This window comes from Perca fluviatilis, chromosome 23 (genome assembly GCF_010015445.1).
Source record: "Perca fluviatilis chromosome 23, GENO_Pfluv_1.0, whole genome shotgun sequence".
Classification (NCBI taxonomy): domain Eukaryota; kingdom Metazoa; phylum Chordata; class Actinopteri; order Perciformes; family Percidae; genus Perca; species Perca fluviatilis.
Window position 1 is genome coordinate 26,369,186 of NC_053134.1, and position 72,089 is coordinate 26,441,274.

Below are 72,089 nucleotides of genomic sequence, written 5' to 3' on the forward strand. Positions count from 1 at the left end.
TTCTACTATCATCATACTTCTTACACACAAAAAGCACATGTTCTACATCTTCTTTGTCTTGGCATTCTATGCATAAGCCATTGCTAGAACCTATTATTTGTGAGGTAGCATTCAATCCTGTGTGACCTAATCTAAGTCTAGTATAGACCACTTCTTCCCGTCTGTATAAACTCTCTAGGAGCAGTGATTCGCCAAACCTCCCTTATTGCAGTCGCACACATTTCTTCTAATTAAATTTTTTAGTAACGAGTAACGAAGATGCTTAGTGGAAATATAACGGAGTAAAAGTATACATTTTATCTAGGAAATGTAGTGGAGTAAAAGTGAAAGTTGACATAAATTTAAATAGCGAAGTAAAGTACAGATACGTGAAATTTCTACTTAAGTACAGTAACGAAGTATTTGTACTCCGTTACATTACAACACTGTTAGGCAGTAACACTAGATGCACACGTGAAGCTTTGAAAATGTGCAGAAGAATCTGTGGCTGCAGTTTTCTGTTTCTTCATATCTGGCGCTCTCTCCTGTTAATACATTGTAAAGACACTGCAGACATAGGCTGACTACTGCTGCCATGCAGACTAAACACAAACATGCAACTTACACATGGAAGTTGCAAAGTAACAAACATGAAATTCATGAAAATGTATTAAAATCGGGACAGAAGCTAAACAAATAAAACACCTATCCTACAGGATACACCAGGGGGAATGTTGAAAAGAAAGTAGGAAATCGGCTACATAAAACAATATAATGGAAACACAGAATAGGCCTATTTGCAGGATAAAGTAAGACTTTCCAAGACATAAGTGCAAACTGTTTTAAAACACTTCAAGAGGAGAATCAGGTGGATGTAAAAAAAAAATTGAATGATGATATAGTTAAGGTAATAATTCAATCAGCTAAAGGAAATAGTCCAGAAAGTGCAGGAGCTAGACGTACCAAGAATGTACCCTGGTGGAATAGTGAATGTAGTAAAGCCATTAAAAGAAAAAATTAAAGCTAGCAACAATTAAAAGTCAAAAACGCACATTTTGGAGGCACTATTGCCAATGGTATTGGAAGAGAAGGGTTAGGGTTATCAGATGTCTGGGGAGTGATTAGGAGAATGGGGGGGATCCGAGGGAATTATGACATTCCAATGTTGAACAGTGAACAAACAACAATTTAGAGAAGGCTGAGCTTCGAGCTCAAACATTTACAAAAGTTCATAGTTCAGAAAATCTTTCAGAGGGGGCCAGGCAGTGCAGAAACAGAACCATAAAGAAGAACCCCAGAATAGTGGAGAAAGCAGAAGCATCAGGAGATCCATTAGACTTGCCGTTTAGTATGTTTGAACAGAGAAGAGCAATTGTTGGTGCTCGTCAAACCACTCCTGGGAAAGATGGTGTATGCTATAAAATGTTGGAACACATGACAGAGAACTGCCATAGTGTTAAAACTTTTTAACGGGGGTTGGGATACTGGTCAACTTCCATCAGTGTGGAAACAAGCAATAATAGTGCCTGTTTTAAAACCAGGGAAAGACCCCTCTGGTCCATCTGGCTATAGACCTATTGCCTTGACGTCACATTTATGTAAAATCATGGAAAGATATGGTCTGGAAAGAACGATATGGTCTGGAAAGAAGGACTACTAATTAAGTTAAAATCATTGGTGGTAGAGCATATAATTGGGTTTTGGATTTTTAACTTGAGAGGAAAATATAAGTAAGAATAGGTGCAGAATACTCACGTGTTTATGCGGTGGAGAATGGTACTCCGCAAGGAAGCATTTGTAGCCCATTGTTTTTCAACATAATTATATATGACATATTCTATCTAGTTGTTCGAGGTGTTGGAAGGTCTTTGTAGCCGGATGACGGGGTTTTGTAGATTAGCATTGGTAAATACAAAAGTTCAAGCTGCAGTGGCTTAAGTGGAGGGATGGACAAGAAGATGGGGATTTAAACTGTCTGTGGCAAAAACTCAGGTGATCTGTTTTTCAAGACTGCTTAAAATTGCAACCATTTTGTTAGAAACTGTATGATCAACCTCTTGAATGAGTAAAAGCAATTAGATTTGTTGGTGTATGGTTTGATGCAAAGCTCACATGGAATACTGATATAGGAAATATTCATAATACATGTAAAAAGGTTATTAATGTACTCAGTTGTTTGGCCCGACAGGAGTGGGGAGCTTTGTATAGCTTTCATGTCAGCATCTCATCAGAATCTCATCTCAAGAATCTCATCTCAAGAAGCTGGGTGTCTTACAAGCTTGGGCCCTGAGGATCTGTAGTGGATCTTTTAAAACATCTCAAGTTTCAGCGAAGCAGGTGGAAATGGAAGGGATGCCTTAGAGAAGTCAAGTTAATGCTGGCATCCTGGGTTAATCCCCAGGGGCATTGGGATTCACATCCTGCAAAGAGCATTTTAACAGACTGCTGGGAACATGAGTCACATTTCAGTTTTGGATGGATTGGTGATGCTAAAGAAGCAAGCATTGGATTAGGTCAACTACAGTATAGGTCTACTGTTTCAATCTCCTCCCTTCCTCCATGGGTATTCCCCTTGCCAAGTGTAGTCCTAAATACACATCAGGAATTGAAGAATAAGTCAGAACATCTTCCAGTATGGCGCATAGGCCAGAATTATGTTAAAAATAATTTCTCATGCTCAGTTTTCATTTTTACAGATGGCTCCAAAGATCCAGACAAAGGGTATGCAGGTGTGTACACCCCGGGGAGTGATACATAAAGAAAAGGGTATTGGACGATTTATCAGTATACATCACAGAGCTGATGGCAGTGTTATTGGCATTACAGTGGATAGAGGAGAAGGAAATACCCATACTGTTATGCATCTGACAGTTTTTCAGCACTATCCAGCATAAGATCAGGCAGCTCATCATTTAGAACAGATATTATCAATGAAATTAAATATTTCTTATATTGTACAGAATGCAAATTAAGGGCATATTCACAAGTTTCATTTGGGATCCTGCCCATGTTGGCGTGGAGGGAATTGAGCAGGTGGATATTCTGGCCAAACAAGCACCTAAGATTACATACTATGTAGACCTACAGGTTCCACTAAGGTTCCACACATGCACAAAACGACATGGCAGGAGTATTGGGACATTAGTGAAACAGAAAGCATCTTTACAATATACAAAGACGTGTTGGTGATGGGAGGAAGGTGGTCTTTAAACGTAGGGTTATTCTTTACATAAAATAGGCAAACATTCAACTGGAAAATGCACGTACTGTAACCAGCCAGAAACTGTTGAACACATACTAATTCATTGCAAGGAATACAATACCCAGAGAGACCTTTATCAGACACTTTGTAGGCCTAATGCAGACCTCCACACCTTTTCACTGTTTAAAAAAAATACTTTTTTTTTTTTTTTTTTGGGGAAAAAGAGGGGAATTAAGAAAAAAAAAAAAGATTTTTTTTTGGGGGGTTATGCAATCTTTCAGCATTGGTTTGCCAACCTCCCACCAACCAAAAAAATAAAGAAGAAGAAGGAGAACAGGAAGTGAAAGTAACTAACCAATCAGCTCCACGGAAAAAGTGTCATGCGCGATACCGCTTGTGATGGTAGTATGGCGTGTGTGAAGGTTAACGTTAGTTAAAACGTTAGTACACTTAACTATACTTGTAATTTAACTCGGTTTTCAGTGTGTTTTGCTCACGTGTATAGGGTGTCCCGCTGAACGACGGTGTGTACTTCCTCACAGGCTAACTGTCGCAGGTAAGACGCCATGTTGTTACTGTTCAGAAGGCTAACTGGACACATGAGGGGCTGTTCTTCATCCTGTTGATGTATGAGGGCTTTTCGTCAAGGTTTTAGAGAAGTCGAAACCTTACTGGCTTCACCTGAGGAAGGCCCGTGTGACCGAAACGTTGTGAAATAAAGTATTTGCAAGCGTAATGGACAGCGTGCGGGACTTGTTCAACAAGTGTTGGTGGTAACCTTTGCCTTTTTCCGACGCACCTGCCCCAGAAAAGAGGTGTGCAAAAGCGCTTTTGAATCGGGCGGTATACAGTAACAGAAAATCAGTTTTATGATAATATAGCGGCGTAGTTTACTTCATAGTAGGGCTGGGCAATATATCGATATTATATCGTGATATGAGACTAGATATCTCTTAGATTTTGGATATCGTAATATCGTGATATGACATTAGTGTTGTCTTTTCCTGGTTTTGAAGGCTGCATTACAGTAAAGTGATGTTATTTTCTGAATTTACCAGACTGTTGTAACTGTTCTATTATTTGCCTTTACCCACTTAGTCATTATATCCACATTACTGATGATTATTTATCTAAAATCTCATTGTGTCAATATTTTGTAAAAGCACCAATAGTCAACACTACAATATCGTTGCGGTATTGAGATATTTGGTAAGAAATATCGTGATATTTGATTTTCTCCATATCGCCCAGCAGGGGCGGATCTACCGGGGTGGCATAGGGTGGCAACTGCCACCCTAAAAGAAAGCCTTGCCACCCCAGTTGGCAGCAACGAATTACGGTAAAAGTTATGGCCAATTTGACAATTTACGAGCGTGCGTCTCCAATGTCCGACTACAGTGAATGCAGCATAAGATGACGCCGGAGCGGAGAGAGCCTGTTTTGTTTGGAAAACTGGGTCGGGGCTTGAGGGAGCCAGGAGTAGCGATGAATGGAGACACAGGAGGAAAGAGGTCAAAATGGATTAACTATCTATCAAGAAATGAAATTATAACGAAAGCACAGTGCTAGCATAGTTGCGATGCTGATTTTGAGATGATAAAAATCAGGTTGAAGAACGTTATTTTGCCAACTATACAATGTTACTTAGCGTCTGACGTTTGTTCTGTGTAAAGTAGGATACAAAAGCTAATATTGATTCAACGTCTGTCAAGGAAAAGATGCTACTTTGAATCGTACAGAAATGAAGAGGAAAGGTAGCATATTCAGTTTTTGTCTCCAAAGAGAAAGGCGAGAGAAATAAAAAATGAACAAGTGAGCAAGGTAGATGGAGAAGATGTGGTGGAAGGAGAGAGAAAAGAAGTGGAAAGATAGAGAAAAGGGCAACAGAAACGTGACAGAGACAGAATACAAGGCCAAGGCGACCAGGGACAGGAGGAGGTGGGAGAAGACCACAGCGGTGAAGATATGGAGGGAGAGCATCACCAAGATGAGGAAGGAGAAAGCGAGAGACAAGAGAAGGTGCAGGGCTCAGACAGTGAAAGGGAAAGCAGAGTGCCTGGGCCATCACCAACCATCTCCAGTCAAGCTGGTCCACACGGTATGGAAATTGTTGATGCATAGTATATACTAAGTATATACATACTAAGTTAGATATGAATAAGAACAACAAATGACAAAGCTTACATATGAATAATTAGGGAAAGTTGTCAGTGTGAAAGTTTGATGAGATGGGGAGATGAGTTTTTATATTTTTTGTAGAATGTATTTTAGATCTATTGCTCAGATTAAATATAAAAAATATATATAAATAAAATAAAAAATAAACAAATGAACCTAAAAATACTCTCCCAGGCTAAAATGTTAGTGTGTTAACACAGTCTGATGGTTAGAACTAATCAATGACAGTTCCTAATCTTGTACAAATGCTGCCTGCAACGCTGCCTCTCTGACACAGTCAAAAACTGTTTGCTTCCCCTCTCACACATTTGACAGCCAGCAGGCTATGAATTACCTGGGAGAACATACGTGTCACAAACGGCAAACAACAGCGTGAAAGACGACATACTAAAGAGATCAAAGACATATTGTGGATATTTAAAATGTCTTCCAGTTCCAGTGTTAAATATTCTTTAGAAATAAAAGTTTATTGATCTTTGAAAAGGTGTACCTGCATTATTATGCCATTATCATTATATTAGATGAAAATGGTCTCTCAACGACAATATTATCGTTTATCGCAATAATTTCTGTGACAATTTATCGTCGAGCAAAATTTGTTATCGTGACAGGCCTATCTGTTGTGAAACATTTTGAGGGAATATCGTTTGAAGAATTGAAGATTAGTTTTTACATCACACTAATTTTAGTGTATGTAGTGAGCATATAGCTCGAAAAAACATTAAATAAAAAAAAATGTAACTACATGTCGCTCGGCCGTGGCTTGGTAGCGTTGCATACACATAACTCTGTCATGAACGTGTCATAAAAACATTATAAACAAGTCATAAACGTTCATGACACTGTCATGTCACTCTTAAGTAGATACCATCAAGTAAAGTGTTACCGAATATTTTGTGAACGCACCAATTGTCAACCCTACAATATTGTCGATATATCGATGCATTTGGTCAAGAATATGGTGATATCTGATTTTCTCCATATCGCCCAGCCCTAGTTAATCGCAATCATTTCTTGGACAGTTAATTGCACAGCAACATTTTGAATTGCTCCAGCTCTACTCCAGATTGTCCCAGTTGAGACTATTTGTCACCCATGTTGTACCTGTCTGAAGTTGGACGTCTTGTCTTTGCTGTTTTGAGGAAGGCATGGCGGGTCTGTCCAGCTACGCCGTGCGCATGGCCAGACTGAGCGCGCAGATCTTCGGGGGGGTCGTGCGTCCGACAGACTCCAGGTCCATGAAGGTGGTCCAGCTGTTCCAGGAGCCCCCCATGGCCCAGAGGAAGGAGGTGTACGACTGGTACCCACAGCACAAGATTTACTACTCCATGACCCAGAAGCTCCGCTTCATGGGACTGTTCAGGTACTGGAACTGCTCACAGGTTGGCCCTTTTGACAAAACTATATGCTTGTTCTTAAATTAGAGGGGGGGATCGAAAAATCGTATGTATGGGGATTTTTGGTCTTCTTCTACAAATGAAATAAATGTCACACACAGTCATGATGTATTGTCTCTAGAAGTGTATTTTTAAACTTTTGTTTTTCTTGAAAGAAAGAGAAAAATCCCAATACTCAATACTATCGAATTGCAATACTTCTAGAATCACAATAAATGAAAACCGCAATACAAATCCAATCAGCACCCATGTAATAGCATATTGTCCCAGACCTATGTGTGTGTATATACTGCTACTGCCAAGAGTTTCCTACTAAAGGGATTGAAACCTCTATTTCTATTAGCTTTACTGACTATATATATATATATATATATATATATATATATATATATATTATATATATATATATATTTATTTTTTGTCAGTAGATAGATATTTTTGCAGATTTTGACGATAACAATAATTAGGTGATATCCTTTTAAAATTGTGTTTTTAAAAGTCTGTTACTTAATCACTGATTATAATAATAGGCACAATGTTGAATGAAAACAATTATTTATTTTCTTTAAAATGTAAGTATTCAAGTAAAAACAATTTAAAGACAAAATACGAATACTATACTAATACTAATTGAACTAGTGTAGGAACATTGAACTCTGAGTAAACATTCAGTTCTACACATCTGTTGTAATGTAAATTGTGCAGCATACAAGCAAGATTAAATCATAATAATAAAGGGCTCTGTTCTGTAACATATTGCACACAACCATGTCCTTATTGGAAGCAGTCCTGGAGATGAGATAGGGTAGTGTCAGGCCACGTTTTGATAGTCCTTCTACTTGGCTGTATAGTCCTTCTGACCGGGATTTATGCTGAGATCAGAAATAGTTGGATGTGACCTGACTGGCCCAGGTGAGGTAGAGGTGCAGTTCTGTATGCTATGTTAGAGTATACATGGTCTAGTCTAGTGTGTTCTTCCCTCTAGTAGCACAAGCTGCATGCTGGAAAATGCTGGGGAGTACAGACTATAAGGACGCCTTGTAAAAGTCCCTTGCTATAATATGTATCCCCTCCAGATGATCGCGCTGGAGTTAGTTCACTATGATAAGCAGTGAGCCAAACTTGTGCTAACGTTAGCATCGGGGGCTATGTAGACGGCAGTGTGCTGATTTCGTGGTAAATAAAATGGCCTGTATATTACCGACAGGGCTCCAGGTCAGGTGAGCCGTGCTGGACAACGATCCTGCGGTTGGTACTCCATTCATTCTGCACAAAAATGCAGTCCTCTTCCTCTGGTCTTGCCGGAGTTATGTTCTCATCTTGCCGGTAGCTAGCTCGGCATGCTAGATGCGGACAACAACACACGCAGCGCCTGGTCTGGCTATGTCCTCCGGGATGTTATGAGCCGCCTGGAAGGCTCTTGTAACGTTTGTGTTGTATCGTAGTCCTATACTGATTAGTTCAGTGTGGCTGTACTTGTATAAATATACACCGTCAGGAGAGCTAGTAGCCGCTGAGCAATAGCGTGCCGCCATCTTTGTTGACATGAGTGAATGTGTGAACACACACAGTAGGGAGAACAAGTATTTGATACACTGCCGATTTTGCAGGTTTTCCCACTTACAAAGCATGTAGAAGTCTCTAATTTTTAAAGTAGGTACTCTTCAACTGTGAGTGACGGAATCTAAAACAAAAATCCAGAAAATCACATTGTATGATTATTAAGTAATTAATTTGCATTTTATTGCATGACATTTGATACATCAGAAAAGCAGAATTTAATATTTGGTACTGCAGCAGGGATTTTGGCCCAGTCCTCCATACAGATCCTTCAGGTTTCGGGGCTGTCGCTGGTCAGTACGGACTTTCCGCTCCCTCCAAAGATTTTCTATTGGGTTCAGGTCTGGAGACTGGCTAGGCCACTCCAGGACCCTGAGATGCTTCTTACGGAGCCACTCCTTAGTTGCCCTGGCTGTGTGTTTCGGGTCGTTGTCATGCTGGAAGACCCAGCCACGACCCATCTTCAATGCTCTTACTGAGGGAAGGAGGTTGTTGGCCAAGATCTCGCGATACATGGCCCCATCCATCCTCCCCTCAATACGGAGCAGTCGTCCTGTCCCCTTTGCAGAAAAGCATCGCCAAAGAATGATGTTTCCACCTCCCATGCTCCACGGTTGGGATGGTGTTCTTGGGGTTGTACTCATCCTTCTTCTTCCTCCAAACACAGCGAGTGGAGTTTAGACCAAAAAGCTCTATATTTGTCTCATCAGACCACATGACCTTCTCCCATTCCTCCTCTGGATCATCCAGATGGTCATTGGCAAACTTCAGACGGGCCTGGATGTGCGCTGGCTTGAGCAGGGGGACCTTGCGTGCGCTGCAAGATTTTAATCCATGACGGCGTAGTGTGTTACTAATGGTTTTCTTTGAGACTGTGGTCCCAGCTCTCTTCAGGTCATTGACCAGGTCCTGCAGTGTAGTTCTGGGCCAATCCCTCACCTTCCTCATGATAGTTGATGCCCCACGAGGTGAGATCTTACATGGTGCCCTAGACCAAGGGAGATTGACCGTCATCTTGAACTTCTTCCATTTTCTAATAATTGCGCCAACAGTTGTTGCCTTCTCACCAAGCTGCTTGCCTATTGTCCTGTAGCCCATCCCAGCCTTGTGCAGGTCTACAATTTTATCCCTGATGTCCTTACACAGCTCTCTAGTCTTGGCCATTGTGGAGAGGTTGGAGTCTCTTTGAGACAGGTGTCTTTTATACAGGTAATGAGTTCAAACAGGTGCAGTTAATACAGGTAATGAGTGGAGAACAGGAGGGCTTCTTAAAGAAAAACTAACAGGTCTGTGAGAGCTGGAATTTTTACTGGTTGGTAGGTGATCAAATACTTATGTCATGCATTAAAATGCTAATTAATTATTTAAAAATCATACAATGTGATTTTCTGGATTTTTGTTTTATTCCGTTTCTCACAGTTGAAGTGTACCTATGATAAAAATTACAGACCTCTACATGCTTGTAAAGTAGGAAAACCTGCAAAATCGGCACTGTATCAAATACTTGTTATCCCCACTGTAGGTAGGTAGGTAGGTAGGTAGGTAGGTAGGTAGGTAGGTAGATGGATGGATAGATAGATAGATATAGGTAGCGTAAGGCTGCTGGAATGATTTTAATGTGAAAAATGTATCCAATTCAAAGTCCTCCTGTCCTCCGCTCCCTCAGATCCTCTTCCTCCATACACCTGTCTGTCCCCTCCACCCGTCTCACCACCATGGGGAGCAGAGCATTCAGCCGCTCTCATTACCACCCCAAAACTGCCTATTTCACTTGATGTCAATTGCTCTGCCTCTTTCTGTTGTTTTATTGCTGTTGTATTCTTTTTTTTTTTTCTTGCTGCTTTAATGTCTTTTGTAACCCTGTATGGTGTCCTTGAGTGCCGAGAAAGGCGCCTTTTAAATAAAATTTATTATTATTATCTATGCAGGAAGTGAAAAAGACCCATTTCAAGCACTAGTGTGGACCTAACCCTCAGTAAGCATGGTAACAGTTCAAATCAAATGTTGGTTCTTCCTTTTCAGAGACGAGCATGAAGACTTCAAGGAGGAGATGCGTCGCCTGAGGAAACTGCGAGGAAAAGGGAAACCAAAGAAAGGAGAAGGGAAGAGAGCGGGGAAGAAGAAATGAGCTGTTTTTCTCCCCCTTCTTTTTCTGGAAGCAGACAGCATTGGACTGTGAACATGCTGTCTGTGGACATGGCTGATCATCCCGAAAGAATTCCATTGGTTTGGTCAGGACTGTACAGTTCAGTGTTGTTCCTTTGTTGGAAGCGTTTTTGTGTTGGCAAGAGTAATAGCTTAGGTCAGCGTTTCACATGAGACATTCTCTGTCAGTTGTATTGAAGTCAATTCCATCCTTTTTATTGATGATTATTGTTCCATCTCTTGCATTCAAAGGGTAACTACCGTTCTTTTCAACCTGGACCCTATTCTCCTATGTTTTTGTGTCTAAGTGACTGATAGGAACAACAATCTTTGACATCGGTCCAGTATTAAGAGAGATCGCTGCAGTCGGCAGTGGAGAAACAAGCTACAATCTAAGTTAATAGGACAATTGTCCAGCTTGTTTTTACCATCAGAAATGGGCTTGTTTTGCCGCTGACAGACTTAGATTATTATTCTAAGTGTCTGACAACATTATAGAAAGGATCCCTACAGAGAGAGACCTTTAAACCTCTTTGAGACCTTTCTGTTTAACCAGAAACAGCTCTGAGGTCGCTAGCGCTAAACCCTCCAGACTGCATGTAAAAAAAAAAAAACCCGTACTTTTAGCGTGTATAGAGCCAACATATTTTCACATGTAAATCTGTAAACTATGTGTTTATTTCAACCAAAACTAGAGTTGTGATGGTTGGAAAAGTGGAAAGACGACCCAAAACAGATTTTAATAGTTTTATTCTGTTGACTTTGAATGAAGTGTATTTTACGATGCTAAAATGACTGTTTATTTACATGGAGTCTGGTGGGTTTAGCGAACGCAATTTCGCGGATGTTTTCGTGTTTAAAAAAAGGATCTTAATCTTTAACAGAAAGGTCGACCTCCTTAGAAATCCTTTCCATAATGTTGTCAGACACTTAGAATATTAATCTGAGTCTGTCAACAAGCTGCACAACTGCCCTATTAACTTACATTGTAGTTTGTTTCACTGCTACCGATTGCAGCGATCTCTCTTAATACTGGACCGATGTCAAAGATTAGACACAGAAACATAGGAAAATAGGGTCCAAGTTGGAAAATACGGAAGTTACCCTCTAAGCTACTAAAAAAAGCTGATAAATATGATCGTCAAGAGCACATGCAACAGTAAGAAGCGTATGGCCATGTCCTTTCAAGATTCATGGATTAATAACAAATGTTGGAGTGAGTGTTAGCTTACCGTAACTCTTAATGGAATGGCTGATAAATGATGTGAAGAAACAGACATCTTGCATATTTTCACAATGAAGTCGATGTGAGGAATGTGTACAGTGTTAAAAGCTCTTTCTGCCTGCTGTCCAAAAACACTGCAGTAAAACCACAACACAGTACTCCGATTTTGGTAATAACTTATAAATATTTCATATGGTATCACCTTTGCCAATAAATATGTGCGTGTATCTAATGCTCGGCCAGATATCAGGGGTTTTGTTTTAGCCATAAAAGGATGACTGGTAAAGCATGTTGGCAACAGTTTATCTACAGTGTCTTTCATATCAGCTGTGGAACTCTGTAGCTCTCAAGCTCAAGGTTTTAGGACTATTCTGACCTGCACCGGGTCACTGCTGACAGTTACACAGGGTCTAAAAAAGATTTCAAAATCACAATATTAGGCCTTTAAAAGTCTGAAATCTGTGAAGTATTGTTCTAGGTCTTAAAGGTCCCATGGCATGAAAATTTCACTTTATGAGTTTTTTTAACATTAATATAATAAATATAGAAGAGACTTCAGATACAGTATTGGGGGACCACTAAGGTCTATATAAAAGAGACTTCAGATGCAGTATTAGGGGACCGCTAAGGTCTATATAAAAGAGACTTCAGATACAGTATTAGGGGACCACTAAGGTCTATATAAAAGAGACTTCAGATACAGTTTTAGGGACCACTAAGGTCTATATAAAAGCATCCAAAGAGCACCATGTCATGGGACCTTTAACCCTTGTGTCGTCTTCCCTTTTGTTGCTTTTCCACCGACGTTTTTTTTACTTTTTTCAACGTTTTTGAACTTTTTTTTTTCTGCACTTTTTGACGTTTTGGTGTTTTTTGTTTTTGTTTTCACATTTTCCCACGTTTTTGTCACTTTTTTCAACATTCTTTAAAAAAAAATAAAATCAAATGCTATTTAATTGAATACAACTTGTGAAGAGCGTTGTAGGGAGCATCCACGTTATTTCTTTTGAAAATTTGGTTGAAAGAAATCCACATTTCTGATAAAGGAACTTATTGAAAATGGGTCACATTTGACCCGAGGACAACAGGAGGGTTAAATTATTTTAAACACGTCTTAATTTTCCTACATCCATGTAACCCTACCTCTAATGCTCAGAATGTTTTTGTTTGTTTTAAATCCGTGGCTAGTCCAAATATAATTTACTGTATTACGACTACAAATGAGACCAACTAGTACTAATACTGCAGCCATCAGCTTCGTATTATTACGTGTTACGTATCATTATGGTCTTTAAAAGTCTTAAATTTGACAGGACAGAAAAAGCTGTTTTATGGTCCAATTTCACAGTTGTGACTTCAAGCCTGGATCACCAACTGCCCCTATAATCCAGAGGCCCCAAAATTCCCACTGTCAAAAAGATCTGGAAATTAGTTTGTCAGATAATCACTTAAGTACAATATTTACTTAGATGGGTTATTACTAGGTGCCTAGGCCCTGTCCCATGTCTAGGTGGTCAAAGTCATTCTGTAATATCTGTTAGAAGCGGCAGGATGAAATGATAGTAAATGATGAAACAGGGTTGTTCCTGCCTTTAAGAGGTTTAAGTGCAAGACAAATGAATGAAACTAAAAGACTTTTCTCAGATCTAATCATTGTAGTCGCACTTCTTAAGCTTTAAGTTTTTAGACAGATATAGAGATAATGGTCCAAAATGATGTACCCAAAAAAAAACTAACAAAAAATGACCACAGAGACCTAAACAAACCCAAAGAAAAACAAAAACCACCACAGAGACCAAAAAAACAACACCCAGAGACCAAACACAAATGACCACAGAGACCCCAAACAACCCCAAAAAAACACAAATGACCACAGAGACCCAAAACAACCCCAAAGAAAACACAAATGATCACAGAGACCCAAAACAACCTCAAAGAAAACACAAATGACCACAGAGACCCAAAACAACCTCAAAGAAAACAAATGACCACAGAGACCCCAAACAACCCCAAAAAAACACAAATGACCACAGAGACCCAAAACAACCCCAAAGAAAACACAAATGACCAGAGACCCAAAACAACCCCAAAGAAAACACAAATGATCACAGAGACCCAAAACAACCCCAAAGAAAACACAAATGATCACAGAGACCCAAAACAACCCCAAAGAAAACACAAATGATCACAGAGACCCAAAACAACCTCAAAGAAAACACAAATGACCACAGAGACCCAAAACAACCTCAAAGAAAACAAATGACCACAGAGACCCCAAACAACCCCAAAAAAACACAAATGACCACAGAGACCCAAAACAACCCCAAAGAAAACACAAATGACCAGAGACCCAAAACAACCCCAAAGAAAACACAAATGACCACAGAGATCCAAAACAACCCCAAAGAAAACACAAATGATCACAGAGACCCAAAACAACCTCAAAGAAAACACAAATGACAACAGAGACCCAAAACAACCTCAAAGAAAACACAAATGACCACAAAAACCCAAAACAACCTCAAAGAAAACAAATGACCACAGAGACCCCAAACAACCCCAAAAAAACACAAATGACCACAGAGACCCAAAACAACCCCAAAGAAAACACAAATGACCACAGAGACCCAAAACAACCCCAAAGAAAACACAAATGACCACAAAGAGATAGAACCCGACTACAAAGAGACAAATGGCGTTTTTCCATTACATGGTACCTGCTCTACTCTACTTGGCTCGACTCGACCGCGGTGCCCTGTCCTCCATTTCCATTGCAGATTTAGTACCTCCTCATGCGTGAGGCGAGCGTGGCTGGTTGTCATAGCGACGCCGCAGGAAACTGCAGTGACCTAACGCGACACACACACACACAGAACGTGAAAGGTGTGTTGTTTTTGATTCTCGGCATGTGGCTGTTGCCACAGCCAGAAGACAAATTTAGTTTCAAAAGAAGCTGGAGGTAGCAAAAAAATAAACACAGCTGGCTAAACTATTTTAAAATGGCGGGTTTGTTCAGGACATCACTATCGTCTATCACAAGCAATGATGACGCAGTGATTCTCTCCGACCAATCAGTGGTCTGCAGGTTTTCACGTCACCTTTTGGTATCGCCTCAGCTCGCTTTGAACCTCGACTGAGGTGGTACTAAAAAAAGTACCTGTTGGCAGGTACCAGGGACTTTTTTTCGTAATGGAAAACCAAAAAAGGCGAGTCGAGGCGAGTTGAGCAGGTACCATGTAATGGAAACGCCAAAAGAGACACAAAATGTATGGGAAAATGACTTCTTTTTTTTTCGTTGGGAGATGATATTGAGGCCCCGACTATAGATGCATTTTCATTTCCAGATACTAGCCTATACCTATCTGCGCGGTATCGTTTTTCTTCCCAGTCTATCAGTCATGTAGCCTACATAACCTTATCCATCCTCATATCGCTAACGTCACCCATCGTGGACATGCTCTTACATCCCAGCACATTCTTTGTGTCACATTACTTTTTTTTTTTGCAAACAGCAGTTTTCTTTACAACATTGGTGATGCGTAGCATATTAGTAAAGCCATTATAGCAAAGCGCCATCAGAAGAGTGTGACTCGCTCTGAAACGTTTTTGAAACGTTTTTGTAGTGTTCCCTGGACACAAACCAGTAAGAGCCATTAAAAAGGAGTTCCACAGGTTTGCAGGTGAATGATGTAAACCCTTTAAAATAAAAGATTATGAATTATGATTCTGTTAATGATGGTGCTGCAGCCTCAGAATGGGATTAGTAGGCCTAGGACTTTTATAGATTGTAGGTTCAATACCATTTCACCAGTAATATTATACTTATGATTAAATATGATATTAATACACTAGCCTATATTTGCAGCAATTTTCTCCCACACAAATTCTCTCTCTTTTGCAGCAGGCGCCGTGTTGCTTTTTTTAACAAAATGTATGTTCAAACTCGCTGTATGTGCACATGAGTATTTCCGCCGACCAGTTTGTTTGTGGTTGTTGCCATGGTGAATCCTAGTATCATGGCTCCATTCATGCTGCCTTTTTATAGTGGTGGTGCACGCGCTTAACTCTGCGTGAACCTACTCCGAGTTGATTGAACCAACTCAAATCAGCTGTTCTGGAACCAAAAACTCAGAGTTTCCCATCTCAGGGTAAATCTACTCAGAGTTCAGGGTTAGACTCAGAGTTTGTCAAACCTCCTTCCTGGAACGTCTCCTTCGCTTCCTCCTCCGTCCTGTCAGCCGCTCCGGATCCCCCTCCCTTGCAGCCAGCAGGGAGGGGGATCCGGCTTGCAGGTCTTATCAGTTCCCCCGGGACACTAGCCAGCAGCCCGGGTGTAGTTCGTTCTTCAAGTCCCACTTTGATGAGTTTTAGGAGTGCGATACGAACGCACGTGAGCGCCAGTCGGGTGTCGCTGTGTTGTTCCTCCATTCTGACAGTTGGCATGTGAATGCACAAGCAGATCAGATTCAATAAAAAGTCCAATAAAACAAGGGATATCCACCACTCATAGCCCGGACATTAACACCCACATATTAAGAAGGTAGTGTTACCCAGTTTGGTGACAGACGAGCACAAACAATAACCGCAACCAATTGTTTGGAGCGAGCTGCGAGTCGCCAGCTGCGCAGCGACCTGCAGCACTATAAAAAAGGTTTGTATAAAGGCTTTAAGCCGTCCTATATGTTATTGTAGGTCCAGTTCAATATCCAACTAAGTTTTATACAATACATGTAAGGGGTCTCTTTTTCAGCTAAGGGGTCCTTGGCCTAAAAAACATTAAAGACTTCTACTTAAAGCATATACAGCGCCAAGAAGTAGTGCGTGAACTCCTTGGATTTCCCTGCATGTTTGCATAATATACACACAAAATGTGGTCTTATATTCTTCAAAGTCACAATAATGGACAAGCTACATCTGTCTGAAATAACAACACAAAGACAATTCATTCAGGAGAGACTTGTTTGCAGATATGCAAAAGGTTTAATGTACAACAGCATGTAGTGTACAATGTTTTGGAGATTGAACTCCATCGTTATTAATACATTTAATATATTAATAAATTAATGTAGGGGTAGTGAACCAAGATGTAACCCCCAAAACACTACCCCTACATTAATTTATTAATATATTAAATGTATTAATAACGATGGAGTTCAATCTCCAAAACATTGTACACTACATGCTGTTGTACATTAAACCTTTTGCATATCTGCAAACAAGCAGCATTTAAAACAGTGATGTAACGCTGCGATTGGCCTATGGGATCCTTGCCCGATCCTGATTGGATTATCAGAAGGTGAACGCCTCCAGCGCTGATTCGCTTTAGGAGGGACTGATTACTTGTTAGGTCTTCCTGAAAGAATTTGCGCTGAGCTACATTTGCATGCTTTGGTGTAGCCTATTCATTGAAATATTTGCTTAAACATTCAAAAGGGAACTTTGGAAAAAGAAAGTTTCCTGCACGTTTAATCATAGAGAATGATATTGCACTCGCGAAATGGCGGAACATGCAAATTGCCTGCCTCACCACAGCAACACTGTTCCACGAAAAACACAAAAGCTTTGCAATGTGGCATTGTGAAAGTCTTGCCATGCTGCTGACCCAGTCTGAGAAGGATCTGTTGAGTCCTCTAGGAGTTTCATCAAGTTCACAAGTTTTGATTTGTGCGCCCGATTTGCACTTTAATGAGTTTTCGAATAGCCGAGACGCCCAAGTTAATCATGTTAAAAATCCATCCAAGTATAAATAAAACGAACTATAATTTGTGAGTTTCCGTGCATTCTAAAGTCCTTAAAGTGTTTGTGAAAAGAAAATTAACACAAAATCCAAGATGGCTGACTTCCTGTCAATTTTTTTTTTAAACCTCTTTATTTTTGTTCCAAATAAAAATACAGTGACAAACTCAATGTTTGACAATTCAAGTAGAAATCTTTCACAAATACAGTCACACCTCCTAAACAGAATATTTTCATTTTAACAATATTGATAAGTATCCACTATATGAAATAACACGTCAGTGAATGATGACCATATTAGCCTAAATAAATATGGTTAAAGTTAAATACTACTAAAGATGAGAGCATGCTCCTGGTGCTTCCTGGCCCTAATCATTGTGTACCAAGTTAACTGGTTGTGTGCCAGCCATCCAGTCCAGAGGCGAGGGAGCCCCGTCCTGCGTCTCTGTCTCCCCCTCCTGTCCTCAGCACCAGCCTGCGTTTCCCTCTATTATTTTCCACTCAGTTTCTCGCAGTTTAAAATGGCGGCGTTGAGCAGCGCCGAGTCCCCACCGCCCGTCTTTAACGGAGACACCGCGGAGTCGGAGCCGGGCAGGGAGCGGGGCCTCGAGGAGCTGGGTGCCGGGCTGGACTCCTCGTGCACGTCGGGGATCCCCGGAGGTCCGCAGGATGAGGAGGTAGGCGCTACGGCGGCGGGCTAGCGGCTCGAAACTGGGCAGGAGACACGGGCTCCGAGCGGAGGGGAAGGCTAACGTTAATTGGATGTAAATGTTCAGGAAACACCGGCTGTAACATGGGTCGTGGGGATGCAGTGGGGGGGGCAAGACGATGTACGAAAATGTAGACTATTCATTTAAAACGCTGGGCTTCCACAGTCCGCGGCTTCCACTGAGCACAAAATGCGACAGATGAACGTGAGCAGAGGGGAAGGTTTGATTCGGCGGAGCCTGTGTTTATTTCGGGCCTGCTTTATTCCACTCGCTCCTGGCTTCGTCTTCCAGGCTCACTGCAGCTGCAGCCTGGTGCGCCAACAGAACACACACACACACACACACACACACACACACACACACACACACACACACACACAGACACACACACACACCGCTGTTGACGCAATAAAGAAACGCAATTACCCAGCTTTCTAATGCATTCTTGTGGATTCGAGTGCGCCCAAAGTTAAATTTTCACCAATCCACGGAGGTCCTTTGCCTCAAAGGGGTGATGATAGTGATGGAGGTGGAGGCTAACTCAAGTCGTGCTTGTGTTTTTTGAGGTGTCCTTTAACTACACACTCTACTTTTATTTATATTGCAGGCTTTACAATCACCGAGAGACACACACACACACACACACACACAACACACATATATACACATACATACACACACACATACACACAGGCTGTGACCATCCTTTAATACAGAGTGACCATGAAACCTAGCCTGGAAATGTGTCTTCAGTGTGCAGGTCAGAGGCCTCACTGTTGGACCGTGACAGCAGGCTACATCACTTTTAGCAGCGTACTTCCAGTCACAGTTAGCATCAGTGTTAAAAGTTTAATAGGTAGGCTAATATTACTACGAATATCAGATGCTGTACCCCTGCTTTAAAACAGAGGTGAAAGTGTTATCTATTCCAAAGATAAAATGACAAATGTCTCATTCTGCGACCTGTCCCTTATGTTACGTGGCCCCTGGCCCTATTTCAAGGTCCAAAATCCTCATCTCAGCAGTCAAGAGTTTTGTTTTTAACCTGTCCGTTTGACAGTGGCAAAGTTGCAGGCTGTAGTCCCAGGATGATATAGAAAGGCTTGAAACGCATTTAATAGGCACCTTTGTAAAAAAAAAAAAAAAAAAAAAAAAAAAAAAAAAAAAAAAATTGTAGTGGTAGTTCCATAAAGTTGCACAGATAAAAGAAACTGTGCAAATCTCCTGCAGAGGTTCTCATATCCTGACTTTTAGTCCAAAGTGTGGGCCAAGGCAACCAATTCACTTTTTCTCTAGACCACATGATTCAAACTCAAATCCTGCGGGCCAAATCCGGCCCCTCACAAACTTTGATCCGGCCCGTTTTATCAATTCAGGTTCACAATGAATTTCAATTCAATTTCAAAATGTAATCTTTGTTTTGCTTGATTTGCTAAATGGTATAATGACTAAGGAATAGTGCTGGGCGGTATACCGGTTCACACCAAATACCGGTGTATATTTTCGTTATATGAATTTTTAATATACCGCCATACCTGTGTATTTATATTACACAACGTTCGGCAATGTTTCAGACGGGACCCTTTTAAATGTAACACGCATGGTGCGACTGCGAGGCGTGGTGAGGGTAAACAGTAGTGCTCTGGTGTACATTACGGTGAAGATGGATAGGATTGACATTGAAAGTTCCGAAATCGAAGCTGCAGAACTAGTAGAACATGATGACACAGAATAACTTGTGCCAAAAAGAGGAGCCGTGTCTGCTGTTTGGAGGTTTTTTTGGTTTAAAAAAAAAAAAAATCGTTCTAACTGTACTTGGCCGTGCTAACGTTACTCGGCCGTGCTAACGTTACTCGGCCGTGCTAACGTTAAGACCGGTCACTTCAAACATGCAGCGGAGCAACATAATGACCGCGGTAACAATCCACCTACGGTCCCACTACAGACCGTCGAGAAAGACGGGTTTAGAGCAATGATTAAATCACTGGATTTAAGTAGGGCTGAAACGATTCCTCGAACAATTTGATTACTAAAAATCCTCCTGTAAGATAGAAGACCATATGAGACACGCAATTATACAGTCAAAAAGATTTGACTTTACATGTCTGGCCCTTGATGTGATTCTTATTTTCCTTAGTGAAACTGAGTTTGACCCCCCCTGCTCTAGACCCTACCTGCTTGGTTAAAGCCCACATTTCCCTTAACTCCACTCCGAAAACGCTTCAACCAAAGGGTTTCCGTGAAGAGTCTTTAAACCAGTCTTCCAGAACTGTTTGGAGTGCTCTCGTACCCACGCCACAGGCCGCCTCCGTTGTCGTCGGGCATTTACGTGCATCTGCATCATCATAGCAATGTGTTGATACCGTCATTGTTTTCTTATTATAGCTTGATATGTCGCTATCAGCTGGCACATAAGCACTATTACAACTTCTGCAATTATTACTCCTATGTAGTGGAGTTGCGATTATGCACGATTATGGCCAAAATGATAATCACGATTATTTTTGATCAATATATTGATCACGATTAATTATCACGATTATTTGTTAAATTTTAACCAAAACAAATTGTATTGTCACATAGGCTAATTATAACTGCTTTCACATCCATATTGTGCTACATTCCTGCCAATACATCCATATTGTGCTCCATTCCTACTTTGTTGAAGGATACTATGAAGGAGTACGCCATTTCATCTGTTGTGCGACCGCTTTCCAAGCATGCATGTTTGCTGTGAAAATTTTTCTGTTCACGTTAACGGCGCATGTTAAAATCCGGTGCCAATATGGCACTGGTGCCCGGTATCTACCGGACGAAATAGCAACGCGGATTACGGTGCAACTTAAATATCTGCGTTGCGCTCTGATGCTCCAAAAGAGGTTGTGGTTAGCGGTTAGAGAGCTAGTAAACACTAATAACACTTTACACAGCAGGTAACGTTAGCCTACCATTAGCTACAGTAGTAACTGGATTAAACACGGCTAAAATGCTGACAGCTAAACGGTGTAGTGTGACAGGATTCCACTGGAGAGGATTCCAACAGCAGGACGTATAACAGTCTGACGCTAAAGCTATGAGCTAAAAGACTCAAACTAGCACTGGTCACTGCTGTTGTCTGAAAAACAACACAGATGGGATAAAATGTTGCGTTTACTGGTAAACTGGTAAACCTTGTGACGACTTATGACCGACTATCTGTTGTGGAATTTTCCTCACGTTACTCTGTCCTCTGTGACTGTCTACGTCTAAACTAAAATGCGCGGTGCAGGGAACAACTCTGATTGGCTCATGGAGGCACGTGATCAGACAGTGGTTTACGGAGCTATGGGGAAAAAAAAACTTTGATACAGAGCGTTCTATGAACGGAATAAAGCATTTTAAGTATCGCTCGATCACGTGAAATTGATCGCGGGAAGCCCAAATCGTGATCGTGATTAAAATTTGATTAATTGTGCAGCCCTGATATGTAGGTAGGCGGCGCAATCTATTTTGTCTAGCAAAACTTTGTTCGCAGATGGTAGCCTGAATGTTGTGCGAATCAGTGCGAAAATGAATGGAAACACCATAAAATGTCTCAAATCAATTCGATATACCAATTTGACCGCAAAACAGCATGTGACGTCATTACGCACAGGTTTTTATTGGCTTTACAGCCGTTGGATGGAAACCCACATTCACCGGCTTTATTCGCATGAGTTTTTTTTTTTTTTTACCGAACCTCCGATAATTCGATTGACAAGTGGATGGAAACTTAGCTACTGACGCTGATGAGATTTACTCCTTCGGTATTGAAATTGGGTATTGAATGAGGAGGCATTTTTCGATTGATCGGTGCCAAACAAAGATTGAATTCGTTACCCAGCCCTACTTGACCCCCCACTTTCTATGGGACATGGGATTGGTCATCTGCTCCAGCCAGGCAGGAACTGCTGGAGTGTTTTTTTTTTTTTTTTTTTTTAAGCTACTGCTGTGTAAACATTGTTGCATGTAGCTACATGCTAACGGCAGTAAAATATGTAATTTTGGTTGCCAACGTTGTTAAATTCTTCCCAATGCCAGGTCACATTACTGCTGCAACATGTCAGATTGGGTAGAGTTTGGTTCAGAAGCCTTTATCTGTGATTTTTGACTATAAAAGTGCTGCTGTACTCTTATTAGTGTCCACTGCTAACTATAGTAGCTACATGCTAACAGTAGTAAAAGATGTCATCTTGGCTGCAAATGTTGAATTCTCCCCAATTCCGGGTCGCATTACTGCTGGAACATGTCAGATTGGGTAGTGTTTGGTTCAGAATCACAGGTGTATTCAAACCCATTAATGATGGCTGCATTCCACTTAGGAGAGGTCCTGGTATTAAACCATTACTGATGGCTGCATTCCACTTAGGAGAGGTCCTGGTATTAAACCATTACTGATGGCTGCATTCCACTTAGGAAAGGTCCTGGTATTAAACCATTACTGATGGCTGCATTCCACTTAGGAGAGGCCCTGGTATTAAACCATTACTGATGGCTGCATTCCACTTAGGAGAGGCCCTGGTATTAAACCATTACTGATGGCTGCATTCCACTTAGGAGAGGTCCTGGTATTAAACCATTACTGATGGCTGCATTCCACTTAGGAGAGACCCTGGTATTAAACCATTACTGATGGCTGCATTCCACTTAGGAGAGGCCCTGGTATTAAACCATTACTGATGGCTGCATTCCACTTAGGAGAGGTCCTGGTATTAAACCATTACTGATGGCTGCATTCCACTTAGGAGAGGTCCTGGTATTAAACCATTACTGATGGCTGCATTCCACTTAGGAGAGGTCCTGGTATTGTGCATGCTGACTCACTGAAATAGCTTACTGGGACACTTGATGGAATGGAGCCATCGTTAAGGTTATCAGTTTCACCTGTGCTTTTCCTACTATGACAAGTCAACATGTCTGCTGTGGAAAAAGTCCATAATAGCACGACTCAATGCTTCAACATCTCAACAGAAAACATGGAGTCTAACTTAATCATCCATTCCATGAAGCAGACCCGATAAAAGTAAATCAGTCGTATGGACGATGAAACTACACCAAACACAACAACTGCCAAAGACAAGAAAATACGTAGTGGTGAACACAATCTGATCTAAAGAGCCGACTTCGGAAAAACAGCTGATTGTTGCGCACCATTTTCTCTCTCTCGCTCTCTTCACGGAGAAACAGCCAATCAACAATCTACTAGCATAAGTGTAACAGAGCTGTCCGAAAATCCGATTACTCGATTAAATGATGGAATAATCGGTAGAATACTCGATTACTAAAATAATCCACTATAATAACTACTAAATTATATAACTATAATTTGGTCCACTGAAAGTGCTCTTTAAGACCATTTCTGTTTAACCAGAAACAGCTCTGAAGTCACTAGCGCTAAACCAACCAGACTCCATTTAAAATAAAAACCATACTCTTAGCGTGTATAGAGCCAACATATTTCCACATGTAAATCTGTAAACTATGTGATTATTTCAACCAAAACTAGAGTTGTGATGGTTGGAAAAGTGGAAAGACGACCCAAAACGGCTTTTCATAGTTTTAGTTTGTTACTGTCGGCTTTGAATGAAGTGTGTCTTACGATGCTAAAATTACTGTTTATTTAACATGGAGTCTGGTATGCGGATGTTTTTATGTTTAAAAAAAAAAAGGATCGTCCTCTTTAACAGAAAGGTTGACCTCCTTTAGAAATCCTTTCAATAATGTTGTCAGACTCTTAGAATATTAATCTGAGTCTGTCAACAAGCTGCACAACTGTCCTATTAACTTACATTGTAGTTTGTTTCACTGCTACCGACTGCAGCGATCTCTCTTAATACTGGACCAATGTCAAAGATTGTTGTTCCTATCAGTCACTTAGACACAAACACAAAAAAAAAAAAAAAATAGTTTGCAGATACTTGGTCTAGCGGATGAGCATCTGCTAACTTGTTGCTCTCTCTACCAATAACAGCTGCTTTGTTTTAGCCTACAAAACGTGCATGCAGGCTGAAATGTTATTGTGTGGCTTTGTTGGAATTAAGCTATAAGCAGAAGGAAACGCCGCTAGTTGCCAGGCTAAAGTGCAACGGTAAACACTGCAGCGGTAACGTTAATGTGCCGTGTATTATATTAAACGTTACCTGTGGATATCACAAGCTCTCACTCCCAGAAATAATTCATAATAATCGGGACACTCAAAAGAAATCCCCCATATACAGTATTTAATGGACTGTCCATCTTCTTGTGCAAAGCTTTTTCTCCATAATTTCTTGAATATATGATAGAAGACGGGGGATGAGGATAACTGAACATGGATTATTGCTTTCATTATATTTCATATCGCACAACATCTGTTCTCCTGTAACTTTCACCAGCAAAAAGTTGATGATCTCACACAGACATTTTTTTTTATCCATTCTAAATGTACTTTAAAAGGGATATTATTCCAGTTTTTAATGGTCAAGTGGTGTTTGAGACAGGAATTACTGAGGCGGTAACTCAGTTCACATCCACAGTACACGCAGACAACTTTAGTCTTGAGGAGAGACTAAAGTTATTTGAGATAAGCTTATTTATCTGAGCTTATTCCACCGTATACACCAGCACGCTCTCCCCGCTCCCATGATGCTGGTCTCCTGGTCATTCCCCTATTAAACAAAAAAGCAGTTGGTTATAGAGCATTCTCCCTCCTCTCTGGAACGGCCTCCCACTACATGTTAAAGACGCTCACTCGGTTGACATTTTTCAATCTAGATTGAAAACCCACCTCTACTCCTTATACTACAGCCAACCATAACACACCCTCCTTTCTGCGTCCTGCACAAACAGACCTTTTTACTCTTATGTTGCTGGTTTTGTATTGTTTATAACTACTGCTTTAATGCTGTTCAGTTTGTTGCTGTCTGTTATTTCTGTGTTCCTTTAATTGTAACCATGTCTTAGACCCTGTCTAATTATTATTTTTTTTATATATATATATATATATATATATATAGGATCAGATAATAGAATAATCGGTTACACTTTGTTTGTAAGAGTGACATGACGTGTCATAAACATTATAAACAAGTCGTCATCAAATGTTTATGACATAACGCTTCTATTAGTAAGTGTCATTCGGACAAGTTATGGTTCATGTGTCATCATGACTGTGTCATGACAATGTCATGGCACTCTTATGTAGATACCGAATAATCACAGATATTTTCCTCAGCCCTAGCGTTAAAAGGAATTTGCGTCAACTCGTTATTAACGCAATATGAAAGACGGCAAGCTCTGATTGGTCCGGCTCCAACATGTAGTCGGCCATGTCCCTTGGCCAAGTCATGGCAGGAATATATGACCGTCTAATGTGACACAGTGACCATTTTCTATCATGTAGTCTGACCCTGGTAGCCTAGATATCTAGACCCACCCTAGCGGCAGCAAATGTAATTTGCAGCCAAGGTTGTCTAATAACTCTCTGTTGGCTTGTGAGCTGGAAAAACCAAACTCTAGTCAGGCCAATCAAATCGTGTATAGAGTCGGTGGGCAGGCTTAACATAATGACGGCAGAGTTGCGACGGTTCCGCGTGAATTCCCTGCTACTTGAAAACAAAGATGGCCGCTGCTGAACAGCGGTCTTTGGAATCGTCTTTGGCCGCGACTCTGGAAGACTTGGAGTTCAGCTTTTTTTGAGAAAAGAACAAAGAACGGCACTGAAGTCATTCTTAAATAAGGAAGATGTGTTCGGTAGGGCTGGGGGTAAACGATTATTTATTGAACGATTAATCAGGCGATTATTTTATCGATTAGTCGACTAATCAAACGACTAATTGGACGATTAATATAATGATTATTTTTCTGTTGCTCGATTAATAAAAAACATAATGTATCTCAAATAAATATAAAAAAATCTTAATAATATACTTTATTAAACAACAGTTTTGCACAGCAAAAAATCTTCAGCTTTACACAAAATAAAATAAAAAAAATATTTTACTGTTATACAAAATGAAAGGCCAATCTGTTTACTCTTAACAAGAGTTATGTTATGTTGGTAATGTAAATTTACAGTACCAACATAACTCTCTTGTTCAAATAATTCACAAGTTGTAGTGCAAAAAAAACCCACTGTGCAGTGCACAGTATAGACATTCGTGAGAGTGTTTAACACAATATAAAATTCCTGTTTTCAGTTTTACAGTCCCAGCATGTCAACATGTCAACATGTCTCCGGTACAAAGTCTAGCAGCTGTGCACTTTGGGGGTGCTAGGCTAACCAACGCATCTTACCTCTCTGTGCAGTTTGTTCGTGCTAGGTTAGTAGCTAACGTTCACATTAGCTAACGTTAGCTACTATAGATAGCTGTGTTCTGCAGCCGTAAGCTAGCTACCATTCAAGCCAACATTTGATGATAACTAACGTTAGCTAAACAAAGCTGTCTAGGCGCCAGTAGCTAGCTAACGTTAGCTACTAACCTAACACGAACAAACTGCACGGAGAGTTAAGATAGTTAGCTAGCACCACCGAAGTGCGCAGAGCTTAAGCTACACAACACACTACGCAAACATGAAATGAATTTAGCCAATGTTAGTACTACTTGTTATTGTCTCCTTCACGAGTGACAATGGGGTGCCTCCGTTTCAGATGCTCCCACATTGCTGTTGTGCTGGTGTTGTATGCCAACTCCATTTGGCAAAGAGCGCAAATAACAACACCTTTACTTTTGGGACTAAATTTGAAGTATTCTCATACCTTCGATGATTTAGGGCAAGCTGTTTTTTAGGACTTTTTATTTTATTCGGGGCTTTTTGCAGGGCTTTGTTGGGAATTCTGTGAGGAGGTTGCTGTTTCGTCTTCCATTCTGCAATGTTTTGGTCTCCGACGTGTATGTGGCGAGCATAGACTGTATGGTGGCGAGCTGTGGCAAAGCGTCGACACAAAAAATATGACGTTGACGTAATTTTGACGTCGACGTCATCGACGCGTCGCTACAGGCCTAGCGTTCAGAGTTTTGCCAACCGGATACGGCAAAAGTTTTTAATCTATCAACTAGCGTTGCTCTGGTTGGCTATGAGTGCAGAGGGAATTTGAAAGACAACCGTTTATCCCGCCCCTCGGATTGAGCCCTGCCAATGGTGAGTTCCCAGACCCAACATCTTGATTTGTGTCTGGCTTGTCAGGCTATGACCCTGGCATATTAGGCGAGCATCTTTTCGACATCAACAGTTCCCTGTTTTGGGGATGAAGTCAGGAGATTGGATCTACAGGCGTCCAGCACTGGTTGTTGTTGTTTATGTAGTGAAGGATGTCACTTAGTTAACAGCGTTTGCTTTGTTTCCCCACAGATCTGGAATATCAAACAGATGATAAAGTTGACACAAGAACACTTAGAGGCCCTTCTGGACAAGTTTGGAGGAGAACACAACCCTCCTTCCATATATCTAGAGGTAAGATCGTTTTTTCTTTAATGAATACAGTTTCAGAAAAGTAAATAATACATAAACGTTATGTAGAGCTGTAATAATTCCAAATGTTGCTGTATAATTGTCTCAGAAATAATTGCGACTAACAATGTAATGGTCTCTTTCAGTCAAATAATTTTTTTTATTTTTTATTTATTTGTTACTTTTTCAAACAAATTAAAGTTTTGAATGAATTCCAGGATACATCTTTTGGTTATATGACCCAGGTCATGTAATAACACAGGTACACAGCCTATGAACTAAACCACGCCTCTTTATTATCATAAACCTTGTATTTTTTTCTTTAATGAACATAAAATTGACAATAGAACATCAATAATCCCTAGTATATTTGCAATTTGGCACATCTAAACAAAATCAACAATTACCATTACCATTAATACCCCTTAAGACCTTACCTAATGTTAGCAATGCATTGCGGTCAAACAAAGAAATGGCGATTAGGTAAACTAATTGCAATAAGACAATGATGTAATAATTGTTGCAGGCCTAAAGGTATGGTTGGTGTTGAGTGCGAGCTGTGTGGTGTGTTGCCTCTGCCAGGCCTATGAGGAGTACACCAGTAAGCTGGACGCCCTGCAGCAGAGGGAGCAGCAGCTGCTGGAGGCCATGGGCAACGGGACAGACTTCTCCTGCTCTCCGTCGGCCATGCCAGCCCTCCTGGAGGTCAAGATGGTAGGCTGTGGGGTTTCAGGGGGGGCCCAGGCCTTTCCCTCAACGCCCAACACCTTGGCTGTGCTGCAGACGCCCGCCGACGCCAGCCGAGCCAACCCTCGCTCCCCCCAGAAGCCCATCGTCAGGGTCTTCCTGCCCAACAAACAGAGGACCGTGGTATGTCTCACATCTAGGGCTGGGTACCAAAATTCAATACTATTGAATATCGAAAAATGCCTCATCATTGCATACCCAATTTCAATACCTAAGGAGTAAATTCATTAACTTTATCGGCTATGAGGCAAATAAAACGCCGATGCAGATAATCTGCAAACTGCCAAAAAACGCCTGATAATTGGCCAGGGCGCTCTATCCCTAGTCAAAAGTTTCAGCCTCAAACTGTGTGTGCCTGTGCCTGCTCCTACTTCTGCCTACCATGTGGGTTCAGTGAGTGCTGTGTTGTGTTCAGGTGCCGGCCCGCTGTGGGATGACTGTGAGAGACTCACTGAAGAAGGCTCTCATGATGCGAGGCCTCATCCCAGAGTGCTGTGCAGTCTACAGGATACAGGACGGGTAAGTCTGTGGCTAACATAGGCCCCTCTCACATACACGTGCTGGCTTGGCTTGGCACGGCAGGGATTAGCGTCTCCATTACAACAGGGCGTCCCGCTTCAGAGTGTGTCTTTTAACTGTAACACGCTTGTCTGGGGTTCATGACGTGTAAAAGCGGCGCTGGATAAACACATCCACGTTATTTTTGTTGACAATTTGGTTAAAAGAAACCCAAAATTCTGATTTTAGAAACTTTTCAAAAATGGGTCAAATTAGACCCGAGGACAACAGGAGGGTTAAAATAACGCCAACTATCCATTGCAGTGTTTCCTCTGTTCACTCTCAGCAGCGCACAGCGTGAGTCCATGAACACGGCAACTGTCTGTGGTGAGTTCACATGTAATAAAAGCAGGACAGTCGCGGACTATCTGGTAAAGTCAGCTGAACAGGTGAAGATCCTGTGTGCCGGTAGCCTACCGGTTACAAACTGCTGCAGATCTGGTGTTTTTTTATTTTTTTTATTTAGCTGAGCTAGACAGAATATTAAAACAGATTGGTTAGGCTATTTTGCTCGTATTGTTGTCCGTGAAGTAAGCTGGAGGTGAATGTAGCTGCGGTGCGTTTTATTTGGACTGACTGTGTTGGACTGCGTTTAAATTTCTGTCAGCAACCGGTCATATAGTAACTCAGCAGGCAGTTTGGCTTTGTGCGCTTTGATTAAAGGTGCAGTAGGTAAGACTTATAAACTAACTTTCTGTCATATTTGCTGAAACTGACCCTATGTTCCAGTAGAACTACATGAAGCAGGTCATTTAAAAAAGAAATCCAGCTCCTCTGGCTCCACCTCCAGCCTGTAGTGGGATTTGCAAAAATCCACCTCTCCCTGTTCAGATGCACCAATCAGGGCCGGGGGGTGGGGGGGGGGTCTAACTGTGTGTCAATCACTGCTCAGGCACACACATTCATTCTCCCTTGTGGGGGGGAGGGGCTTAGGAGACTGTTTTGGGCTTTAGCGGAAAATGGGGGAGGGACTAAGAAGTTGTTGATGTTCAAATTTTTTGGCTAAGTCCTGGATCTTTGCGATCCTACCTACAGCACCTTTAACTTGGCCTGCAGTTAACACACCAGTCATCATTTTGTTTGAATGAAAACTCAACTCCTGGCATTTGCCCCTGTGTTCTTCACGACTGTGAGAAGAAGGAAATAACGAAAGTAACAGGCTTTAGCTTTAAAAGTCAGTTTCTGATAAATGTGGAGGAAGTCAACCCTAACCACCAGCAGGCTTCCTTTTTTTTTGATGATTGATAGACAAAAATAAAAACATAAACCATAACTTAACCTCCAGACAAACGGATTTGACCTGCAATTAGTATATTTTAACTCTGATTCCAAAGTTTCTCCTCCAAAAGGAATTATATCTTGGTCGCGCCGGGCTCCCCATGAATGCCGCCTGGCTGGCCACCTCTGGAGCTGGCCTGCTATCTCCTGAGATGACCGGCTTAGCAGTTTCTCCCAGCTCAGGAAACAGGAATTACAGGGCCGTGTGGCTTGATAAATGTCTAATATAAAAAGGGCTTTCCTGAAAAGAAAGAAAATGAAGGCATTGTTTTGATGAACTGACCACCTATTCAAAATGTAAACCTGAATTCCTGGTCTGAATACTCTCAGACCTTAATTTGGTGACACCACAACAACAACAACAACAACAACAACTGTACAATGAAACGAAAGCTGGATCTCTACTCAAAGCATCGTGGTTCTTTTTGTGCACCTGTACCCTAAGTCTGCACTTCCTGTTTCAGAGAGAAGAAGCCGATTGGCTGGGACACGGACATCTCCTGGCTGACAGGAGAGGAGTTGCATGTCGAAGTGCTGGAGAACGTGCCGCTCACCACACACAACTTTGTGAGTGCTCTTAGACACAATGTCACTTCAACGGAAAATAAAATGACATACTAAATCTAGTGCTCAGCCTCCTGATTGTGTGTGTGTGTGTGTGTGTGTGTGTGTGTGTGTGTGTGTGTGTGTGTGTGTGTGTGTGTGTGTGTGTGTGTGTGTGTGTGTGTGTGTGTGTGTGTGTGTTTGACAGGTGAGGAAGACCTTCTTCACGCTGGCCTTCTGTGACTTCTGCAGAAAGCTGCTGTTCCAGGGTTTCCGCTGTCAGACCTGTGGCTACAAGTTCCACCAGCGCTGCAGCACCGAGGTTCCCCTCATGTGCGTCAACTACGACCAGCTAGAGTAAGTCCCATGTGGGGGAGGGGCCTAGGATGCTGCAGCCTGCCCGTTTGTCATGGTACATAATCTCCTGTCATCGTGAGGGTTGGGTACCAAAACCAAACGTCCGGTATCTACCGGACCGAATGCAGGGTTTCCCCCCCAGTGTATTGCAGGCCCAGTTATTTTTAAGACGTTTTTAAACTACAGTTGGAAACTCCGACATAGTCACATTTTTGAATCTCCAGTTAGCTTTTAGCACTGACTTAATATAGGACCCTGTAGAATCGGTCTCAATTTTGCAGTTCAGTCCATGATTCTGTTATCACAGAAACTATTGGGCTAAATTCTGCCATCTCTATGGCACTGACTCCAGCCAGGGTAAGCAACTTTTCTGGGGGAAACCCTGGAAGATTTGGTTTCCTCGTCTCGGTGCGTCTTAATGCCTGCGCAACCCTTGTGATCCAGGATTTTGGTTATTATAGCGGTGCCGTCATAGCGTTACTTATTACGCAATACCACCTCACCTAGTACCTAGTACTTATTGTAGGCACACAGCCTCTCTGTGGGTTCCGTATGCTGTTATATGATACTGAAATGGATTCACTCTGCATGCTTTACTGAAGGCTGAAGCCTCAGTCAGCAGTACGCATCACCGGTCTGTTCCATATCAGACTTTAGGTGGTCAGGCTCTGTGGGACTAGGGATGGCTATTGTTAGGATTGTATCCATACTACTACTTCTATCCATACTCCTCATTACTAATTTAGAACCGGTTCCCGTTTAAAACCGGGTTTCGGGGGCATCCCTATGTGGGACCGTCTCATCTTCTGTGTGGCCTAACAGAGTTTTAAATGATAACACACTAGAGCTGGGCAATATATCGATATTATATCGATATCGTGATATGAGACTAGATATCGTCTTAGATTTTGGATATCCTAATATCGTAATATGGCATAAGTGTTGTCTTTTCCTGGTTTTAAAGGCTGCATTACAGTAAAGTGATGTACTTTTCTGAACTTACCAGACTGTTGTAACTGTTCTATTATTTACCTTTACCCACTTAGTCATTATAACCACATTATTGATGATTTATCAGAAATCTCATTGTGTAAATATTTTGGTGAAAGCATCAACCCTACAATATCATGGCGCAATCGATATCGAGGTATTTGGTCAAAAATATTGTGATATTTGATTATCTCCATATCGCCCAGCCCTATAACACACCGACATATTGTTACCTTGTTGATCCAGCTACTAATTTTAACGGAGGAACCATCCAGCAATTGTACACATCAGTGTATGTTTCCACGTGTTCTATAAAGCCTTTAGTGTCTCCAGAGGGAGCTGTGTGAAGTCAGACAAATGGCCTCCAGTGATGTCACTTGAGTCAGCGTTGTTGGGGCTGGAGTTAGAGAGAAGTGAGCTTAACTAGAGCTCTGTAGCCCACTTTTCTTTTCTGCTTTAGGGCTCCTGCACACCGGCTGCGTGGCGTGAGCGTGTCCTTTGCGTGGCGTGTCCGTTTTTATTTCGGCTCCCATGTTAACAGTTTAGAGCTTACACACTGCTTGCGTGACACGCACATCAAACGCAACATGCAAGCGTGTTGGAAGCGTTTCCAGGCAACATAGAATAGGAAAAGATGTTCATATGTCATTTTGACGCGAATACATATTAATAAATGACATTTTGATGTTTGAAAGTCTCTAGGTTTTGACATAAATGCAGAACGAAATATTCTGTAGCCTATTTTTCTAAAGAAATATGTGCAAATAAATGTACAAACACAAAAATATTGACAAAATAAAGTTGAAGAACACGCTATTATTTCATTTTATCAATGGGAAACATATGTACATGTGTACAGACTAGCAGCAGCACCGCCACGGCATCAGACATGTTCTGGTGTGTAAAGACATAGAAAATGCCACGCAACCAGTGTGCAGGAGCCCTTAGGCTAGCAGCTCAAGGCTACATTAGCCGTTAAAGCATCACACACCCAAATATCTGACTGAACTTTTGAGTTGCACTGTGGGTAATGTAGGCACCAGGTTTTTAGAAGGAAGAAGAATCTGTGGAATCACAACAACCATATTTCTGGTTCTGCTGCATCGATTTTGATCCTCTTTTTTTTTTTTTTTTTTTAACTGTCCAGTGTGAGTCCGACGTGTTGTAAGTGTGCGATGCTGAATGAGTTGAGTACTCTTTTAAGGTTGCCAGACTCAGGATGATCTCAGCTGTCAGGCTTTCCATTCATAATCGATCATAATGAGCTTTCAATTGCAATCCTCAAAAACAGGATCTGCGATTCTCCCGGTATTTCTTTTTCTCTCCACCCCCGCATACTTGCTCACATCTACAGAAGATTAAAAAAAAACTGCAACACTTCAGAGACGACAGCGCAGCTTACCGGTAGCTTGCAGCGGCATTTTTCCAGACACTGTCGGAGTGCATTCAGAAAGTCAAGCTGTTGTTGTCAAGTTCCCTTGTGCCAGTGGCTCTTCTTTTGGTTGCTTAACAGTTTGTTCCCAATTGACTGGTTAAATAAGTTGTTATTACATTTAAAAATAAATTATTTCAATTTGACCATATGACCTTAGTGTGGTATATTCCAAATGTAAAACTTCCCAAAAATGTAAATCACAGGTGTCAGGGCATACAACCAATGTGTTGATCTTTACAAATCAAGATTCCATAGCCTAATAATGGCAGAGCAGTCAGCCGTATCTGTCACATGGCTTTTATTATTTTTGTCCATCTAGTGTCTCCTGATTCAGTTCTAGGTATGCCCAGCCCGAAGGACTGACTGAATAATTAACAAGTCTTTCTGATGATGTGTGTTCCGCAGCTTGTTGCTTGTGTCCAAGTTCTTCGAGCATCACCCGTTCACCCAGGAGGAGGTCTCGTCGGAGGGAACCACCCCTGTGTCCGAGGCCTGTCCATCACTCCCCCCATCCGACTCCACCGGGTGAGTCCTCCGCCTTCACATGCCACATGAGTCATTCTCCTCTTAATGTGCTTCTCTAGTCTTTTTATTTATTTTTATTTTTTAAAACAACCCCGTTGCCCTCATTCAGTTCAAGATTATGCATCCCTTCTATTGGACTCCCTCCTGATTGTTTAGACTTGGATTAAGAGACCTACCAAATTGTTGGAAATGTTAGACAAGAGGACGGCCAATTATTTCATGTCCTATGGTCCTGTGATAAGGTCCAGGAATTTTGGACCAGGATACATAAGCTATGTCAGATTGCAGGGACCCAGGTTCCATTCAGCCCAAGATTATTTGTTCTGGGAGATGGGTCAATCTTAAACGGGATGGATAAGCACATAAGAAGCTGTGTTGCGGCCTCCGGCGAAACTTTTCCCGGAGCCACTATGTCGGGAGTAAAGATTGTCTCGGACGCGTGGCAGCTGATTTGCAAACAACTTAAACGTTTATTATGTTTGTAGTTCTTTCTGTTACATATAATTGTCACGACCACGGTCAAAAAACTGTGTCCCTTCTACTCCCGCCAGCTCATTCATCAGAATCATTCGCACACACTACCACCTGTATAGGTGATCAGCCCAAAATGGGAGGAGCTGAAACGTCATATGCTTACCCCATTCACAAAACACCCGTGACAAGCAGCCTATCATAACGAACCATAATTAATCATTCCTACGAAATATGACATAACATAAAATAACATGAATGGCTCCAACATCCCGGCAATATAATATATAATATATATAATTGTCGGCAATACAAGGCAATTACAATTATTATTGTAAGCACGGAGCCATCATCGGACTAGTTCATTTTTTTTTTATTTATGGTCCACCTTCTGGGGGCAAGAAACTGCCATAGTCCAATATCCAAAAGAAAGGGTTAGGGTCATATAGCCTAGTCCAACTCTGAGTTCTTGGAATAAAGGTTCAAAAAACGTAAAAAAGTAAATCCCCAAAATAGGTTCCTTGGAAGGGAAAGGGTAGGGAAAGATCAGCGTTGTGGTCAGTCAGAGTCAAGTCTCCAGTAGAAGGCATAGCTTGGTAATGGGTCTCTCCAGGATTTTGCTCCTGGTACGTATCCTGACCCGTCTGACATGGCCTCTGCTGTCTGGGATCGTCTCAACTATTCTTCCCATCAGCCAGGAATTGCGTGGCGAAGTCTCGTCCACAAACATTACTATATCATCTGCTTTTAGATTCCTTTTCACCACGTTCCACTTTTGCCTCTCCTGCATCAGCGGAAGATATTCTTTAACCCAGCGCTTCCAGAACAGGTCAGCAAGGTACTGCACCTGTCTCCATCTTCGTCTGGAATAGCAGTCTTCTTTCCTAAACACACCTGGTGGCAGCAGGGGTTGTCCTTTCAGCAGGAGCAGATGGTTAGGTGTGAGGGCCTCTGGATCACTAGGATCGTCCGAAACCGCATTGATGGGCCTATCATTCAGGATAGTCTCTACTTCGCAGAAGATGGTTTGCAGGTTCTCATCATCCAGGACTTGCTGCCTGACAATAGAGTAGAGGACCTTCTTGATGGTCCGGATGAGTCTCTCCCATGAGCCTCCATGGTGTGAGCCAAAGGGAGGATTAAAAATCCACCTGATGCCCTTTGTCGACAGGTCCAGCTGGATCTCGTCGTGATTCAGAAGAGCAAGGGATTCTCTCAGCTCACGTTCAGCTCCCACGAAGTTCGTTCCATTGTCGGAAACCATTTCTTTGACCTTCTTCTGCACATGAATCTTCGTAGGGCAGAGATGCAGGAATTGGAGTCCAGAGAAAAGGCTAGCTCCAGATGGACTGCCCTGCTGACAAGACAGGTGAATAAGACTCCGTACCTTTTCACCACAGTCCGTCCCCTTTTTGCTTCAATTGGGCGGAAGTAGTCAACTCCCACATAGGTGAAGGGAGGGTGATCTGGGGTTATGCGATTTAAAGGCAGGTCTGACATCTTCTGCACACTAGGTTGAGCGTGCCAGCGTCTGCAGAATACGCAGTCTTTTATTATCTTTCTGGTGGCAGAATTTGCTCTAATAACCCAGTATTTCTGGCGAAGCTTTGAAAGCATTAGATTTCTCCCACCATGGCCCACTGAAATGTGTATGTGTTTGAGTAGCAGTCTGGTTAGATGGCTGGCTTTTGGTAGAATAGCAGGATGCTTGAATTCCTCAGGCATAGCCATCCTATTCAGCCTTCCACCTACTCTCAGTATTCCCTCAGAAAGAAAAGGGTCGAGCTTGTAAAGTCTGCTGGACTTCTTAACAGCAGTCCTTCCAGTTTCCAGTGCGGAAATCTCCTCTGAGAAATGTTGGCTTTGGATGTACCGTAAGAGCGCCTCTTCAGCCCGTGGGAGGTCTTCAACTGATGGATGTTCATGGACCTGCACCTTAGGTGTTATCCTGGATCCGAGCTGTTGGTGAGCCATTGGGGTTTCCTTCCTCCTCCTACTCAAGTGCATAAGTAGGTCTTTGAATTGTAGAAGTCTTGTGGTAGCTCTTTTAAGGTGATCCCATGAGGAGAAGTGTTGTATGAATTCGATGACTGGATCGTGAGCCACAGCTGCAACAGTCTTCTTGATCTCTGGGTCATCGTCGGAAAGAGTGGTGGTAATCTCTGGGTGCTTTGGCCAATCCTCCTCTGGCTGTTCTAGAAAGGATGGCCCATTCAACCATCGTTTGGATTTCAGGAATGCTTCAGCTGTTAAGCCCCTGGAGGCGTCGTCTGCAGGGTTGAGGGAGCTGTTTACGTATCGCCATTGAGATTTTTCTGACAGTTCTCTGATGGTAGATACTCTGTTAGCCATGTATGTTTAAAAGCGGCAGGTGTCATTACAGATGTACTTGATGACCGCGGTACTGTCAGTCCAGTAGACCGGTGGCTGAAATGCATATTCAAGCTCCTTTTCCAGCATTCTGTTAATTCGCACAGCCAGTACTGCAGCTGCCAGTTCCAGCCTGGGGATGGTGACTGGTTTCAGTGGTGCAACTCTTCCTTTGCCCATCACGAAGGCAATGTGAATGAGGCCTCCGGTAGTACTGAGACTCAGTTAGCTTGCAGTGCCGTATCCCACCTCACTGGCATCGCAGAAATGGTGCAGCTGGGCCTTATGAAGCGGCCCAAAATTATGCGGCCAGTAGCATCTGCTGATGTTTAGGCTTTTCAGGTGATCCAGGCCACCCAACCATGACTCCCACCTTTTGGTAAAGGAAAGTGAAATCCCAGAATCCCATCCACAGCTTCCTCTGCAGAGCTCTTGCAGTATCCTCTTCGCTAGAAGGATCACAGGCGCCAAAAATCCGAGAGGGTCATACACAGAATTTGTAACTGAGAGTATGCCCCGCCGTGTATAGGGCTGCTGTTTTTGAGAGACTTTAAAACAGAAGGTGTCGGAGTTAATGTTCCACTGGATGCCTAGAGCACGCTCTAGTGGTAGCTCGCTCCTTTCCAGATTGACGTCTGTGATTTCCTTCAGAGCTCTATCTTTGTCTGGGACTGAAGCTAGCACATGGCTACTGTTGCTCACCCATTTGGTTAATCTGAAGCCTCCTGTTGCGCATGTCACTCTAAGATCATTAACTAGGCGTATGGCCTGCTTCTCGGAGGCGACGGATTTCAGACAGTCGTCGACATAGAAATGATTCTTGATGGTGTTCAGCACGTCTGTGGCCACTTTATCCTTGTTGTCTTTGGCAGTTCTTTTTAAAGCATAATTAGCACAGCTCCGCGAGGAGACTGCACCAAAGAGATGCACCACCATTCTGTATTCTGTGAGAGGCTTGTTGACATCACCATTAGGCCACCACAGGAAACATAAAAGGTCAACATAATTTTCAGGCACTCGGACTTGGTGGAACATCCTCTCAATATCCGCCATGATGGCAACAGGTTCCTGTCTGAACCGGAGGAGGACGCCCAGGAGGGTGTTTGTCAGATCGGGTCCTTGCAGTAGCTGACTGTTTAATGAGGTGCCCTGAAATGATGCAGTACAATCAAATACTACACAGATTTTCCTTTTCTTCTTATGGTAGACCCCATGGTGGGGTATATACCACACTCTACCATTGCATCTGGACAGCTCGTCGTTCGGCACCTTCTCAGCATGGCCTTGGTCAAACATGGCATTCATAAAACATATGTAGTCCGAATGAAAAGCCTCATTCTTCAGGAGTTTTCTTCGTAGAGTCATGGCTCGCAGCTCTGCTACGGCCTTGTTGTTTGGCATAGTCACGTTGTCGTCTCGAAAGGGCAACCGCATTTCGTAGTGACCATCCTTTTTAACGGCTGACTCGTCAGCTATTTCCAGGAACTTCTTGTCCTCAAAAGACGGCTCTGCTTGTTCTTCACAGGCCTTTTCTGGGAAGTCTTCATTGTACTGCTTAGTGAGCAGTTCCTTTAGACAAGCCACAGAGATTCTATTGCAGGAAACGCACGGTCGGTCTGTTTCATCGGTAAGTGAACCAACACTCGACGGGCCATTGATGATCCATCCTAAAAGGGTCCTTACAGCATAAGGCCCGTCTCCTTGGCTGTGTATGATTTCCCATGGTTCTAAAGCCCGTGGGGCATTGGCTCCAATGAGCAGACCGATGTCAGCGTTAATGGTGGTAAGTAGAACATCCTTCAGATATGGCCACTTTCGTATGTCCTCCTCTGTAGCGATGTTTTCATGGCTCACTGGTATGTTGGTTTGCGTGAAGACTTCAGGTAGTTCAATAAACGCTGTCCCTTCAAGGCTGCTCACCTCTAATCCTTTCACTTTATGTGTATCCACGACTTGTTCTTGTCCCATAGTTCTAAGTAGGATTCCTGTTCTTCTACCTTCTACGTGCAGTTCTTCCATCAGCTTGTCCGTGCAAAAGGATGCAGAACTCCCTGGGTCCAGAAACGCATAGGTTTGGATGACCCGGTTGCTCTTGCCAGACTTAATTCTTACTGGCACGATCGCAAGCTTGCAGTCAGAGACACCGGCCCCAGTATGCTTCGTAGACATTGCAATAGCTACTGGATTACTGCTGCTAGCTGTGGGAACTGTGGAATGCTTAGCTTGGCCATTACGGTTGGACTGATGCATAGAAGGCCGTCCGAGTGGGACTTGGACTTGTTGGATATGCAGGATCGTAGGGTGTCTTTTCTTGCATATCTGGCAGGTCAGACGTTTCTTGCATGCATTACTCATGTGGCCCTTGATAAGGCAAGCGAAACACATTCCATTATCCTTTAAGAACAGAACCTTTTCTTTGTGTTGTTTTACCGCCATCCGGTGACAAGATTCCATAAAGTGGTCTCCTGCTGTGCTAGGCATGGTTTAGCGTAAGCCGCTCTTGGGTTTTCAGTGCGATTTGCTGACTGAATTGTTGTTTCATCACCTTGCTCTGTATGGGCTGCTACCGGGGCTATTGTGGTGGCGAAGCCTTTCTTGCTCACAGGCCGTTTCTGTTCGGTACCTTTCAACATTTTAGTTGTTGACTCCTGCATAGAACCGAACACTGGATCACACAGCATCCTGGCCTGCCTTTCTGTGAACTCCACAACATGTTGGAATTTTGCTCTTCTTTGTGTACTTTCCTGTATCTCACACGCTTTAGCTCTCCATCGCTCCCGTAGCTTGTATGGCAGTTTTGACAAAATCAACTTTAACTTGGAAGGGGTGTCGAGCTCTGTCATATCTGGTAGATCTCTTGCCACATTCCAACAGCTTCGCAAATACAGGGCATAGCTGTGGAGCTCCTTACCATCCTCAGCCTTTATATTATTCCAGTTTAAGGCCTTATTGATATAGGCAGCGCTGAGGCGATACGGGTCACCAAAATGAACACTAAGAAGGCGTTTAGCTTCCCTATATCCCAGATTGGCATCCATATGCAGGCAGCTTCGAACCAGCTCTTTTGGCTGGCCATTTGTGTATTGCTCGAGGAGGTACAGCCGGTCCAAATCATTATCGGTCTTTCTTTCCACACAGTGTTCAAAGGCTTGGATGAATGGACGGTAGCTCAAGATATCACCATCGAAGATTGGTATTTCTCTAGAGGGAATAGATGCTTGTCTTTGTTAGAGTCTGATTAAATCTGCAAGGTCATGTTGTGTGTTGGGCGGTTGTTGTCCAGGCTGAGGATCATATGGGGGGACATGGCTGTTTATTGTAGGCCGACCCACATTAATTGTCGCTGCGGTCTGTGCATGAAGTGCTGGTCGAGCTTTAAGTGTGTGCATTCTTGGTTTTGGACATATCGGTTCCTCCTCCATCATTCTCTGTAGAGGTGTTTTAGGGACTGCTCCAAGCTGTGTGTACTGAACAGATGATGGCTCTGACAGACACTGTATTTTCCACATATTCCTGAAGGTATTCATTCATCCCATCTCCTTGTGATTGCGTAACAAAGTCCCCAGTGGATTGCAGTTGGACGCTGGAATCATAGCTCTCCAATGCATGTAATTTTGCATCAGCTGCAGCAATATTAGTTTGAAGCTCAATCATTTCCATTTTGCTCTGGATTTGTGCCTTTTCGAGCTCGAGTGCATGTTTTTGCTGCAAACCTGCTGCTTTTGCTGCGAGGGCTGCCCTCTCAGCTGCAGCTTGTGCACGTAGGGAAGACACAGAGGAGGCCTTTGATCCTGCCTTAGACACGCTGTCTTCGGGAGCAATCTCTACTATACCCCTTTGTGGTTTTAATGCATATCTTGTCCAGTCCTCAACACGTTTTATGTAATCCTCAAACACCGTCATTTTAGGTTCATACCATTCAGCGTGATCCTTATCCTTTTCCTCATCGGACATTAAAGCCTCAACGTTTCCATGCGCGTCAGCAAAGTCATCCATTGCGGTTTTTAATGCAGCAAGACTCTCAATAATCATTACGACACTTGAACCAGCATCAAACAAACCCTTTGATTCATTCATCTTTCGTGTACACTCACCCAGTTTTCCACCGCGTCTCGCGGTTAAAGCTTTTAAGTTTTCCTCATCCATTGTTTCAGAGATTTATTGTTCAGTTTACGCACACATCTCCGTCTCAGTCTTTATTTGCGATTATTCCCGCGATCTATTTCCAACACTAGACGTAAACAATGTTCATAATAACATCCTCCGAAATGTTTGCTTGTGTTATTTTGAATGAGAAAGTCCGTAATTCCGAAGCTCGTCAGGGAATAAACATTTACTCACGGACCGGAGTGCTGCAGGATGGGCCAATCCTTCCGATGCTTTGTCCTTATATTGGCGTTTCAAAGCCGAAAATCCTACATCCGTGAAAGGTTCCGACATCCAGAGTTTAATCCATGGGAGTTTTTTGACTTAATGTTGCGGCCTCCGGCGAAACTTTTCCCGGGGGCCACTATGTCGGGAGTAAAGATTGTCTCGGACGCGTGGCAGCTGATTTGCAAAAAACGTAAACGTTTATTATGTTTGTAGTTCTTTCTGTTACATATAATTGTCACGACCACGGTCAAAAAACTGTGTCCCTTCTACTCCCGCCAGCTCATTCATCAGAATCATTCGCACACACTACCACCTATATAGGTGATCAGCCCAAAATGGGAGGAGCTGAAACGTCATATGCTTACCCCATTCACAAAACACCCATGACAAGCAGCCTATCATAACAAACCATAATTAATCATTCCTACGAAATATGACATAACATAAAATAACATGAATGGCTCCAACAAGCTGGGTCCAGACTAGTTTAATGACAGCCAGACTATTATTTTAAGAGGATGGAAGAATGAAGGGCTGCCGTCAATCCAAGAGTGGGCTTGTGAGATGGCTAGGGTGGCAACGTTTGAAAAACTTTCATATTCGGTTTGCCAGATTGGATGTATATACTAGAAAAGGCTTTCTGGAGGGCTCCTTCTCATCTTTTCTTGATTTTTGTCTGGGTGGGTGGTAATGACAAAGGGGGGGGCATTCATTTTTGAGAACTCATATTTTGAGTTTCGTATGTTGTTAAAAAAATATATATGTTAATCACAAAAAAAGTAAATTTGTCACCTGCAAGTCTGTCTACTTTTCACTGACCTAATTCCTGGTTCCAGGTCTATATGCCACGCCACTGTGTCCCCGTCCAAGTCCATACCCATCCCACCCAGTTTCCGGCCCAACGAGGAGGACCACCGCAACCAGTTTGGCCAGCGGGACCGCTCCTCCTCTGCCCCAAACGTCCATATCAACACAATCGAGCCGGTCAACATCGATGTGAGTCTGCTCTTTCTGACTCTGATAGACGTGTGCTTCTCAACCGTTACTATGAATTGCCATAATGGCTCCGCAGGGTTCGTTCCAACCAAAGAGCAGCTGATTTCTCTCATTGACACTCTTTAACCGGAGAACGGGAGCTAACCAACTACAAGCTGGTTATATTTGGCAGATTCTAGAGCCTCCAGGATGCCCTCGTCATGTAGCAGCTATCATCCGTTACTTTTTGACAACAATGACCTTTTTTGTGAATGTTTAAAGGTGCTCTAAGCGATGTCATGTGTTTTTTAAGCTACAACATTTTTTGTCACATGCATGAAAACATCTCCTCACTATCTGCTAGCTGCCTGTCCCCTGAACACACTGTAAAAACATCTCCTCACTATCTGCTAGCTGCCTGTCCCCTGAACACACTGTAAAAACATCTCCTCACTATCTGCTAGCTGCCTGTCCCCTGAACACACTGTAAAAACATCTCCTCACTATCTACTAGCTGCCTGTCCCCTGAACACACTGTAAAAACATCTCCTCACTATCTGCTAGCTGCCTGTCCCCTGAACACACTGTAAAAAACATCTCCTCACTATCTGCTAGCTGCCTGTCCCCTGAACACACTGTAAAAAAACATCTCCTCACTATCTGCTAGCTGTCTGTCCTCTGAACACAATGTAAAAAACATCTCCTCACTACCTGCTTGTCCTCTGAACACACTGTAAAAAATATCTCCTCACTATCTGCTATCTGCCTGTCCCCTGAACACACTGTAAAAAAACATCTCCTCACTATCTGCTAGCTGCCTGTCCTCTGAACACAATGTAAAAAACATCTCCTCACTACCTGCCTGTCCTCTGAACACACTGTAAAAAACATCTCCTCACTATCTGCTAGCTGTCTGTCCCCTGAACACACTGTAAAAAAACACGGTCTCTGTAGACAGCCCAGGCTCCACAAACGCCAACAAAAACAAACTGGCCAACCTGCACCACCAAACATAACAAACAGTGTTCCAGCCAATAACTGACAAGAAGGATTTGGGGATTGGGGGTTAGGGGGTTAGTGCGTGGAAAGGTTTGGGAGGGGACGGGATGAGGAGGAGGGAGGGGCGAGCTAGCCTCGTTTACAGTCAGTTCAGTGCTTTTTTGTAAAGGTAAGGCTGTTTGTTGCCTTTTCTAATGCAACTGGCCTTAATTAACATTACCACTGCTACACATCTGCTAGCTTGTCAACTTCAATTCTACAGCAGAGTTTAGAATGAGCACACAGGTGGGGCGGCCCGGTAGAGCGCGCACCCCATGTAGGCTCAGCCTTGCCAGCGGCCCGGGTTAGAATCCGACCCAAGGCCTTGCTGCATGTCATCTCCTCTCTCTCTATCTCTCTCTCTCTCTCTCTCTCTCTCTCTCTCTCTCTCTCCCCCCATTTCATGTCTCTCTTTAGCTGTTTGAATAAAGGAAAAAGCCCTGATAAATATCTTAAAAGAATTAGGATACAGGGGTTGCGTTCAAATGAACTAGAACAAATGACGTGTCTGTTCTCATTTGTTTGAACTTGATCGGTTAGAAAAAGTGAAAGCAGTGACATAGTTTGCGTTCGAGCTCAGACTCTGCTTCCCAGGATGTGGACGGATGTTCGTGAAGTGGGAGTCATGAAAATGTCTGCGAACACACGTTCATGAACACACATGAATAAAACATGAATGCACCTCCAGCTGCGGCAGTAAACTTTCCAGTGAACCGTGCAGTACAGTCAGTTGTGAGTGTGAAAAGTGTTTTGCATATTCATTTCTCTTCTCCTTCCCTTTCAGGACCTGATTCGGGATCAGGGCTTGCCGAGGTCCGATGGAGGTAAGGCTCAGAAGAGACTCTTTATGTGGCTTTATTCCCACCATCCTGCGTCTGGGTCGTGTGTGTGTGTGTGTGTGTGTGTGTGTGTGTGTGTGTGTGTGTGTGTGTGTGTGTGTGTGTGTGTGTGTGTGTGTGTGTGTGTGTGTGTGTGTGTGTGTGTGTGTGTGTGTGTGTGTGTGTGTGTGTGTGTGTGTGTGTGTATGTGTGTATTTATGTATGTGAATGTCTGTGTGTATGAAGTCCAGTCACTGAGAGCAGTAGATGAGGACGCACGTTTATTCCCATCTGTGGGTCAGGGTTTCTGGAAGAACAGAACTGCCGAGCTCCTCCTAATACTCGCAGCTCGCTGAATCTTTCACCTTCATTACAAAGGTTTAGTGCAATTAAAATCACCAAAGGTCTGTCCGTAAATCAGGTTGTAGTCTTGACGATGTAAAGATGATTGATTAGGCCACATTCTTTTGATAAGGGAACTCATTTTAGTTTCCTAAAAGTCCTAGAAACATACCGCCTCTGACCACTTCTTCGTATCAGACTAGTAATTTACTTAAAGCGACAGTTCAACATTTTGGGAAATATGCTTTCTTTTTGTAAGTAGGCTACCACTCACTCTAAGCTGGATTTCAGGTGGGCCGCCCACCGCGTCTGCTGATAGTACATCCATGGATTTCCACCTGCTTCCCGTCTTTATGCTAAGCTAGGCTAACCACATCCTAACTCCTGCTCTGTGCTTAACACACAGACATGACGTTGATATCAATCCGAACACCTCACTCAGAAAGAAAGCAAATCAGAACATTTCCCAAAACGTTGACCGTGAAATGTATTCCATCCATCTCAAAGTAAATGTAGCCGTGTGAAAGCCGTGTGACGAGCACATGTCGTGTGGGAGGAGGCCTCTCCGGTGGTTAGTCAGAGGTGAGAGGGGCAGGGGGAGTAGCAGTGATGGTCTGTCTGTTTCTCTTTGCCCTGCAGCCCCCCCGACCCACCCCGCCCGCTGCTTGAGGAAGCACCGAACACGGACCTCAAGCCCCCTCCTATACTCCTACCCCAATGACATAGTGTTTGATTTTGAGCCCGAGCCTGTTTTCCGAGGTAGTTAGGCCTCTGTGTGTTCCTGTGTCCTTCACCTTCCCACACCCCCTCACCACACACCAACCCCCCCCCTGTGTCACATCCACTGTGTGTGTGTCCACCCCCTCTTCTTTCTTCTCCCTTTGTCCTCACATGCTCTCTGTACCACACACCACTGCTCTGATCACACACTGCTCTGGATCTAGGGATGGGGCTTTGATTGCTGAAATGCTCCTCATTATCAAGTTAACAGGCAATAATAATCAGAAATTGTTAAGATCTATTTCATGGCATCACACTCGTAAAATTTCAACTAATGCAAGTGGCATCACTTGTTCTGACACCAGGCTTTAGTCACAATCAAAATGTGCTCATATGAAATACCTACTACTCTGGGAAGGCACACACATAACTGCATTTGTTTAGATGGCTGCTTGATTTAACAGAGAACATTATCACCATGACTTCAAGTATTTTAAAAGGGTAAGTTCGCCATAAATATTTCTTCAATGAAATTCGGACAGTGTGTTCTGTCAGCTGGGGCTTGCAATAATTCTGACCAAAAATCTATCTACAGTATATAATCTCTGTGTATCTATCTAAAAATGTAACTCCAGTCCTATATTTGTGGCCTACATAGTTTTAAACATATGTTTGCACCAAACATGTACCAAACCTAGTCCCAAATGTTTCTCGTTTCTATAGAAATGAAGACTGATAAACTGCAACCAGTCGGTCGGAGAAGTGACACATTTATTAAGATGGCATATCAGTGCCATCCTTGATACCCGGTTACCCAAAAATAATCAAAAATTGTGCTATATTTATAATGGTAGCTATAGTTGCAAAAGAAGCTACTGCCTAGTCACAAAGTTCAGATGATGATGTGCGCTAACTTGCATGTGCATGGAGTCGTTATTCATGAAATATTACAAATTTAAAAGATTGAAAACATCACAAAGTGAAGTCAAATTAAGCTTAACGGACTCAAACTAGCTCATAATTAGCTTTATCGTTATCTATTATGTAATCTGGTACAGTAGATGCATCTAAACCTACCTGTCGTCACCGTGGTGGGAACCAAGCAAGTTGAGTCGCTGCTAGACGTCACAAGTCAAGTCCGTCAAACTTCTGATGACCTACCCCAGTTTCCACATTTCGATCAGTTTAAAAAGACGGTTGTTTTCTAGATGTTTAACCAGCTAAATGAGTAGTGCGTAGAAGGGAGGGGGAGGGGACGGGATGAGGAGGAGAGAGGGGCGAGCTAGCCTCAGTTTTGTTTGATAATACTTCGAACGTCAACAAGATGTAACGTCACCCAACATTGCTTAGAGCACCTTTTTATTTATTTTTTTTTTCAAACTTTTATTTATTTTGATTTTAACATTAGGAAGTGACACAGCATGACGAACAAGGTAAATGCAGCACAGCGGAACCGGAACGTCACTTCCCTTCAAATCCATACCCAGCACAGGTCCAAAATGGGGACAGACATCACATACCCATGCACGCTGACAAACACACACCAAAGGACACACAACATCTAAAAGACAAAAGTAAAAAGATAGACAAAATAAAAAGGATAGAGGGGAGACAAAAAGAAAAAGACTGCAGCAGTCCAGAAGGAGCTCAGTCCTCCAAATCAATAAGCTGAGGGATTCAACGAGTTCTAGGAAAGGGTTCCACGTCTCTAAGAATGTCGAGATGGAGCCTTTCAAAGAAGATCTAAGCTTCTCCAGCTTTAAATTGTCGAGCACCTCTTTAATCCAACGGTTTTGGCAGGAAAGCTTCCAGTTGAGCAAGATCCAAAGCCCATCCAAATAGTTGTTAGTTTGGGGCAAGACCAGAACATATGAGTATGGCTGGCAGGACCTGTGACAGGCGTCCCAGACAGTGGAGTATATTTTAGACAAGTTTGCGTTTTGTGTATTGGACTTTATGAAGGACCTTGCCTTGGATTAGGCCACATGTGGAGGATGAGTGAACCATAGCCAGAGCACGGTCCCATTGTTGGTCTGTAATAGTCGTGTTCAGATCGCCCTCCCGTACCGCTTTTGTCCACGTACGAGGGTTCGTCGAAGTCGGGCATAATAGGTCGTACAATGTTGAAACTCCTTTCTTCCGGTCTGGGTCTGTCGCCAAGAGGGAGTCAGTCAGGGTTTCGGGGGGTGGTTTGGGAAGTGGGGAAATGTCTTCTTGACAAAGTCCTTAATCTGTAAAAAGTGAACGAGGTGTGATTTAGGCAAATCATAGCTGGAGGAGAGCTCTGTGAAGGATGCAGATATGCCAGCCTCGTAGAGGTCTTTAACACTGACTATACCATTACTGTGCCAGGCCCTGAATGCCAGGTCTGACCGTAATAATAACCGTGATGTACTTTGTGAAGTCTAGATTATTAAACCATTAATTGCCATCCAACCAAGCCCCCCCTCACCTCTCCTCTGCATGTGACCAAACACACACACACACACACACACACACAACTGAAAAGCTCCTCTTTGTTTACTCTTCTGCTTTCTCTCACATTCTCTTTTTGAACTATCCGCCTCACCTCCCCTCTCTTCTTTTTATTTCTTCCCCCCCCCCTGATCTACCTGCAGGCTCCACCACAGGGCTGTCGGCCACGCCCCCCGCCTCTTTACCTGGCTCTCTGACCAGCGTAAAGGTTCCGCAGAAGTCGCCGTGCCAACAGAGGGAGCGCAAGTCGTCGTCCTCGTCTGAGGACCGCAATAAGATGGTGAGACCCTGTCCCAGATATTGGTGTCTGTCTGGAGTCCGTTGTGTGTGTGCCCGTGCTGACTGAGTGCCCTGTGGAACAGAAAACCCTGGGGAGGAGGGACTCGAGCGACGACTGGGAGATCCCCGAGGGCCAGATCACTCTGGGCCAGAGGATCGGCTCTGGCTCCTTTGGAACTGTCTTCAAGGGGAAGTGGCATGGTAAGACCAACGCTATACTGTGTTTTCAGACCACTGGCATCACAGGGTTTCCCCCAGTGTATTGCAGGCCTGGTGGCCCACTGGGCCTAAGTTGCACCCCACCAGGCCTAAGCCACTGGGATTTTTTTTAAATGTATTTTTAAGACGTTTTTGAAACTACAGTTACAGTGGGGCGGCAAAAGCCTGACGTGGTCAGAATAGGAGTCTGATACTATTCTATTGGGCTGTGATTACGGGGGCTTGTTTCAACCGAACCAGGAAAGAAAATGCCTCTGCACTCCATTGGATAGACCTACAACCAATCAGAGCAACGGATAGACCTACAACCAATCAGAGCAATGGAGACAGACGTCACAGAAGCTGCAAGTCAAAGGCAGGCTTCGACAGAGCAAAGGCAGAGGCGACAGTTTCCGTGTCGTGCGGACGGGTGTGGCGATGTGAATGCATACGTGATCGCGGTTCTCTGTTCCTCTTTTAAAATGAATGTACTGTCGATATCTTCTGTAACCGACACGATGGCAGCCATCTTTGTTGTAAACAAATTCAACCCAATCGCTCATTGGTGACGTGGTTGATTACGTTACTGTTGATCATCTGTCCATCATCGTATAAAGCCCGCCCTGACAATTTGATTGGTCCGAACAGCTCTGGTTCGAGCATAGTTGCTCCACAACAGATCAAGTCCAGACCGAACTTCCCGACCTCAAATATTGTGGGCGGGGCTAAGTTCGACTGGCGGCTCGGTTGGAAACCTAGACGTAGGAGGAGGTTTATAGTCTCTCGATGTAGATTAAATAGATTTAAAATAGTTTTTGTCCCTCTGTCAATAAAGCTTTTAAATGGCAGATAAATATATGTCTAGGTCAAGACGGACTGGCAGGATCTCTTTGGTTTTACTACTGTTAAATTATTGACTTATTTTTTTATAATGAATTAGTGTTTTAGGAACCTTGCTGTGTTGTCTGTTCAGTAACATCTATGTATGTATGTTGTATGTATGTTTGTAATGGTAATGACAGCAGCATGAGGGTTGGCCCAAGCAAAATTTTCCACATTGTGTATTTTCAAATTTCCAGTTATCTTTTAGCACTGACTTAATGTCGGGCCCTGTGGGATCGGTCTTATAGCTTCTTTAAATTCTCAATTTTGCGGTTCTGTCCATGATTCTGTTATCACAGAAACTATTGGGCTCTACGTGAATGCTTACATCAGCCTTTGACTCTGGGCCGTTCTCCAAAAAACTGTCACTTGCCACCGGGCTAAACAACTTTTCTGGGGGTAACCCTGCATCAAGTAAGGAAACAGTTTACATCCTCTGGGCATCAAGCCACCGTTCATACAGATAAGCCGGTGAATTTAACTTGTATTAAAACTCATCCGTTACACTGGCTGACATGTTCCCTCAATACCATGAACACACATACTACTTCATTTTCACTCAACCCCACACACAGCGTCCCACTGCCCGAAATACTCGCTACAGCACCAAATGTGGATTCATCCGCTGCTGAAAAAAATAGTTCCCAATAAAGGCACTATTTCCAGTTTGATGGAATTTTTTTAGGTTACGACAAAACAAGCCTTACTTAAAGGTATTTTTTGTTTATGTGTATAAGCGTGTGAGATTTGAATCAGGGCCAGTAGATTCTTGAGCTACTCGCCCGGCCGGGTGTGCGTGACACATTTTAAGGTCAAAATATGTGTAAAAAGTCTACAAACGGGTAATACAATGCAGCTGCGTTTGTGCAACATGTTCTCAAAGTCAACGCTGGCATATGTCTTTGCCTGACATGTCGTCTGTCCCCGCCCAGGTGACGTGGCAGTGAAGATGTTGAACGTCACAGCTCCCACACCGCAACAGCTCCAGGCCTTCAAGAACGAAGTGGGAGTCCTCAGGTAACTTCTGCCACCCACCCTCAAATCAGGGGCATCCGTGTCATTAGAAATAAATTAGTAATTAAAATGTTTTTATTCATTTTCATTGCAAATACAATTTTTGTGTGTTGAGCATCACTGCGCCATAGGGTGTGGGGGGCTGTGTGGTTATAGAAGGCTGTGCATAATTGTAGAACTTTATCTGGGGTTTCTTGTCAAAGGCAATAAATAGATATAAATCAAATTTCTGTATCACATGAGGAGCTCCCCTATGTCTTCTTCTTTTACACACCGGACAAATTGCCTCTAGATTTTCTCATACACCCCCAATTTGCCTCTCAGTATACATGTTAGTCTGTCCATGGACATACAGTGCGCCATATTGATCCAGGCACCAATTGTAGGTGCCTCCATTTTCTTCCAGATGAGAGGTATAGTCCTTTTTGCCTGTACTATAGCAAAATCAATAGATTTCTCTTCTTGGCGTTTGAGATTCCGATTTGTTGGCTACAGGTGCATCAAAATCATCTTAGTGTCAAGTGGAATAGTTTTTATTGATCACCTCCCTCCAGAATGATTTAATTTTGTCACACTCCCAGACAGTGCATAAATGTTCCTTTAGCTTCATTACATGTAAAACAAAGGTCAGGTATATTACTGTTGTATTTGTTTAATTTAACAGTTGTGTATGTCTGCATCAGCCAATTATATTGGAGTAGCTTTAAATTAGAGTTTACTGTTTTTGCACCTTTCATACTGCCATACAAATGAAGATCAGATTACTGATGTGTGTGTGTGTGTGTGTGTGTTTTCCAGGAAAACGCGTCATGTGAACATCCTGCTGTTCATGGGCTACACCACCAAGCCTCAGCTGGCCATCGTCACCCAGTGGTGCGAAGGCTCCAGTCTGTACCACCACCTGCACATCATCGAGACCAAGTTTGAGATGATCAAGCTGATTGACATCGCCCGGCAGACCGCTCAGGGCATGGAGTGAGTCACACCTTCCTCCCCCATACACAGATCCAGACAGTCAGATATGGAGCCCGGCCGGCCGATGTTAGGCGTTTTCCAAACTATCGGTAGCGGCATTTATAAAGGCTGATTAATAAATATTTCAAAAATAAAAACGGACGAAACCCCCCTTCAACCAGTGTTGGCGTTGCGTAGTTTGTTCACCACAACGTCCCTGTTGGCAACACTGTGTTTTTGTTCAATGGACTTTTCATATCTTAAGTTTGTATTGTTATACGTTATATTTATCAGAACTTTAATCTGTTTTGATGTTCCTCTGTTCTGTTGTGACAATAAAACAAACAAGTTTATTTTCAAACTGCATTATCATATTTTAGTGAGGACTCATGAATAACTACAAATAACTAATTTTAGGGAAATCTGTTTATGTTTTGTTACACGTTTCTGATATATCGGAATTTCGGATTTTAAAATCGCCAAACATTTGTATGGATATCGGCCTTAAAAATCCTTTATCAGTCGGGCTCTAGTCTGATGTCACCACGTGTGTGTGCTTGGTCTAAACTCTTTGCTCTTTCCCTCCTTAGTTACCTGCACGCCAAATCCATCATCCACAGAGATCTGAAGAGCAACAGTATCCTTTTGAGACATTCCACTCAATCAGTTCATCTTCATGCTGCGGCCTTTCTGTTCTCCAGATGAAAGAGAAATCTGTGGTAGGGAGGATCATTTTAGATTTGGTTTTATAGCCGACCTTCGTGAACCGATTATTAACCGGAAAGCGGTCTCAGTTCACCCGTCCAGGACACTCGGACATACTTCCCGCTAGGGTTGCATGATATTGACAAAATGTGATATTGCGATATTGATTATGAATATTGTCATATCGATATTAATTTCGATATTTTTAAACGTATGTCAAATGACAAAAGTTGTGGAAAAACGCATCAAAATAGAACAGAACATGACATATTAGAAACAATAAAAACAAATCTAAAAAAATATTGCATACTTATCGCGACACTTTCGATATAATATTGCACAACGTGATATCGCCGATATCTACCGATATTCAGTCGATTATATGTTGCACCCCTAGATATAATATTGTGGTGGACACATGCAGTCACTCTCCTGGAAGGAAAAGCTAGCGCGGCCGACATTCAACCCGCCAGTCCTCATCGAGACAGTGGCGCATAGCTGTCCGCTGGGAGCGCCATCCAGCACGGAGCCGCCAGCAGAAAAAAAGTGCAGCTTAAAACACAACAAAGACATAGATTGTATAGCATATTTAGCTTTTACAATGCAAAAAAAAAAAAAACTTTATTTTTGTTCTTATTTTGCTTTTAAACGTTTAACCGATAGTATTAAAGCTTCTTACGGTCAGGGCGGCCTCTAGCTTGCCCAGTAGAGTGTGCGCCATGTTGGCTGAGTCCTTTGCATCGGCCCGGGTTCGAATCCGACCTGCGGCCCTTTGCTGCGTCTCATCCCCCATCTCTCTCACCCCTTTACTGTCTATCCACTGTCCCTATCGAATAAAGGGAAAAGCCTAAAAAAATTATTCTTACGGTCCGTTAACGTTTAAACGGTTAGTCGTCAGAAGAAGAGAGTGCTTCCTTGACCTCCTTTCCTCCAGATATTTTCCTCCACGAGGATCTGACGGTGAAGATCGGGGACTTTGGTCTGGCTACAGTCAAGTCCCGCTGGAGCGGCTCGCACCAGTTTGAACAGCTGTCTGGCTCTATCCTGTGGATGGTCAGTGTCCCCCCTTATTAAGTCTTACATTTCTTGAGTTTGTTCTTTACAATGGTGTAGTCTAATTTATTGTAGTAGGTATACTGTATTGTATATAAATATACTGGCCTAAATATATATGGGCCAGAATCTGCCTTTGGGGGAGGGGGGCATATCGTAGTGGGGGGTCTGGCTGTCCTAACCCAGGGTTATTTTGAGCATCAAAGACTTCATTTCCTGCATTCACATAACATTATTCACCAATTTACAGGGGAAATACCTTAATTTAGCCTATGCGAAGAAGAAAAACACAGATGACTATTCGAAATATATAAAAAATATAATGGAAAGTATGTTGTAGTATGTCATTGGGCATTGTTAAGTGGGTATATGGAGATCCTGGAGCTTTCTTAGTGGGTATACTGCGTATACCTGCGTATCACGTAGACTACACCACTGGTTCTTTATTATAAAAAGTATTTGGTGCTAGCTGGCAGTCTGCAGCCCAGTGAGTGTCCGCTGTGCTCTCTCAGGCTCCGGAGGTGATCCGGCTGCAGGACAAGAACCCCTACAGCTTCCAGTCCGACGTCTACGCGTTCGGCATCGTGCTGTACGAGCTGATGTCAGGAGCACTGCCCTACTCTAACATCAACAACCGAGACCAGGTACGATAAATCCCACTCTTGTTTTAATATCTGTACAGCATTTCTTCATAGTGGTCAGAATACAGCTCCGCAGCTCGATGGCTACACACGTACCAACACCCCCCTCACACATGGTTAACTATGCAGTGTGATGTCTGAACCAAGTGAGCAGGAAATATAGCAACCATTTGCAAATGTGGATCCGTCCGCTTTATCATAACAGACCAACTCTAGTTCCAATCTGTACGGGAATAGATTTACACTTTGGGAAAGGAGCTTGTTCACTTGTGTGCGATGGTCAGATGGATCTCGTCTCATGTCTGTGTGTTAAAGGGAAACTTGTTCCAATTTTCAACCGGCTTTGTGTCACTGCAGCACGAGCAGTACGCTGGCGCCGAGCCAGTAGCTCGGGGGCGCCGAGCCGGTAGCTCGGGGCCGCCGAGCGGGCGCTGGCGGCACGGAGGGAGGCCAGCGCCATTCTCCTGCAAGTGCATGCTGCATTAACACAGAGACGTTTGAAAATCTGCAAATTTCCCCTTTCAAGTAAAAGAGCTGGAGTCAGGCTATGGTTAGCCTAGCTTAGCATAAAGACTGGAAGCGGGGGAACACAGCCAGCTGATTGTACTCCTTCTGGAACCTTAACAGTTATCTAGAGCTGCTACTGTTGGTTGTTCATCATGATTAGATGTGAGCCATGTGCTCCTGAGGCAACAGCCAAATCAAAACTGCACAACAAATTTATGATTTACAAGCCTCTTCATAATTTAGTATTTCGCAAATTGTATGATCCTTAATTGGAGTTTATCCATGCATCATTTTAACATGCTTAATTAGATTTTGATAAATCTTACTTGTTGTTTTTGTAATAAAATCAGCACAGTAAACAAAGTAGTCCAGTCCTGTTTGCTAACATTAACATTCGAGCTTTATGAGAAGCTATGGGTCTACAAAATGTTTACCATGCCTATTATTATTATTATTATTATTATTATTATTATTATTATTATTATTACAATATGACTCCTATCTTCTCTCGCCATAGATCATATTTATGGTAGGCCGAGGTTACCTGTCTCCTGACCTCAGCAAGGTGCGCAGCAACTGTCCAAAGGCCATGAAGAGACTGATGGCCGACTGCCTGAAGAAGAAGAGAGAGGAGCGGCCTCTCTTCCCTCAGGTGAGCCAAAGAAACGCAACCGCTGCTGGTCGTCTCTGGGATGGCATCACAGCTGAATGAGCTGCAGACAGAACCAGATCTTTATTGTAAAATCGGCTCGCGTTAGAGTCAGGCGACCCCTTCACTCTTATGTCAATCCCCTTTTATTTATGGTTTTACATTATAGTAGATCTTCTATGGGAAATCGTAGCACAACAGAGCAAAGTGCAATAAATACACCAGCACTTTTTGCACTTAGCACTTTAATTATTACAGTCACTGTTTAAGATGTGGTATTGTCTTCACAGTTATATTGTGTCCTTCCTTTATGTCCTAAGATTCTTCGTTGATCTTATGTCTATGTTTTTATGTAGACTTTATGTCGATTTTAGAATGGTTTCTCTGTGTCATGTTTGTGTTGTGAAGCAACAGATTGTAGCACTATGCCCATGACAAACTTCCACCTCGGGGACAATAAAGTGTATTCTATGTATCTGTGTTTGAGTCAGTCAGTGATGACTGGAGAATCCGAGTGACTGTGATGTAGGCTCAGAAGACTGACAGATTTGAACCAATGAGGAATTGATTGGCTTTGCCAGCAGATGGCCTCAGAGGTTCACGAGATGAAGAAGCAGCAGCAGCTGAATGGAAGCACACAGCGCTGTTAATGGCTTTGTTTAGTTGTGAATGGTGCTCACTCTGACTGGTGTGTGTGTGTGTGTGTTCTGTCAGATCTTGGCGTCCATTGAACTGCTGGCTCGCTCCTTACCCAAAATCCACCGCAGCGCCTCGGAGCCTTCGCTAAACCGAGCCGGCTTTCAGACGGAGGACTTCAGCTTGTACGCTTGCGCCTCGCCCAAAACCCCCATCCAGGCCGGCGGCTATGGTGAGCATACACACACACATTGAGTATTGTAAACTACTCCACTGAAGAAGGAAGGGTTGTCCTCTGTTCACAAATGTTTTTACACTAAAGGTGTTAAACTCAAAGTCCAAAGATGCAAGTAAAGAGACACACACACACACACACACAACACACACACACACACAGAAACACACACACACCCCTAATTTCTGCGTAACTTCACACACTGATGAAAACAGATTAGACTGATATATTGGTTAATAGATTATTTGTTATACACTTGATTAGTACAACGTAGGGCTGGGTGATATGGAGAAAATCAAATATCACAAAATTTTTGACCAAATACCTCGATACCGCAACGATATTGTAGTGTTGACTATTGGTGCTTTCACAAAATATTTACACAATGAGATTTTTGAAAAATAATCATCAGTAATGTGGATATAATGACTAAGTGGTTAAAGGCAAATAATAGAACAGTTTGGTAAGTTCAGGAAATGACATCACTTTACTGTAATGCTGCCTTTAAAACCAGGAAAAGACAACACTTGTGTCATATTACTATATCCAAAATCTAAGACGATATCTAGTCTCATATTACGATATCGATATAATATCGATTTATTGCCCAGCTCTTGTATAACTAGGGTTGGGTACCGAAACCCGGTTCCACTATGGAACCGGTTCCTCGCAAACTGTAGTATTCGGATCGGATTAGAATGCAAATTTCGGTTCCTCATTTTGGTTCTGGAAAAGTTTGAAGCTGGTTGGCAACAACATTTATTTTGTTGTTACTTGTTTAGTGTAATTTGTTAAATTATTGTAGTTATGTGTTAGGTGACTTAGGTTTACTTATTATATATGTAAGTACTTTAAAATGTTAATATATTGTTAAATTAAAATAATTTTTAATTTAAAAAACTCCATGAAAGCATTTCTTTGATGTCATTTTTTCAAGAATTGGTTGAGTTTTTTAAAGTGCCCATATTATGAAAAAATCACTTTTTCTGGGATTTGGGGTGTTCTTTTGTGTCTCTGGTGCGTCCACACACATAAAAACTTTGAAAAAAATCCATCCATGCTGTTTTGAGTGAGATATGGTTTCTGAATGTGTCCTGCCTTCAGTCTCCTAGTGAGCTGTTCAAAATCGGCTGTGTGATGTCACAGTCCGAAATGAGCTGGCTAACCACAACCGTTAGCTCGTTAGCATGCTAACCGTTAGCGTTAGCATGCTAACGCTAATGCTAACGCTAGCATGCTACGTCGTTCTCAAAAGCAAAGCACTGCTACAACACACACAAGTTCACCATAATCTACAAAAGAACTACTTACATGTGCACCCTCATTTAGAAGTCTCCCAGCTGATCCTGCCTTGTAACTGACCAAAGTTGGAGAAACAGGCTTTCTTTTACTGTCTCTAGAGTTAGCTAGCTGACATGCTCTACATCTGAGCTACTGAGCATGTGCGAGTGCAGTCAAAGATAGTACAGAAGAAGAAGAAAAGAGGTCTCACTCTGTAGCTAAAACAGAAACCAGGTGAAAAGAGGATCTGCAGCAGTGAGAGAGAGCTGTGCAGTACAACAAAAATATGGTGTTTTTTGAAAATTAAACCATGTAAACCTATTCTGGTACAACCTTAAAATACAGTTATGAACCTGTAAATGAGCAGAATATGGGCGCTTTAAAAGTAACTGTTCGGAATCGTAAAAATCCAAAAGGTACCCAACCCTAAGTACAACACTGGTTGAATGAGGGAAGACTTCATTTAAATAGATTGTAGATGTAGCGCAGATGTAAAGGAAGCCCTGTACTGTAATCATCACATCCAGCAGTCCAGCAACAAATACTACCTTTGCCTTATTGCATCATCATTATTATTCAAAATGTATTTCTCAAGTATCTCTTCCCTGTACATGTCTGTTAGTTTCCTTTTAGCCACACAAATGTGTTTTTAATTCATTCATTCATTCATTCATTATTCCAGTGGCTTCTACTTTGCCCTTCTTTCAGTTGTTGTTGTTGTTGAGCTACTTTAAAAGAAACTCAACCCTTACTGCAGATATGTCCCATTCAAAGCTCACCAGAAGAGGAAGGGGTTCTTCTCTTCGGAGGCTTTTAATGTGAAACGTGCGCAGGAAGTCTGTCACTGACAGTAGCTTTAACAGTAGCGACGATATCTGGGTTGCTGGGTTGTGAAAGATGCACAGCAGAGCTCACACACTAACCTCCTCTGTCTCTTCATTACTTTTCAGGGGAGTTTTCTGCATTTAAGTAAGTGCTGCAGATCCCACCAGTCCATCCCTCGTCACTTCTCCAAAGTCTCGTGTCCATGCAGTGGATTCATTCATTACTGAAAAAAAACTGAAAAAAATAGTCTCAAAGAACGTGCTTTTTTTTCCCTTCCTCTGTCCACCTGAAGAAGGCAGCCTCACTGGAGTCCTTCAAACAAACGCTGTCCAGCACAAACGGCCACAGCGGCGGACACAACTCAATTAGGAAAAAAATGAAGAAAAAAAAAAAACTCTTGAATCACACAAAAAGAAGGATGGAAAAAAAAACAAAAAAACAAGACACAAAGATGTCCATACCGAAACTGTTTTGAGAAGGAGAGCACAAAACTCCACAGATCGACTTGCCTGCTGGAGGGAAAGATGAAGGCAAAAGGATGGAAAGACGGAGGTGGAACGTCAGGAGAAGCCGAGGCTTAGGGTGCCCTCGTGCCATCATTTCCTGCGCGGGGAGGCTGGAGGCCGCTGAGCTGCTCTCCGTGTGGCGGCAGAAACGAGCCTGCGGGCGGAGAGGCCTTCCGTCCGCCGGCTGAGATAGAAGGCCAGGAGTTAGCCGGTCCCGAGACGCCCTGGAGCTCACTCAGCAGGGATAACCCCCGAAGGAAGCTGACTAGCACTTGCTAGGAACGCTGAGCTTTTTTTGTTTTTATTTTATTTATTATTTTTTTGGGGTCATTAGTTTCTTTTTGAAGAGATGGAGATATTTTAGAAGAAAGCTTTTCCTTCCACTCACGCAGCACTGGCCTTTGCTTTTTTGTTGTTTGTCTTTGTGGGCTTGATGCCGACCAAATTCTGCAAAATGACAGTTTGCCTTCAACAAATTCAACGACAATAGCGTTGAATTTAAAAAAAATAAATAAATGCAAAAAAAGTCAAAAGCTTCAAATAAAAGCATGAGAGAAGCGGTTCTTTCGGATTTCCAGTAGAAAGGTCCGGGGCCTGCACTTTTCCGCCAACAGGAGCTGTTCTTTGGGAGGAAAAATGCTCATTTCCTTGGTGATGAAAGCTACACCAGAGGACTTTCTCATTCTGTATTTTTTTTTTAAGAAGTCTGGTCTAAGCCAACACACGAGCTGCGTGTTATTTGGCGAGCACCACTGAGCTGAGGAGTGTGTACAGGGAGCGGTTACACAGCGTCTTTACAACAAAGCTTATCCTTTTTGCTTCTCAAGTTTCTTTTTTTTTTTTTTCTCCACAAAACCCAACCTCACATTGTTTGAGTTTTATTTTTTTTGGAATACAGAGTGCACGTCGTGTCATTTTTTCTTTTCCTGTTTTGTTTTTTTGACCATGTGGCTTAAATATTGCACTCAGCTTAAAATGGGGACCTTATTGTTGCAGCTGCTGACTACCGGGCCGCAGTGTTACCTGCTGAAAGGACCGGGGGAGTTCTGTTGGTCGTCACTGTCCGAAAATGTTACTTCAATCACACCTTTTTACTTTCTCTACACACATGCACCTGTACTTTTTCATTCCAGCGTGTGTTAAGGGTTGTAGGTGTTTTTATTTTTTTTTGTTATTGTTGATGTTTGCCTTTTTCTGTACAGGCAGGCCTGCAGATATACTTATATGATTTTTGTTTTTATGGATATATATTTTATTTTTTTTCCAGAACGGCTTTATTTGAAGCTATCAGTCTTTCTTTTGACGCTTGTTTTAGTCTTTGTGAATCGTGTACTTGCACTTTGTAGAGATGGAACCGAAGCAAATGAGCGACTTGCCTTTTTTCTTTTTACTGAAGAATAAATTGTGACATACAGAGCTGACGACCCAAAATTTTCAAATTTCCAACGCATGAGCCATGTGCAGGGTCTGAACTGTGAATATTTCGCTGGGAAGGCTCCGTTGTCATCCAAGGACTGTCTTTGATGAAGCCTCCAGCAGCCGAGTGTGCAGCCAATGAGAGCGACCGCTGCTCTCAAACAGCTGAAGCATCCCGTCAAACAGTGACACACTGCTTCGTGTCATTCGTCCAAGATCATCTGTCTCCGTTTCCAGCATTATTAATCCCCCCCCCCGGCATCCCCCCTGCCCACAGCCTCGTAAGTCTAGGAAATGTCATCTTACACATCAGTCAGAGAGAGGGCTGCGGCGAGCTTAGCACACAGACTGGCTGACCACCTAAACGCAGTGTGTGTATATATATGTATATAAGTATATATGTATATATATATATATATATATATATATATATATATATATATATATATATATATATATATATGTATATATATATGATATATATATGTATATATATATATATATATATATATATATATATATATATATATATATATAATATATATATATGTATATATATATATGTATATATATATATATATATATATATATATATATATATATATATATATATATATATATATATGTATATATATATATATATATATATATATATTATATATATATATATATGTATGATATATATGAGAATATATTATTAGAATGAGAGTACATAAGAAAGAGTGGAGGAGAGAACAAACAGACAGGAGGAGAGAAACGAATGATGGAGACGACATATAAACAACAAGGATGTGGAACAGAAAAAGATGAGCAGGAGGAAATGCACAACTAGAAAGGACCGAGACCAGGGAGGTGAGACAGAACCACAGAGGGGGCAGGAAGAGTTGAATGAAGGAACCATAAAATGGGGAAAGGATAACAAACGGAATGAAGACCCACATCAAAAGAAACATCCAACAGAAAAATAAAGATGTCCAGACAGACAAGACTTCATAAGGAATCTCGAGACAAGTTTCACCAATAATGAAATGATGAAGGCAATGGCAGATTACAAAGTAGTACAACAGGATAAACCATACCATGGTGTTTAATTTTTACCTGCTTTTTTTTAATTTAAAAACTATTTTCTATGTACAAAATCTCTGAATGGACTGGACAGGACAGTCTGAGACTGGAGGTATACCACACAATGGAAAGTAACACAAACAGGAAGAAATGTTGAGCATTTACAGGTGGGAAGGAAATGGAAGGAATGCAGCAAAGTGAAAGAAAGGATGAAGTATAAGAAAATAATAGGAATGGCCTCTGAATGACATTTTATGACAAAGGAAATGCCTTTTTTTAAAACTTTTTTTGTTTTTTCCTACTTTTTTTTCCGCGTCCAAAAATGGCTAAGAAGTTTGACTTCCATCCAGTGAGTTTGCATTTTCACCATTCCCCCACGTCTCGGAGACATTACGTGTGATCGTTTTTTAGCATCAAAACTAAAACGCCTCCAAACTGCTCCAAATCATCAGATCTAAAGTAGCTCTGGACTGGATGCACAGTGATGACATGTACGTTTACGTCACATGACCCAGGTTAAGACAGCAGACAAAAGCATGTCCCAGAGTGGCATTCATATTTGGAGAGTGACCAAACCCAAATCTGTGTAAAGCTTGGATATCTACTGGTTAAAGCGAGGTGCTTAATGTCCACCTGCTATTGGCTGTTCTTTGTCCCAGGTGATGTCACTCAAATTTTTTAAAGGTTTATTTGGGGTTTTAAAAAATTTTTTTTTTTTGTTTTTTTTTTAATAACCTCTTGTGCTGGTTTCTCTGTTTTTTTTATTTAAAAAAAAAAAAAAGATGTTGTTTGTGATAAGAAGTAAAAACAAAAAAAAAAAAAAGAAAAAAAATACAAAACACAAAACAAAAACAAATTAATGTAATTGTTTGTTGTGTGTTTATAACCGCTCTTAACAACCCCACACCCCCAAAAACCCCAATTCAATGTATTTTTTTTTTGTTGTTTTGTTGTTCTGCTGTTCTCCTGGCCCTAGACACCAAATCACACCCACCCGCATACCCCCCCCCCCTTGGTGGGGCGCTGTTTGGGTGGTTCTATATTTAATAAGTCCCACCCCAACACACCCCAACACCCCGACTTTTTAAAATTTTTGAGCTGATATTAACACTACTAATTTATTGTTCGTCATTGTTTTGTTGTTTTTTTTTATTCATTTTTTTTTTGTATGTGTTTTTCTTTTGTTTCCTTTTTTTTCTTTTATTCCCCCCTTTCCCCTCTCTGTTTGTCTGTCTTTGCTTTTTTTGTTGTTTTTTTGTGTTTTGTTTTTTTTTTTGTTTTTTCTGCTTTTTCTTTCTTTTCTCCATCTCCAGTGTGATACCTACATAAATTAGCTCTATTTTTTTTTTTTCTATTTAATTATATATATTTATATATTATTATACATATTTCCCCCTACTATTTACATGTTCCATCCTTCTTGTTTTTTTTCCTCGCTTCTGTGTTTGCGGTTCAATTCTATTAATATATATTAAAAAATATTAACACCCCCCCCCCCTTTATTCTAATTCTTTTTTTTTTTTTTTTTTTTTTTTTTTTTTTTTTTTTTGCAAGGTTGTAAGGGTTGTGGGTTTTTTGTTTTTACTCATGAATATTCATTAGGGAACTCATTTCTGATTGGCTCGCCCTGACATTCTTACCCTAACCGTAACCAATCCCACTCCTGTTGCCTAACCCTAACCAACCCAACCAGAGCAGGCAACGAGTACTAGCCATTCAGGGATGAGTTCCCTAATGAATATTCATGAGTCTTCCCCTACCACCCTGCAACAAAAAATAGGCATTCCAGAATGCTGTGTGGACTAGCCAGACCCTCCTCCGCCGCTCTGTGGAGGAAGGTCTGGCAATGCGAGACTACTGAATTGTTATTGTAAAACTGTCCATGTAGCCTCTTTAAGGAATGAATTGTATTTTCTAAATTGTCATGTTCTCAGCAGTAATATTGTTCGTCTCTGTCAGTATGAGCTGTGTCAAGGCTAGGACCTAGATTTTTTTTAAATTATTTTTTTTTTTTAAATATAAAGTCCAAACTGAAATTACTGCATTCCAAGGACTTCCTGTCGATGTTGGCTTAAATGGTGCGCATGACATTTCATTTTTATCCTGGAAGAGCAGTTGACATTAAAAGCTCAGCTCAAGGTTGACTTACTTTTCTTGTTCTAGAGCTTTTGGTCTCTGCGACTGCTATGAGGAACGAGGCCGTGGCAGCGGTCCGCTGTACTGGGATCTGTTTCAGATTGCTCACTGTTCACCTGAGGAAGTCATGTCTTTCGGAGAGCTGTATTTAATTTCCTTAGAGATCTTTTACCTTCTATGAGAGTATTCCCACAGATGTAAATCTGCTGAACCTTCATAGAACCTATAGCGCTAAACCCTGAGCTCCACCACACATCCTCTGGCTCCTCTTAATCCAAAACTTTCCGTTCACAATATTAATTTCTCTTCTTAAACATTCCCTCCCTTTCCTCCTTGCCTGCACCTTAAACCCATCAATCCCTTTTCATTTGAGAACTATCATGAAAAAACTTGTATGAAGATATTTTTTTTTTTTTTTTTTTCACCTGTAAATAGTTGTACAAAGGAAATACTGTCAGTTTGCTAGGAGGCATGGAGACTACAAATGTAACAAATAATACAATGTTAAAAAAGAATAATAAAGAGACAAAGATTAAAAGACATTTTGATAGGCAGACTTCTGAGAAAAACGGTTGAGTGTAAAAAAAAAAAAAAATATTTAAGGCTGTATCATAAGGAGATGAGCTTAATGTATTTGTTGTGAATATGAAAAACTGATATATTAAAGAAGTGCATGGAAACTGTAGTTTGGTTGTCGTGTCATTGGTATGGTGATTGGATGGTCCACTGACTTTGACATCGTGTCTGTCCACATGGTGGCAGCGTGTGACACTGTAACGTGCCCAGAAAGCTCTGCTGCTGGAAGGAGATGTGCAGCACGCACAGCCCAATCCCCAGTTTATGCATCCTCCATTCCCCTCCTCGCGTCTTGTCCCTCCCACAAGAGACTCGAGGAGAGGCAACAGGCATTTAAAGGTACACTGTGTAGTGTTTTAATTGTTTTCTTATCTAAAATCAATGTCTTCATTCATAAATTTATCCTCATTGGTGTAAAATGACCTCTGCCAATGATCTGACTTATCCTCGTAAGTGAAGAATTTCTTATCTGTATTTACATTGGACGGGCAACGAGGAGGCTTCCATGTCCTTCCGCCATTTTGAAAAACTATGATCGCTGAGAGGGACATAAAGCACTAGCCGACATGTCTAACTGATCCACGACGCGTTTTCCTTCAGAGCCAGCGTCACGTGACTGAAACCAGCTGAAACGGAGAAGGAGATCAGTGAGAGGCACTTGTCACTGCCCCGGCAAATTTGAAAGCCTGCACCTGCACTTTAGTTCATAACGAGGGTCATACTTAGGCCGAGCCACAGGAGAAGGAATCCTCGTCGCAAAATAAGCGAAAATTGGAAGACATGTTGTCATAGCTTCTTGGTACATAACTGCTACCGTAGCTGCAACACGCATTTGAAAAAACGAGGCTCTAGACTCAACCTGGACCCTATTTTCCCATGTTTTTGTGTCTAAATGACTGATGGGAACAACCATCTTTGACATTGGTCCAGTATGGTATATAGTATACAGACCGGGCTCGGTGTAGCCCGTTAATGTCCACTAAAACTTCTGTTTTTGAAGACATGACTTTGATGGCTAAAAGAATAATTTCCTTTTTTATTTTAGCACAGCAGTGTAAGTTACCATCTTACATCAAAACCCAATCGGTTTCATTTTCTCTGCTGTCCATTTTTCTTTTTCAAACATAGAGACGGCTGAAAACCATTTTCAAGTACACTTCTAAAAGGAGCACACAGCAAGTTTCAAGACACAGCCTGGTCATTGGAGTGCCAGTCCTGTCCTGTCCCACCTCAAATCATAGGCCATTGGGTCAATCTAAAAACATACACAAAACCAATGAATACTTGTATGTGGATTCTTCTGTGTCACTTTTTGTGTATAAAAATAGACTTAGAAATGTCCCGCTGTCTAAACGATGTGATTTTGGAAAAAAAAAAGATTACTCTTAGAAAACTGTTTTACTGTAAACATGGCATTTATTTCGGTTTCTCAACGTGTTTATTTTTATGACATTTTTATGAACTTTTTACACACTAACGCTTAAAGCCTCTGAACACCCACACAGGTGTTTTCACTTATTCTGGCTGATTAGACTGCTCAAGTTGAAGGTGGGCCGGAGCTTTGATGGGAACTTATGCTGCGTTCCAGACCCAATTTTGAGCCGGTAAGTTACGACTTCAAGTCACAACTCACGACTTGGTAGCGTTCCAGGCAAAGTCACGACAAACCCTTCTAGCTAGCGTTAGCTAGCGGCCACCTAACGTTGACGTTAGCTAGCGCTAGCTGATACTGGCAATTTCTAGTCTGTTACATATTTTGTATTACATATTACATATTACTTCATTTAATAAACATAACCTGCAGTAGTACACAATCGTATGTGTATTGTTTTCATTACGCTTACTTACGTTGCCTGTTTGTCTATTTATTTCTATTTCTCAACGTTAACCACCGGCGTCTGTACAGCATCAACAGGGGTCGCCATTGTTGTTTCTGTGTGTGTGTGACGTCAAAAACTGTAACTGGGGGTACAACCATCTGGTACCAGTTCACGGGGAGTAAGTTACGGGTTTGACCGGCGTTCCAGGGCACTTTCACCGGTAGTAGGTCGTGTTTTTGCCATTGTTGAATCTGAAATTGTAGGTCAAGGTCAAGTCAATGACCTGCTTACTGTCCAAGACTAATTACTGTGTATCCTTTTAATCACTATGTAGTAAAATTAACATGAACGTGCAGATAATACTCCTAAATATGTCAATGGGCATAGGAGAGAGAACAAGATCGTCACTTTTTGAACTAAAAATTCCTCGTACTTTAAGTTCATACTGTAAAACCGTAAACAACATTCACATCAACAACAGAATGTGATTGGTATTAAGCAATATACATTAAATATTCTATGATTTAACAGCCATTCAACCCCGTAACATTGAAAAATGTGATGGGGTTGAATGTGATAGGGTTGAAGATTTTGTGCTAATCTGTTGCTAATTTGGGATGCTAGCAGCTACCACTGTGCCACATGGCCTTATTCAATTTAGACATTTGCCCTTTCCCAATACCCGCACTACGCCCAAGGTCTTCCTAGAAGTGGACACTTGTTGAAAGTGCACTTAGGGGAGTAAGTGTGCAAGGGCTCGAAGCTGTGAAGAGCAGAATTGGGACAGTTTTGCACACGTCACTATATACGTCACTTCTACGTCACTTCTGTTTACAGGAGAGGAAACATGGCGCTGGCCGCAGTTGCGGTATTCGCAGTACTCCTGCTAAAATTGATTAGAACCCACCACCATGTTATGGCCATGTTAACTTACTCATATCCCTGGCTAGAGGCATTTCTCGTGCCTCGTGAATAGCCGCTCATTCTCTGCCCTGAACTTTATAAAATTGAATGTCAGCTCGTCCGACCCTGACAAAAAGAATGTGAAATCATTATATCATCATGTATTATGTTATGTATCGCTCATATTCTGATTAAAAAAAACTATTTTCACTTACACTTAAAAATACATTTCTTCTCCATTTCCATTTCCTCTTCCAAATAGGCGGTATAATTCCGAATAATTCTTCCTTTTTCTTCTGAGTTTTCCCGGCGTCCGACCATAGCAACCGTTTTGCTCCCCCATTGGGGGGAGCAAAGTGAGGTCTGATGCGGACTTGTGAAAAGGGTGCATTAAGTGCGCTCATGAGCACCCCTGGAGAACACCATTAGAGGATCGGGACACCCTACGGTCTTGCACCCCTTAGCGAGAACGCGCATTGAGGGGCACAAGGGCGCAAGTGCGGGTATTGGGACAGGGCCATAGTTATACTTCATAGCTATAAAAGCAATTTTTGGTAAAATCTTTAAAAACTATGAATTTCCCCCAACAGATATACCTGATATTGACAAAGCCCATATGTGCTTAGAAAAACATGAAATATTTATAAAAAGTGAGAGAGCAGCTTACCACTTGTCACACCTGGCTTCTCTTAAGACTTTTATGATGTCACTTCCTCATAAATGATGTCCAAAGGATCAAACCATTATTTCCTTGTGAGGGGGGGGAATTGTTGCGTTTCTGGGTTGAAAGACATAAAAGGACAGGGGTAAAAGCCTAAATTTCTCTGAAAATAAAATGTCTTTTCCTAAGAAAATGCTTTATGCATGAAAAGGGGACATATACAATTAATTTAACAAAAAAAAAGCAGTATTATTTAACACTGTACTCAAAATGAGTCATGCTATTTGCATGATGGTCAGGCAAAATTCTTAATACTCTTTAAGAAAAGCAAACATATAAGTATTGAAATTAATCTCTGCTTAAAATCCTATTCTCTACTCCATATTAAAAACATGTAAAACTTTGAAATGTAATTTAAGTGTAGTTTGATAAATGTGTTTATCACACCCTCACATGTATTTTTGTATTTCTTTAATGTAATTTGTTTTTATGTTCTGTGAAACAAATAAACTAAACTATTGTATTGTAATGTATGGGGTTAGGGTTAACGGAATTGGGAAATAGTCACCTTCTTTAATCCCCTGAATGATATTTGCCACATCAGTCATTTCAAAAGGAGTCAACAAGATAAAACCTTTTAGATTTTTCTTGCAACTTCACATTGACGCCGTGGATGAATGCATTACAAACCTTAAGTGACACCTGTCTGGAGTTACATATTTGCCATTAAAAATATTTAAGCATGTAAATGAAAACATTTTAAAAATGCATTTACCTCACTCTCTACGTTTCTTGCAGGGGCCAGATTCTGCGGTCTGTGGCAAACAACTTATACGGTCAACTTTGCTCCACAGCACACCTCAGATTTCAGCTATTACTGAGAATTAAAAGACAGTTATTTACCAAGACCTCATTTGAAATTGAATGCAGAATCAGTTTCCAAAAGGTCACCCAAGTCCTGAGGCAAGATGATGGAATTCTGCATGTATGCAGATGTATTTCAGTATGTTAAAATTCATGTGTAATGACACTTATTTACCTTGCTCTTGGGTGAGTGAAATTAATTAAGTGTATACAGGCTGGACACTGCTGACTGGGGGACAAGGTGGAGGATTGTGGACTGTGTTAAAATTGGGGATTAGATTGGGGAACCATGGGATCTCATGGGGCAAGGCTACAGTGCTAGGGAGGAGTGGAGGCAGCGATCCATTTGGTAGGGATCTGTGGTTCCACATACTTTTTAAGGTGGTCATTGTTAATTTTTTCAATTACTTTTCCTTATGTTGTTTGTTATGGTGAATAGAGATACAGTAGCAATTCTATTATGTTTACATTCTTGTCTTTTCATAGTCATAGTTAATATGTAATAATAAGCTATTGCACTGTTCAATCCCTGCACTGTTCACTTTTGCACTACCACCATTGCACACACTCTACCATAGCTCCTTATCATGGTCATTGCATCACATGGTCAGTCCATACCAGACCTTTGGAATCACTTCACAAATTGTTAAATATTTCAATTTCTGTGAGTGATTTTTATGTATGTGAGATATATGTGTGTAAGTGTGTTTGTTGTGTTATGGTTGTCTAAAATTTCCCTTGGGATGAATAAAGTATCTATCTATCTATCTAGACCCAATAAATCTGCTTCTAATTGAACCTGCTTTCTCTGTTCCTGGCAAATGTCCCCCACCACAAAGACGTCATCCTGACCCAGCGATAGCTTCCTCTTCCCCATCCTTTCTTGTCCTGCTAATATATTTGCCTCCACTTTGGGGTACACATCTCCGAAGTTGGTGGTTATGATGGATACATCCTCATTTTCAGCCATTGTGTTTACTTGTTCATCACTTATCTGTAACATTGGTGTAGATACTAAATGAACACAACTACATATTATAGCAAATACATAGATTTAAAAAAAAAAAATGACATGTAGATATGGTTGCTAAAGCAGCTCCTACTGCAGGAAAATGCCATCATACGTATACGTATGGAAGGGATGCTCATTACCTGAATGAAATTGGCAGTGGCAGCACTGCCAATTTCATTCAGGTAATGAGCCTCCCATCCATATGGTGAAAATGTTGTACACAATGGGTTTTGTGAAATTGTCCCAGTCACTTGGGTGGCGCTGCACCATTAAAAATGGAAAATACAGACAATTATTCATTATACACATGATATTACATGATATATAGACACTTTTAAAAACTTTTATCTGTACTATTTTCACCCTTGAAAAGGTGCCATTAACCTTTTTAATGTTTGGGGAGGAGCGGCATGGTGTATTTATGCTAATGATAATGTCATTACATCATGAGACAGAACCAAGTCATGGGGGTTTTCTGTGTGTAATTAATTTTCATGTATGGTTAATGCATTTGAGGGGTAATTAATTACGTTATAAATTACGTCCCTCATCAAGTTGTCTTTATTGTGTAAACTGTGTCTACCTTTGTCCCGACTTTTGTAAATTTAGAAATGTTTGGTTGACTCACCGCTGGAAGATAGTGGTGCACCCTTTCGCATTGCACAGAAGAAGCTGGGTACCTAAATACTTGACAGCAAGCCTATACAGATGAGGATATATAATCTTCTGTTTCTCCCAGTACTGAAGGGGTTCCTCCAATCGTCCAATATTTGGCTCGGCAAGGTACCGCTGGACCTCCACAGTAGCGTCTGCAGTAACGTTGTGTCTTCCCCTTGATGCCATCAGACAGTCATCCAGATGACGCCACCGTTTGTTACCTGAGAAGTATACAAAGACCTCGTTAGTGAGTGTAGTAATTAATCCAAATACTGTCCAATACTGCAGAGCTGATGACATTTTATCAGCCCAGCATGCTAAACTAAGATGATGAACATCTTAGAACATTACCAGTTAAACATCAACACGTCAACATTGTTATTGTGAAAATGGGAGCATGCTGGCCTCAGAGCCGTTCTAATGGCTGCAGTGTCTTAGACAAGGGTGATGTCACATTGATCAGTACTTTGTATTCAACTACATTACCTTTGTGATCCTTGATTCCTCTCTATCTCCGTTTGTATCCTAATTTGTAGGATTTATTGTCTTGTACTTACAGTATGATGTTCGCTCATGTTCCCCAACAGTATCTATATACAGCAACCCACTTTAAGTTTTAGAGGTTGTCCGTCCTTTGGCTTATATGTACCAAGTTTAGACCATGTGCAAAGACATCTGTTTGGCGTCATTGTATCTGAGAATGGCCAGAAGACGCCATTTTTTATTTTAAAAATCAAAGCAACTTAGCAGCCGATACATTTGTCTTTCAGTGGCTGCACTGGGTAAATTTTTCAATGCAAGACCTTCAGTGAATTTCCTTCCAGTTGATCTGAAAAGCTTGTAGCGAACTCCTTAAACAGCCCTGATCCCCGAGGCTTTGAGTCTGCTCTGCTCGGTGCATAGCAAGTAGATTTTCTGCACAAGAATCGCTGTGTTTAAATATAAATGTGTTTGTTCTTTTTGGAGGTAGGATCTTTGCTTGAACAATCTCTGGAGTCAGAAAACATTCACAAGCAGAGCCACAGAGCAGCTCTCCCCTTGGCAACCAAAATGAAAACTCGCCGGTGACAGCCAAGGGCGTTTTTTTGAACCACTCTCATGGACAAAGGACAAAGACTTTAAGAAGTCAACTGGCTGATGTGAAAACTCTTTTTTTCCTCCTCGGAAACAGAGGGATCTCGGAGCGAGCGATAATAGTGGAATGAATGTCAGAGCTGAGAATATTAGCTGTCAGTCAGCCTTCGTCCACTGTGAGCCAGAGAGGAGGCCATGTAATTAATAGGGGAAGGAGAGATGAGACAGGCTGAGCAAAGAAAGGATAAAACTGGCCAGTCCCTAAATGTTAGCACAGGAGGGGGAACGTGAGAACACAGAATGTTCTAGAAAGCGGGCCACAGCAACTTTTTCTCTCTATAAAGACACACTCACCCACGTTAAATGGCAGTGGCAGCACTGCCAATTTCATACAGGTAATGGGCCTCCCATTGACTAAAAGCACACAGGGGTGTTTATTAAATTCCCCAATATGTTAAAAAATATCCCAACTTATAAAACTGACTTTTTTATATTTCAAATCCATTTAACCCATCTAACCCTAATCCACTGATTTCAGTTCACCGGCTTCACCTAACCTAAGAACTGCGGTCCTGCATAAGTTGTGTCACGACGGTGGTTAACAACTAGTTCAGTCAACCCAGGGTTTCCCAATCCAGCAACGTGTGCGTTCACAAAAAAAGAGTTGCACCAAAGGCACATATTTTACACAAGAAGAGCAAACTATAATTCTACATAAATATGAAGAACACAGACACAGTTTTACAGGCAAAAAGCAATACAGTCGCTGCTTCCTAAAACAGGCAGGAAAGCTGGCAAAAAAATAGCCGACGCTGTAGATGCGTAAATTACAAGACTTATCAATATCAGTTCCCCATCAGTCAGGCCCAAGATCTGACCATGATTACACTTGTGCTTTCCATAAAGTGTCGTTGCTTTAGCCTATTATTTTAGTTGCAACCCTGGCAGTGGTAAGCGATTGTGGGAGCAAATTAAAAATATAAAAACATAATTCAAACCGATATCTTTCATGAAAAGAAGCCATGAAAACGTCATATTATAGTATGTCAAAAAAAGGGATAAAACAGCCATAGTATAATATGTTGAAAGAGGTCATAGTATAGTATGTTGAAAAAGATGATTAAAAAATCATAGTATAATATATCGAAAAAATTATAAAAAAAAAAGTCATAGTATAGTATGTTGAAAAAAGATTTTAAAAAGCCATAGTATAGTATGTCGAAAAAAGTGATAATAAAGTCAGAGTATAGTATGTCAAAAGAAGTCACAGTTTAGTATGTAGAAAAAAAAGTCATGGTACAGTATGTCGAAAAAAGTGATAATAAAGTCATTGTATAGTATCTCAAAAGAAGTCATAGTATAGTATGACGAAAAAAGTGATAAAAAGTCATAGTGTAGTATGTTGAACAAATTGATATATAGTATATCGTTAAAAGTCATTGTATAATACTGTATGTCGAAAAAAGAGAAAGAGAAGAGAAAGAAAGCCCTGCGGCGGGTCATCAAGACGGCCCAGCACATCACCGGTACCCAGCTCCCAGCCATCGAAGACATCAACCACAAACACTGCCTGCGCAGGGGTCTCAGCATCAGCAGAGATCCCACCCACCCCAACCATGGCCTGTTCTCCCCCCCCTGCCCTCTGGGAGGCTCTACAGGAGTCCCAAAGTCCGCATTACCAGGCTCAGAAACAGCTTCTCCCCAGTGCTGTCACCCATCTGAACCTGGCTACACGCTGACTGTGACTTAGATCCCTCCCCTCTTCCCCTTCGTCCTCCTGTTACTGCACTTTAATATATATTATGCCATTTGCACCAGCAATTTAATATATACCATGCCATTTGCACAAGTACATTTGCATAATGTGCACGTTTACATATCATTAACAATAATTCTGAGCCTGTAAATAATGTTAATGTTGATTAATGTGTCTCTTTTTAATCTA

At 41.9% G+C, this 72,089-nt stretch overlaps 2 protein-coding genes across 6 annotated transcripts; both read left to right on the forward strand.

Moving 5' to 3' along the window:
• The first annotated feature begins 3,528 nt into the window (after positions 1 to 3,528).
• mrps33 (mitochondrial ribosomal protein S33) lies at positions 3,529 to 10,672 on the forward strand. Of its 4 annotated transcripts, none has more exons than XM_039792387.1 (3): positions 3,529 to 3,737; positions 6,506 to 6,722; positions 10,339 to 10,672. In XM_039792387.1, the coding sequence occupies exons 2-3, from the start codon at positions 6,508 to 6,510 to the stop codon at positions 10,442 to 10,444; spliced, it is 321 nt and encodes a 106-aa protein (XP_039648321.1). In that variant the 5' UTR covers positions 3,529 to 3,737; positions 6,506 to 6,507; the 3' UTR covers positions 10,445 to 10,672. The 4 variants fall into 4 exon arrangements, with proteins under 4 accessions (XP_039648321.1, XP_039648320.1, XP_039648318.1 ...); XM_039792386.1 differs by having other exon boundaries at positions 3,530 to 3,737; positions 6,502 to 6,722; XM_039792384.1 differs by lacking the exon at positions 3,529 to 3,737 and adding an exon at positions 5,020 to 5,279 and having other exon boundaries at positions 6,502 to 6,722.
• A 6,957-nt stretch (positions 10,673 to 17,629) lies between these two features.
• Positions 17,630 to 57,859, forward strand: braf (B-Raf proto-oncogene, serine/threonine kinase). Of its 2 annotated transcripts, XM_039792278.1 has the most exons (20): positions 17,630 to 18,099; positions 27,481 to 27,582; positions 28,162 to 28,449; positions 28,742 to 28,845; positions 30,627 to 30,729; positions 30,914 to 31,062; positions 33,893 to 34,012; positions 42,064 to 42,223; positions 44,025 to 44,064; positions 45,040 to 45,159; positions 47,739 to 47,875; positions 47,958 to 48,075; positions 49,887 to 49,971; positions 50,767 to 50,943; positions 51,513 to 51,559; positions 52,562 to 52,680; positions 53,193 to 53,324; positions 54,346 to 54,480; positions 55,192 to 55,345; positions 57,580 to 57,859. In XM_039792278.1, exons 1-20 carry the CDS (start codon positions 17,761 to 17,763, stop codon positions 57,600 to 57,602), a joined length of 2,652 nt encoding a protein of 883 aa, XP_039648212.1. In that variant the 5' UTR covers positions 17,630 to 17,760; the 3' UTR covers positions 57,603 to 57,859. The 2 variants fall into 2 exon arrangements, with proteins under 2 accessions (XP_039648212.1, XP_039648211.1); XM_039792277.1 differs by lacking the exon at positions 45,040 to 45,159 and having other exon boundaries at positions 17,633 to 18,099.
• Positions 57,860 to 72,089: the final 14,230 nt, after the last annotated feature.

Bases quoted from the DNA above. Each gene is read 5' to 3' on its own strand.
- mrps33 (XM_039792385.1), top strand. From the start codon at position 5,147: ATGGAGGGAGAGCATCACCAAGATGAGGAAGGAGAAAGCGAGAGACAA. The intron at 5,280-6,505 runs GTATGGAAATTG...GTTTTGAGGAAG, and splicing joins CAGTCAAGCTGGTCCACACG to GCATGGCGGGTCTGTCCAGC. The intron at 6,723-10,338 runs GTACTGGAACTG...CTTCCTTTTCAG, and splicing joins CGCTTCATGGGACTGTTCAG to AGACGAGCATGAAGACTTCA.
- braf (XM_039792278.1), top strand. From the start codon at position 17,761: ATGAGAGCATGCTCCTGGTGCTTCCTGGCCCTAATCATTGTGTACCAA. The intron at 31,063-33,892 runs GTAAGTCCCATG...TGTGTTCCGCAG, and splicing joins GTCAACTACGACCAGCTAGA to CTTGTTGCTTGTGTCCAAGT. The intron at 54,481-55,191 runs GTGAGCCAAAGA...GTGTTCTGTCAG, and splicing joins AGCGGCCTCTCTTCCCTCAG to ATCTTGGCGTCCATTGAACT.